At 34.0% G+C, this 72,089-nt stretch overlaps 2 pseudogenes; both read left to right on the forward strand.

Annotated features, from left to right (window-relative positions):
- The first annotated feature begins 7,230 nt into the window (after nucleotides 1-7,230).
- LOC131830172 (multiple coagulation factor deficiency protein 2 homolog) lies at nucleotides 7,231-49,764 on the forward strand (annotated as a pseudogene).
- A 7,246-nt stretch (nucleotides 49,765-57,010) lies between these two features.
- LOC131830383 (hsc70-interacting protein-like) lies at nucleotides 57,011-58,120 on the forward strand (annotated as a pseudogene).
- Nucleotides 58,121-72,089: the final 13,969 nt, after the last annotated feature.

Raw genomic sequence — 72,089 nt, forward strand, 5'->3', positions numbered from 1 at the left:
TGACCCCTTTCTCTTCTTGTGTATGCTCTAGCAAAAACAAAATAAAATCCAGCATGAAATGGGAAAATTACAGAGTTGGTGATTATTTAGATGACAGTTGCGAACAAAGAGAGGTAATTTCCTTGTACAAGAGTGACACCTGCCTGAAGCAAGTAAATTCCTTTTAAAAAGGGTTGAACAATGGGTCGGGTTAGGGGGAGTGGGTTTCTGTCCTGCTGCAACTTAGCACCTGAAAGTTGATGATTTGAGACTCCCAGACTGACTATTGTCTTCATTTTAGGGTAGGTCAAATCAGATACCATGACTAATAAGGAAAGGGCCCAGCAAGCCTTGTTAATCAAATAGAAATTATACGACCACCCTTGCCCTGGTGTCATCTTCTTATACGTAAAGTGGTAGCAACTACACTTTCAAGCCCAAGTAGTCCTGGATAACACCAGGTATGACAGGTGACACTGGAGCTACTGAGTGATTCTGCCCATGCGGCTTAAACCAATGTAATATGATTCAAGTAAAGTTTAACAACAAATCCTAAACTGGAATAACTTGAGCCCTTTCAGGTACTATTTGTTTGTAAAAATGATTGGCAATGGGATATCTAAGGTTGCTTTTTGGCTCATGATTGCTATAATTATTGGCAATAACAATAATAAATATCAGCAGGTCCCTTGGGTGGGTCTCCATGTGGTAAGACTTCTTTTCTATCACATTCTGTATCTCTTTTTTCAAGACTTCTCGCTAGGCTTAACTCTTGATATATAAACCCAAGTTTTAACAAGTAAAATACTTTTATCTTTAAAAAGAAAAACTAGGAGCACCTGGATGATTCAGTAGGGTAAGCATCTGACTTGATTTCTGCTCAGGTCGTGATTTCAGGGTTTTGGGATCAAGCCCAGCATTGGGTTCTGCATTAAGGACTAAGTCTGCTTCTTCCTCTCCCTCTGCTTTTACCCCACTCACACACTCTCCCTTTCTCAATAAATAAATAATTTTTTAAAAATGAAAACCTATTTTATTCAATCTCCTGTTACCAGAAATCTAATTTGCTTAACAATTACTTCTTTTGTTCTACCATGGTATTCATCCTTCTTGGAAGTTTAATCAACCTTTTGTAGAGTAAAGTTAATCACAGTTATGGAAAACTGCAGAGTAACATGATTTGTGAGGATTGTTTTAAAGGCATGAGTTTTTTCTCCTCTGGTATTATGGTTGATTATAAACAGTGGCCAAAAGAGCGTATGAAGGATTCAGAAGCTCTGAAAAAGGTTTCCTCAGAGTTTATAAACTCCCATGTGTTGGTTAGGGGAGAAAAGAAGAGGGAGCTGGGGCCTCCAGGGACAGAATACCCTAAGAGCCTAAGTCCCAAGAAGCACAATTATTAGGATGCTGAACTTTGAGCAAGCAGTGGAAATGTAAACTTAGTATAGAATCTGTGCAGCATAAAATACCAAATACAGTGGGAAATATAACTTTGTGAAAACTAGTTTACAATATGATAAATAATGAAGTTTTCCTTATCTCTTACCTTTGAAAAAGTAATTCCCAGATTGTTCAAAATCCAAATGAGAGATCTGCACCTATAAAGTAAACTGAATGAAATAAGAAGTGTTTCTTAAACATGTCAGAAACCATAATCTGCAAAATCAGAATTTAGTGGATTTGGCTATTTAAAAACAAAATTTTCCTCTAAGATAAATTTTTCAGATGTGCAGAGACCTGTTAAAAGATACATATAGATTCATGGAAGAGGAAATAAGAATTGCCTGTAAGTGTGATTAATTTATATACTTTAGAGATATTCAACTTCATTAGTAATAAGGAAATGAAAATTTTAAAAAGAGAGAGAGAGACAGAAATTACTTAATACCCATTGTACAGACAGAGAATTCAATTTTGGATAAGCCAATGTTTATGAGGATGTAAAATGGAAGTATAAACTTGGGAAGCTACCCTAGAGTGCAGTCTGGAATTAAGTGAAATTAAAATTGTCTATATGTTAAGATCCTATAATATATTTCCTGAAAAATATTGTACCCAGAAAAACCTTGCACAGATTCATTAAAGGATACATAGAAAGACATTTTTTTTTAGTCCCATATGTGTTAATTGTAGGCAACATAACTGTTTATCACTAGGCGAAGAGATAGAACTTGGCAAATGCCTAAGAAAGAATATAATATGGGTACAATATCAGAAGCCTCAATGTGTATTTGTGTGTGTGTGTCTGTTTATCTGTTTATCTATAGAGAGAACACAATATACATGGTTCTTAAGAGAATAATTCTGGGTTTACAATAGCAACAGAATGAAATTTGTACCATAATTTCATTTATGGGAATTAAAATACACACAAAAAACATTGTATATTTTTCAATTAAATATCTATATATTTCACACATCACAGTTGGCTATTATTGTCAGAAGAAGAAGAGAACACATTGTGATGGGGAGAAATGGAATTATCGGGCGCCTGGGTGGCTCAGTGGGTTGAGCCGCTGCCTTCCGCTCAGGTCATGATCTCAGAGTCCTGGGATCGAGTCCCGCATCGGGCTCTCTGCTTGGCAGGGAGCCTGCTTCCCTCTCTCTCTCTCTGCCTGCCTCTCCATCTACTTGTGATTTCTCTCTGTCAAATAAATAAATAAAATCTAAAAAAAAAAAATATGAAAAATACCTAGTACAGACAATGACTCTCATTCTCTTGAACCAAGGGTGTGATGAGCTCAACTCCCCACTCTACCTGATATTCACACATGAGAGGGGGGTAAATGCCAGTCAAAAAACTCTCCCAAAACCCCTAAATTTCCAAGAGGCTTGCTAATTAATAGAGGATATTCATGTATTAATTCAAATTATTGGTTAATTTGGGGACTTTGAGATACTTAAACAAGTCAAAGGGGTAAGTTTTTAATATTTCAAAGCATATAATTCTTTTAAAGCTGATAAATGCAATGATCATTAAGTGGCAACTTCTATTTTTACTGAACCCTTGGTTTTTTTTAGAGGATCAGTAGATGAAACTTCAGTACAATCTTTAAACAGGATAATTTCTTATTGCCTTCTTATCTTGCCTTATTCTTAAGACTTGTTTCAAGAATCCATCATAAAAAAAATCACAATTTTGTAATATTTTATTAAAAACAACCTTGAAACATAATTTAATATAATGCTCCTTTTTGAGTTATTTAAAATTGTTTTTGCTGTATTTAAAATCTGCTTTTGTGAGACCTTCATATTTTATTTCTATAAAGAGAGAAATTTCTGTGAAAAGACTGAGACAAAATAGTTTCGTTTCACACAGTACCCTCTAGTAGAATATTGAGCTATTAGAAGAGTTCTGTATGATGGGGGAGACTGTGAAGGCACACATGCAAGTACACACCCCTCACTGAAATTCTACTTGCTCTTCAAATCCTAATTACAGAGAGAATTGGTGGTGGGTGGGGGGGAAGAATTCACAAGCTTTTATGTTAAGTGTTGGCTTTAAAGTGAATGTAAGACACCTGATTATATAAAAGAATTCAGTTGTATGTACTGAAGGCAGGGGCTTTTTAAAAATTTTTATTTATTTACTTTAGAGAAACAGAGAGAGCATGAGCAGGGGAAGGGGCAGCAGGTGAGGGAGACAAGCAGACTCCCTGCTGATACAAGGCTTTGATCCCAGAACTCTGAGATCATGACCTGAACCAAAGTCAACTTAACCAACTGAGCCACCCAGGCACCTCTAAAGGCAAGGATTCTAGCAGAAAATTAGGAACTCTCTGAGTGCAAGAAATCTACTATTATAACAGAATGTTGGCACAGAAAGCTTACTGAAACAGTTGGCCTATTTCATATCTAAGAACAAACAATATGTAGATGAGAAAGAGAATCCTAGTGTAGTTAGAAAATTTGGTCCAGGTGGGATATTGCATCCTCAGAAGGACTCAGGAGAATTGGAAGGAAAAATCTGAGGAGAGAGTACTGTGAAACACAGAAGAGGGCTCTCAAGTTGAATAATTCCAATATAGGAGGTAAAAGAGACATATTTTTCCTTTCACTGGGAATGAGCTGTTCAAATGGGTTGATTTCACTTATTGAACCCCAAAGCAAAGTGATAGCCTGGAGTTGGGGGATACAGCTTCTCTGAGTTTCAAACAAAAGTTCTGTGAATTTGGTCTCCCGAGGCTTTATTTTTTTTTCCTTATTAAATAAAATCATAGCAATAAACATCACCTACTTCACAACATTGTTGAAGGATTAAATAAGATAAGGGCTATAAAATACTTGGCAAGATCACCAGCATTAATTTAAATTATTCTCCTTAGGTTTTATATAATATCTTAGGGTTTATGTAATATTGATTTAAAAGTTATTCTCCTTAGGTTTTATATAATATCCTAGGTTTTTATATAATATCAGAGGTTTTCTTTTAAATTTTAAGAAAATCATAAATTATAAATTTTTCATTTGATGAAACTAAAACACAGAATGTCTTTTATAATATCTGAGCAAGCATATGTCTTTATGGAAGGGACACCAGAAAAAGACAGTGAGACAATGATTCAAGGTTAGTTAGTATAATTTAGAGGTAATACCCAGAAATACTGGGGTGTGAGACAGAAAGGGAAGGCAGCCTGTACAGGTCCCTTTAGGATGCAAGTTACCACAATAATGGAGCTTATCCTGCTAGGGAACTAGGAGTAGTATAAAATGTGAACCTCAGAATTATCATCGTCAGGGAGCTGGATATTTATACCTTATTTCCTTCAGTCATAGGTTGAGGACTGGTCTTGAGGAAGATTAATTCTGCCTACCGTATGGTAACAGAGAATAGCTCAGGAAACATGTAGGTGGTATCAGTTGAAAGTTGAGGCAGCATATACCAAAGTGGTAAGAGGAAGGAGAACTAGAGCATTAACTGCAAGGGGTAATTTATATATAAGTGTAAAATTTAATGCAGTGACTGGTACATGTACTGTTTATAACCAATACAGAGAACATATTTTTCTTCAAAACCATATCACCATTCATATCACATTTTCAAGGGTATTTAATAAATAAAAATTCATTATAATTGTATATTTTAACAAATTTTTTAAAAGATTTTGTTTATTTATTTGACAGACCGAGATCAAAGTAGGCAGAGAAGTAGGCAGAGAGAGAGAGGGAAGCAGGCTCCCTGCGGAGCAGAGAACCTGACATGGGGCTTCATCCCAGGACCCTGAGATCATGACCTGAGCTGAAGGCAGAGGCTTAACCCACTGAGACACCCAGGCGCCCTAAACAAAATTTTCTACATTGGATACTGACCATATATAAAGAGTATAAACAAGTCTGAAAAGCTTCTAAATGTGTTCCCAGTGTCCAGTCCCACATGTAAACCGTTTGGACATCACCAATCTGTCCTAACAAGAAAAAAGCCGAATAGAGACTCTATTTGAATCCATGAGCAGTGAGGACACAGGACAAACTGCTGCCCTAAGATCAAAGAGACAGAAAGGTGAAGATAAGGTGTCATGGCTTACTTGTGTGGATTCGGGAGTAGAAACTGCTATGACAACCATTGCCAGGATAGGAAACTCTCATCAGTGATTGACAAATTGCTGGAGGCTTCGCATAGACAAGAGTTATTTATTCCAGGGAACCCAGTTATAGGGGAACCCCCACATTTTTGTGAGATTTACCTGCAGGAGCTTGACCAGGTTCTCACATTGATTTTTAGAGAAAAATCCCAGCAAAAGAAAGAAGGAACCATTCAGAAATTCACCAGAGCACTCTGTTCTTAACAAGGCCTGCCTTCAGAAGAAACAAGCAGACCAGAACCTAACCTCCTCTGGTATTATCAGAGCCCAACTGACCTACAGAAAAGAAAATACCCAGCTTCAGTCCAGCCTTCACATGTGCGAAAGGAAATACCCAATTCCAGCTCACTGTTGTCATTCAGCAGAAAAAAAAAAAAAAAAGAAGAAAAAACAAACAAACAAAAATACCTGAGAAGTACTTGTTAAGTTCATAGACAAAAGACGCAGGCTTACCAAAAGATGAGCCCTAATCACAGAGCTATAGAACACTTCCCCTCCCTGTCACATTACCACACATTGTTTTGTTTTTTAAAGATTTTATTCATTTATTTGACAGAAATCACATGTAGGCAGAGAGAGAGAGAGAGAGGAGGAAGCAGGCTCCCTGCTGAGCAGAGAGCATGGCTGCGGCTGCGGGGCTCGATCCCAGGACCCTGAGACCATGACCTGAACCGAAGGCAGAGGTTTTAACCCCCTGAGTCACCCAGGCGCCCCTATCACCACATTATTAAAAGCCTATTTGCAGCAGTTCATTTTACCAGGTACACCATATCAAGGTTTTAAGAAAAAATTACAAATCTTGCTAAAAAGCAAAAACGCAATTTGAAGAAACAGCAAGTATCAAACCAGACATGGCAGGGATGTTGGGATTATCAGACCAGTAAATTAAAGCAACTATAATTAATATGCTAAGGGCTCTAATGGATAAAGTAGATAGCAAGCAAAAACAAATGGGCAATATAAGCACAGAGATGGAAATCCTAAGAAAGATATTTTGCTCCCCAAAATATGTTAGAGATCAACAACACTGTAATAGAAAAGAGAGGTGCCTTTGGTGGTATACTGGGCACCGCTGAAGAAAGACTCTGAGCCAAGGATATATCAATAGTAACCCACAAAATGAAAAAGTGAACAGAATGAAGAGGAAAAAAAAATAAAAAACAAGCAAAACAAAATAACTCATGACTATGGGACAACTGCAAATGGTGTGACATATGTGTAATGGAATACACAAAAAGAAAGAGAGAAAGAGAATAAATGTTTGAAACAATAAGAACTGAGAGTTTTCCCAAGTTAATGTTAGACACCAAACCACAGATACAGGAAACTCAGAGAGCCCTAGGCAGGATACATACTAAATCAAACAAAACCACACCCAAGGATATCATTTGAAAATTACAGAAATGAAAGAAAAAAGGTCCTGAAAGAAGCTAGAGGGCAATAACACACTACCTATAGGGAAACAAAGATATAAATTATATCTGATTTCTCCTGAGGAAACATGCAAGCAAGAAGAGAGGGGAGGAAAATATTTATAGTGTTGGAAGAAAAGAAAAACACATCAAACTAATATTCTATACTCTACAAAATTACCCTTCAAAAGTGAAGGAGAAATGAAGACTCCTCAGGCAAATAAAAATTGAAGGAACTTATTGCCATTAGACTTGCAATGTGTAAAAAATACTACACCACAACAGGTAGGATTTATCCCATGTATGAAAGATAGGTTCAACATTCAAAAACCACTTAATGTAATCCATCACATCAACAAACTAAAAAAGGAGCATCATATGATCATAACAATAGATGTTGAAAAAGCATTTGACAAAATCTGACATAATTTAGCCTTATTATGTTTTAACCATAAACAGTACTTCATAGTTGCTTTAAGGAAAGAAAACTATGGAACTTCAATTTAATAGAACTCTTCCCACAGGATGACGTATCAAGAGTCACAAAAATAAACTCAGAAGTGTAGAGCACTGAGAAATGGGGAGTATATTATCATGAGTTTTTAAGCTTCTTTTAGTGCCACTAGATGGCATATATGAGCTGTGAATCTCACTTGAACTAAGTTTAAGGAAATTTATAATGACCTATTTTCCCACAGTATCCAATACACTCCCAAATATCTTCTCTTTCATCTTTAGCAATTTTCTGTTGTTATTTAAACTAAGACACTTTTACATATTTTTAAAACTATGTTATAATCAGGTGCAATCATTTAATAATTAAAATAACAACACATGATTATTTCTATATCAAGTTACAATAGAGCGATTTTTATATAGATATTTTAAGTGTATGAATTATGTAAGGAAATGATGTTTCCTTTGGTTCTTTCTTAGAAAAAATCATCAATCGTTTTCAATATGAAGCTTTGACCACAGTAGCTAATTTGGATGAAGTGTCAAAAAATGACAGAAATCTTATCAGATACTGCTAGAAATGAAGGAAAGGCTTTACTCTGTTGAGATAATCATATTAAAAGATTGTCACTTGAGTAACTATTGGCAAGGAGTCTTTTTCTTGATTATTACTTTGAATGAAATAATTGTCTTTAAGAGAAACAAGTTATAAAAACAATCTGAAAGGGGCTTCCATTGATTATCAGTATTAACACATATGCAAACATCAATTGAGAGCATTCTCACCCTATCCCAAGAGAAGAAAAAAGAGGGCAGGGAATGTTACACCCAGAGCTTGGTAGTATGTTGGAAGAAGAGGGGGACCAATTGAGGCCTCTCTCTGTCATCTTCAATAGCCAGAGGTCAGAAAAAGACAGACTCAAGCTTAGGATTTATTTATAAGGATAATGGAGCCCCAATAAATATTTAATTCTCAACCTGGGCAGATCCACTTTATAGGTCAAGACTTTAATTGGAAAAAAAAAGAAAAGAAAAATTTGGAATCAAGACATCTGGGATGATACATTTGATCAAATTGAAACCACGTCTCCTCTGAACCTCTGGGCCATTCCTCCCTCTTAAAGATGAATGTTCCCCATTAATTTGAAGACAACATCTTACAATTGAACTTACAGGTAATTTAGGATCATCTTTACCTCCTCTCCTGGCCATCAGACTGGTAATGAGTCAAGTCAGAACATAACTCAACTGGAGAAATGGGGATACTGCCAAGGAAAGAAAATGACTATACACCAGAGAAACCACAGTACCTTAGTACAGTCAGGATGCTATAACAAAATGTCAATGAATTTTAGGGGGACATGAACATTCAGAACACAACACCTAAGTAGTATGTACCAACGGAAACTGCAAGTGTCTATAACACTAAATCCAGAGGGTGCTAAGGTTGATGGATCTAGAATTCTATAACATAAAATTGATGAGAATTTATCAATATGACAGTGATGGTTAATATCCTGGCACGGACCACTGGAGAAAGTGTTAACATGTTCCTGGAGGCTTGGAAAAATAAAGGATGACGTTAAATGAAGCAAAAATTGCAGAATTTTCACAGCAGATGGTTCAGGAAGGGATCAAATGACATCCTAGGGAAGATATATTATATAAAAGCAAGAAACACAACTCCCAGCTATTCTCCACAGGAGGGCCCAGAGAATACCACATTTATTAAATCAATAAGGAATCTACTGTGAGAGTAGCATTCCATTGAGAACCTCAATGGAAGTTGTTTTCTGAGGCCAGAGATGATAGGAGGAGATTTTGTTACAGAATTGGGTAACCTGATTGCAATGGTGGGGGGCAGACTGAAATGAGGGAAGCTAATGCATTTAAGAGTTAGAAACAAGAAACTTCATAATGAGCAACACAGAGTAGAAGCTGGAATTCCTGGCCCATGAGGAGTTATAGATATGGTTACTAGGATGTATAATTCCATGTATAAGATAAATCGGCAGTTAATTAGGGTATTCAACAATTTATACAATTGGAATAATTCAGATTTATTTATGATCTAGAGATTTAGGGTAGCCATCTCAATAAGAAGTCATGATTCCATGCTGTGTACCCAAAGCTGAGATATTTTGAAGACTCAGAGCCCATTGATTGAAAGGACAAGAGAGTCCTCATCGTAAGAAAATATTAATACTATAGAATGTGTATATGGTAGTAAGTCTCCTTGCAGCCCTTTCTCCAAGAGAAACTTAGGCCATTTTGCTTCCTTGTTTTACACTGATCATTCCAGACATTTTGACAAAGTTTGGATAGAGGGTTCAAGTTGAAATTGATTCCTAGATTCTAAAGCATCACCATGGCTCAGATTTAGGGCTCATGGAAACCAGATAAAATAAATGGGGTTCTAGCCCAAGTTCTACTCTCTATTCAGCTCTGCTCAGATCTTAGTCTACTCAGCTTATGCCCCATCTGGTGAATATTCCCATGGTTCCCAGATATATATTCTGATGAGACATACCTGAGAGTATATGGGTTGCAGAACCACACCCTTAGTTCCTTGGCCTGTTGCAAAGACAAAATGCTAGTCTCTGAAACTGACCCCTCCTGGCAAATGTAGTAAATCAAAACTGGTATCACAACCTATGAGTAGGTTGAACACAGGAATTGGTGCTACTCTTAAAGATATAAAGGGCAGTAGCCATTCCCACACAAGCCCCACTTTAATTCACAAGTCTTTCCTCTTTAGATGGCTTCTTATGGTAGAGAGGAATCTATTAAAAATTTAATCAAGTAGATTCATTTTCATCAGCTGGGCTGGATATAATAATTCTTATATAGCAAATCAACACAGCCTTAGGTAAATGGTCACATTGATTTGGTGAATATATTATTTTGAGAAGTGGGTTTACATTAATGGAATGAACAATATTATATTTATAATTCACATCCTTACTCAGATTGGGTTAATTCTTACTTTCTGTCATAATATACTCCAATGGCCCAGGGTTTATGGACATGTTATCACATTGTTCTGTTGTATCTGTGTCATAATATTAATTGCACAGATGACCAAGAGAAAGTTGAAAGAAAGTTAGGGCCCTTGGTAAAACACATGCACATCAGAGAATGGAGATAAATCCTACAAAGGTTCAGGGATCTGCAAATTTAGTAATTTTTTTTAGACTTCCCATGGCTTAGAATAGTGGGAACATTCCCTCTAAAATAAAGGGAAGTTGTTTCACTTTGTACTTCCCACCCACTAAGATGGAGACACAATATCTGGTAGTAACACACTGGTCTACTTACTAGGTTACATTAAAAGATAATAAATTTGATTGGGGCCAGAGCAAGAAAGGACTTTGTAGCAGATCTAGGTTATAGAGTAGTAGCCCTGCCACCTGGACCATGCAACCTAGCAGGAATCTTGTGAAAAAGGCATCATGTGAAATTTGTGTAAAAATCCATAAACAAGTAAGAGAAAGACAATATAAACCTGGAGTGTTTAATGGCAAGTCCATGCCATCTACAGGAAAGAGCCCACCGTTTAAAAAAACCAGCTCCTGCTGTGCTAGAAATAACCTATCTGACCAGGGAATACAAAGTTCCCATGTGGCTATAGCTGCCCATCATGAACTGAGTTCTATCAAACCAACTAAGGTAAAAGCAGGGCGATACCAACAATAATTCAGGGTAAAAACAGAAGTACATCTAGGATTGAGCATGCCCAGTGTTAGCTGCATGGTCTGGTGGCCCAGACCTCCCTGCTATTCACTACTGTTACACTAACACTGCTCCCTCAGCTCAAATCTAAGGCAACATGGTATTGAAGGAGGAAAAAGGCTGTTTGCTTCACTGGTAAGCTAGTGCAGTATATGGATGCAGGCAGAAAAGAACTTTGCTGCATTAGCTGGTCTGAAAACCACAGCTGCTATTTCCAATCTCCCTTCCTTACTTGTCTATGTTAGAGTCCTTTCATTCTAGGCTAGAACCTCTGATGAGTCTTCTGTTGAACTGTGATACAGTTCTACTATTTCTCTCACTGTCTTAAAGTTCTCCTACAGTAAACATCCTGCAAGCAATCTGTGTCTGACAACTTTTTTTTTCCCCCAGAGAATCTAACCTAAGACACTAACTGACTTAGGATGTAAACTTTAGAGAAAAAACAAATAAACAAGTGAAAACTTGTGTGTTTTTTTCTTTCAGTATTGCTACTCTCATAAAATAATGCTAATTTTGCAGAACTCTAAAGTTTTAAAGTATGTCAGGATAATGGAATTAAGAAAGGATATGGGTTATTTGCAACTTATCAAATAAGTTCATTAAAAAAAGTGTGAAATTGTTTACTACTTAGATATTTGATTTTGTCCTTTGCAGAAGAGAATCAAATCCCATTACCGAGTAGTCTAATAAAGAATCCAGTCTTATTTCATGATATACTTTTTTAATTTAGAAATTATTTCATATGAATGATTTCTATTTTTAAGTGTCTTAATTTAATGCTAGTTATAAAATACAGTTAAAATCTGAACACAGTTGGAATCCTAAGTTATTTTCTATTGGTGATTACCCTATCATCATAGTTTTGAAACTAAAAACAGGCACATCTCTGCACAAAAAAAAACACTTGAGCATAATTGCAGCAGGAAAAATCAGATCTATGAAAATATGTGACAGGTTACACAAAAATATCTATGTTGAAAAAAAATATACTATTTTATTGTGAAAAGCTGTGTTTTTAAAAGACCTTTTCAAATGCTGAAAGTAACATGAAGATATGGTGACCTTTATGCTAGTTAAAATCAAATGTCTACCATTGGAATCACTTTCTTTTTTAATTGTTCAGCTTCTTGACTTCTCTTGTGTGACTGTCAAATAGAACCTGCATTTCTCTCACTGAAGAAGGGAAAAAAATACTTTGTCAAATATTTATAAAAACTTGAATGACTGTTAAACATTGAAAGCATAAATTTGACTAATCAAATGTATTATAGACATACATATTTTATAATGTTAGTATTTTGAGGAAATAACTTTTGTAATTAATCACTGGCTCAACAGCTGTGTATACATGACATCAGATTCAGCAATAGTAACAAAATCTCAAAGTCCTTATTAATATATGAATAAGGAGAGGTAGTAACAGTATAGATTAATAAATTCATATCCCTTGAAAACATCATGATAAATGTATATTGCATATTGCTTATCACTATATCCCACTAATGATTTTTTTAACTTTTTTTCTAATAAACCTAACAGAGTCACTGTATGTTCTTGAATGCTTAGCTTGTTTTTTTGAAGCATTCTTCTCTTAATTGCCATCAACATCTGTTGACTGCATCTCCCAAGACCCTGAAGAAATTTCTTACTGAAATATTAGGAAAGAGGTGAAATCTTTGAGGTGATACAAAATATACACATAGTTGGCACACATTTATGTACACCAAAAGATATTATGAATTACTGGAAATAGCCTAATTCTCATTCACTCACTCACTCACTCATTCATTCATTGACTGTCATCTTGGAGAGGTTGGAATTACAGACTCTGGATCCAAACCTTTGGGATTTGAATCTTATCTCCACCATTCACCATCCATGTAAAACATCATACAAGTTACTAGACCTTTTAACTTCATTTCTTTAGCAAAATGAGACAGGTGAATATAGTACCGACCCCCTAGGATAGAAGTGAACATTAGATGAGTTCAGATGTATGCCTGGTACATAGAGATTGACCAATAATCTATGAATTTTTGGCAACTACTGATAGAAGGAAAGTTCTTTGCTCTTATATGCATATTGTCATATGCTGCTACTTGCCTGCAAGACTTAAAAGGTTTAACGCATATACACCTTTAATGAAGAAATGAATTAAATGCTGTCAAGAAAGAATAATACTAAGGTTGAAAAGTATGTGACTTTAACATTTAATATAAGAGATACAGTCCTAGAATTGGTGGTGTTTACTGAATAAGGACTTTATGGGATTTGGGGTGGCTTAATTTCTATGTATAATGTACTCCAGTGTTTAACATTGGGAATCACTCTCACTTTCTCTTGAAATGGGAATGAAATGACACATTTTAAGAGCAAATTTGGTATACTTAACACATATTTTAACTTTCACTATTTTTTTTCCTACATAAAAGTCGTAATTACAAAGACTTGAGTTCATGGTGAACAAATACAGAAATGAATGAATTGTTTTCTAATGAAGGAAAGTAGTGTGGCCCTCTTTGGATGAAAAAATTCACTACTTGGAGAGCAATAATGAAGCAAATGCAATGACTCTCTTGCATATTATTTATCTAGTCAAGTGAAGGTATTGATATAATCACAATATAACATGGCTTGTGGTTTATTAACTCTTAGAATCAAATTATCAGAATCAAATTGTGGTTACTTCTGGAGACTAAGATTGAGGAGAGTGGTGGGGTGCCATGGGTTGAGGTAGAAGATTGTTGTTTTTCATTATAACTGCTTATGTACTATCTTGTTTTTATGTATATGTATTACTTGGGCACTTCAAAGAAAACCATATTGTTGATTTTCTTGAATTGAATTTAAGCTTAGCTTTTGTTCTCTGATGGTGACATCATGTGTTATATTAATCTTGTGGTACATTAATGAAGAAACTGGGCAGTACTTCTAACTGGCACTTCCTGACTACTATGGTCCTTACTAAAATTTAAAATACTAGTTTAAAAATATACGTATCCAAGTTGTTCCTCCTGAGAAATATTTATTTAGGGGAGAGGGGGCCCAGAAATCTATTAGTTAATAAGCATCTTAGATAATACCTACAATTAGTTGACCTTGAAAAACATTGCTTCTGAATACACTTAATAAAATCTTAATGGAGACATGAAAGAAAATATCATTTTAACAAATTTTCTGTGGCATACACAATGCTTATCTAGATTTATTGGGCAGCATACTAAATTTAAAATTAACATGACATTTTAAATTATACATGTCATATTCAAAGTTACATGAATAATGTGTAGGAGACATGTTTTATGTGTTAATTTTTTTGTTTTATTTATACTGTATGCCAAATGCTCCTATTTAACCAAATTCCAACTTTTTTAGGTCTCAATTCAAATACAGTTGCCACCCAAGGAACAAATAACTCATTTTGCTATTGGCTCTTTTACACTCATTCTTACCTATTAGCTTCTGCTTTATTTTGTTATTATTTTTTTAAAGCTTCACCTTTTAGAGTTTTCCTCAGTTGTACCTTCTGATGAGGTATACTCACTCTAACCATAAACCAGTAATTGGCACTTGAGCAATCCCTCTGCCTAGAGCAGTGCTTCTCAGCCCTTGCTGCAGAAGAGAAGCACCTGAAGGCAAGTAAGCTTTTAACATACTTCAATCTTAGTCAAGAAGAACTGTGTGTAGGACACAGGCATTAGCATTTTTTAAACAAGAATTGCTACCTTTTTAAAAATTTTAGTTAGTTAATATATAGAGAAATATCTGTTTCAGCAGTAAAATTCAGTGATTCATCACTTACATACAACACCCAGTGTTCATCGCAAGTACCATCCATAATACCTACCACCCATCTAGCCCATCCTCCAGCCAGCTCCCTCCATCAACCCTCAGTTTGTTCTTTATCTTTAAGAGTGTCTTATAGTTTGTTTCCCTCTCTCCTTTCTTTTATTTTCCTAATTGCTATATTTCATCTGCTTTCTTTCTTAAATTCCACATATGAGTTAGATCATATGTTATTTGTTTTTCTCTGACTTATTTCATTTAGCATAATGCACTCTAGCTCTATCCATGTTGTTGCAAATGGCAAAACTGCATTCTTTTGATGGTTGAGTTATACTCCATTGTGTGTGTGTATATATATATATACACACACACAATGGTGTATATATATATACCATTGTGTGTGTGTATATATATATATCACATCAATATTACATTCTTTTGATGGTTGAGTTATACTCCATTGTGTGTGTGTGTGTATATATCACATTTACCAGTCAATGGATATTTGGGCTCTCTCCATAGTTTAGCTATTGTTGACAACACTGCTATAAACATCAGGGTGTATTTGCCCCTTCGAATCTGTATTTTTGTACCCTTTAAGTAAATACCTAGTAGTACAATTGATGGGTCATAGGGTAGTTCTGTCTTAAACTTTTTGAGAAAACCCCATACTGTTTCCCAGAGTGGCTGCTCCAGTTTGCATTCCCACCAACAGGGAAAAGCGTTTTCCTTTCTGCACATCTTTGCCATAACCTGTTGTTTCTTCTGTTAATTTTAGCCATTCTGACAGGTGTGAGGTGGTATCCCACTGTGGTTTTGACTTGTAATTCCTGATGGTGAATTATGTTTAGCATCTTTTTATGTGTTTATTAGCCATCTGGATGTCTTTTTTTTTTTTTTTTTTTTGAAAATTGTCTATTCATGTCTTCTGCCCATTTCTTAACTGGATTATTTGTTTTTTGGGGTATTGAGCTTGATAAATATTTATAGATCTTTTGATACTAACCCTTTATTGGATATATCATTTGCACATATCTTCTTCAATTCCATAGGCTGCCTTTTAGTTTTGTTGATTGTTTCTTTCACTATGCAAAAGCTTTTTATCTTGATGAAGTCCCAGTAGTTCATTTTTGTTCTTGTTTCCCTTGCATACAGAAACATATCTAGTAAGAAGTTACTAGGGCTCAGGTCAAATAGGTTGCTGCCTGTGTTCTCCTCTAGGTTTGGTGGTGTCCTGCCTCACATGTAGGTCTTTCATCCGTTTTGTTTATTTTTGTATTGGTGTAAAAAAGTGATCCACTTCATTCTGCCTGTAGCTGTCCAGTTTTCCCAGCAGCATTTGTTGAGGAGATTCTCTTTTTTTCCATTGGATATTCTTTCCTGCTTTGTGAAAGATTAGTTGACCATATAGTTGTGGTTCCACTTCAGGGCTCCTATTCTGTTCCACTGATCTATGTGTTTTTGTTTTCATGTCAATACCATGCTGTCTTGATGACTACAGCTTTGTAATATAGCTTGAAATCTGGAATCATAATGCTTCCAGTTTTGTTTTTCTTTTTTTCAGGATTGCATTGGTTATTCGGGCTCTTTGATGGTTACATATAAATTTCAGGGTTATTTTGTTTGAGCTTTGTGAAAAAAATGCTGTTAGTATTTTGATAGGGATTGCATTAAATTTGTAGATTGCTCTGGGTAATACAGATATTTTAACACTTTTTCCTTCTAATCCATGAATATGGAATGCTTTTCCATTTCTTTGTGTTCTCCTCAATTTCTTTCATAAATGTTCTATAGTTTTCAGAGTACAGATCTTCTAGTTAAGTTTACTGCTAGATATCTTATTGTTTTTGTTGCAATTGCAAATGTGATCAATCCCTTGATTTCTTTTTTCTGCTGTTTGTAATTGGTGTATTGAAATGCAACAGATTTCTGCACATTGATTTTATATCCTGCAACTTTGCTGAATTCAAGTATTAGTTTCAGCAATTTTTTGGTTTTGTGTTTTGGGTTTTCTACATAGAATATCATGTCATCTGCAAATAATGAACATTTGACTTCTTCCTTCCCAATTTGGATGCCTTATATTTCCTTTTGCTGTCTTATTGTTGAGGCTAAGACTTCCAATACTATGTTAAATAGTAATGGTAAGAGTGAACATCATTGTCTTCCTAATGACTGTAGGGGGAAGGCTCTCACTTTTCCCTATTGAGGATGATATTAGCTGTGGGTCCTTCATATATGACTTATGATGTTGAGGTATGTTTCCTCTATCCCTACATTGTTGAGGGATTTTTTAAGAATGGATGCTACAGGAGTGCCTGGATGGCTCAGTTGGTGAAATGTCTGCCTTTGCTTGGTCATGATCCCAGGGACCCGAGATTCAGCCCCACATTGGCCTCTGCTCAGTGTGGAGCCTACTTCTCCCTCTCCCTCTGCCTGCTACTCTACCTATTTGTGCTCTCTCTGTCTGTCTCTGTTGGGGTCTGTTATCAAAGGAATGAGACTGAGACAAAGTGAAAGTTATGTAGAACTTTATTCTATGCTAAGCATTAGAAGTCAGACTGCTGGTCAGGGCCACCTCCAAAGAGAGCGACCCCCTCCCTATCTCACAGGCTGGTTTTATAGGGCATAACCACAGACCCAAGGTACGTGGCTTCTATTGTTAAGGCATTTATTCCCGGAATCGATACCAGGAACCATACCAGGAGCTACTGGGGCGTTTATTCCCGGAATGAAGTCCATGGGTGTAAACAACAATATGGCTACCTAGGCAATATGGAGTTGCTCTGGCTAAGCAGGCCCTAATAGTTAAACAGGTTTTAACATTAAATTGGCCCCAACAGTCTCTGTGAAGTAAAGAAATAAAATCTTAAAAAAAAGAATTGATGCTGTATTTCATCAAATGCTTTTTGCATGTTTTGACAGAATCATATGGTTCTCATCCTTTATATCATTAATTTGGATATATCAGTAACACTGATTAATGTATCAACGTGATACACTGATTCATTTATAGATGTAGAACCACACCTGCAGCTCAGGAATAAGTCCCACTTGATCATAGTGAATAATTCCTTTACTGTAATGTTGAACTTGATTGGCTAGTATTTTATTGAGAATTTTTATATCCCTGTTCATCAAGGATATTGACGTGTAATTCCTCTTTTTAGTGGGGTCTTTATCTGGGTTTGAAAACAAAATAAAACTGGCTTTATAGAATGAGTTTGGAAAATTTCTGTTCATTTCTATTTTTTGGAACAGTTTGAGAAAAGTAGTTATTATCTCTTCTTTACATGTCTGGTAGGATTCCCCTGTAAGCCCTTGGACACTGGACTTTTGGTTGATGGGAGATTTTTGATTACTGATTGAATTTCTGTGCTGGTTATGTGTCTGCTCCAATTTTTTATTTCTTCCTATTTCAGTTTTGGTAGTTTGTAGGTTTCTAGAAATTTGTCCATTTTTTCCAGATTCCCAGTTTGTTGGCATATAATTTTTCATAGTATTCTTTTATAATTGTTTGTATTTCTCTGGTGTCGATTGTAATCTCTCCTTTTTCACTTGTGATTTTATCTGTTTGGGTTCTTTTCCTTTTTTGACAAGTCTGACTAGGAGTTTATCAATTTTGTTAATTCTTTCAAAGAACTAGCTCTTAGTTTCCTTTATCTGCTCTACTATTTGTTTCTATTTCATTTATCTTTCTAATCTTTATTTTTTACCTTCTTCTGCTGGTTATGGGCTTTATTTGTTGTTCTTTTTCTAGTTCCTTTAGGTATAAGGTTAGGTTGTGTATTTGAGACTTTTCTTGCTTCTTCAGGTAGACCTGTATTGCAATATATTTCCCTCTTAGGACTGCCTTTGCTGCATGCCAAAGGTTTTGGACTATAGTGTTGTCATTTTCACTTGCTTCCATGTATTTTTTTTTTAATTTCCTCTTTAAATTCCTGGTTAATCTATTCATTTTCTAGTAGGATGTCCTTTAATCTCCATGTATTTGAAGTCTTTCTAAATTTTGTCTTGTGGTTGGCTTTAAGTTTCATAATGTGGTCTGAAAACAGGCATGGTTGATCTCGATCTTTTTGTATTTGGTGAGGGCTGCTTTGTTAGCCACTATGTGGTCTATTCTGGAGAATGTTCCATGGGCACTCAAAAAGAATGGGTATTCTACTGCTTTACGATAAATTAAGTCCATCTGCTCCAGTGTGTCATGCAAGGCCATTGTTTCCTTGTTGATCTGTTTAGATGATCTATTTATTGTTGTAAGTGAAGTGTTGAAGTCTCCTGCTGTTATTGCATTATTATCAATGAGTGTCTTTATGCTTATTAATCGACTTATATATTTGGGTGCTCTCAAGTTGGGTCCATAAATACAATTGTTAAATTTTCTTCATGGATAGACCCCTTAATTATGATATAATGCCCTTCCTCATCTCTTGTTACAGTCTTCAGTTTAAAATCTAATTTATCTGATATAAATATGGCTACTCTGTCTTTCTTTTGACATCCATTAGCATAAAAGATGGTTCTCCATCCCCTCACTTTCATTCTGCAGGTATCTTTAGGTCTAAAATAAGTCTCTTGCAGGCAGCATATACATGGATCTTGTTTTGCTATTCATTATGATATCCTGTGTCTTTTGATTGGAACATTTAGTACATTCACATTCAGAGTGACTACTGAAAGATATATTTTAGTGCCTTGTGTTACCTGCAGAGTTGGTGTTTCTGTTGATGTTCTCTGGTCCTTTCTAGTCTTTGTTGTTGTTTTTTCCCCCCCTCCACTCAAGAGACCCCCTTAAAATTTCTTGCAGAGCTGGTTTAGTGGTCATGAACTCCTTTAATTTTTGTTTGGGAAATTCTATATTTCCCCTTTTTTTCTGAATGACAACCATGCTGGATAAAGAATTCTTGGTTTCATATTTTTTCGCATTCAGCATGTTGACTATATTCTGCCATTTTCTTCTGACCTGTCAAGTTTCTATGGACAGATCTGTTAGTGAGCCTGACCTGTCTTTCCTTGTAGGTTAAGGACTTTTTGCCATTGCTGCTTTCAGGATTTTTCCTTTGTCTGTATTTTGTGAATTTGACTATGATATACCTTGACGATAGTGGGCTTTTGTTGAATTTAATGGGAGTTCTCTGTACTTCTTGGATTTTGATGTCTGTGGTGTCCTTCCCCAGATGAGGGAAGTTTTCAGCTATAATTTGAATATAACTTCTGCCCCTTTTCCTTCTCTCTTCATCTCCTGGGACTCCTATGATATGAATGTTACTACTTTTAATAAGTTGCTGAGTTCCCTAAGTCTACTTTCATGATCCATTATCTTTCTTTCCCTCTCCTTTTCAACTTCATTATTTCCTATAATTTTATCTTCTATATTACTGATTCACTCCTCTGGTTTGTCCCTCCTTGTTTTTATGGCATCCAATTGGGGTTTGCCTATTGTTTTGTTGTTGTTGTTGTTGTTTTCTTTTTTAATTAAAATTTAAAATATTTTTAATTATTTAATTTTGGCCTAAGTAGATTTTAGGTCTTTTTGTCTCTGCAGTAAGGGATTCTCTAGTGTCTTCTCTGTTTTCTCCAAGCCCAACCAATATACTTATAGTCATTGTTTTAAATTCTAGTTCAGACATCTTACTTATATCTGTTTTGATTAAATCCCTGCCATGAGTTCTACTTCCTGTTTTTTTTTTTCCTTTTGGAGTGAATTTCTCATCTCATCATTTTGTCCAGAAAAGAAGAAAGGAAAAACACCAAAAAAAGAAAACAAAACAAAACTAGACCCTTTGTGTATTTTGATCTGCTTGTTAAAAGAATCTAGATCCAAAACTAAAAATATAATATAATAGTATAGTATAGTATATAAAAATAAAAATTTTAAAAATAATAAAAATTTTAAAAGGAATATAAAAAATGATAAATGAAAAAATAATTTAAAAAAAAAACAAATAATAAGAATAGAAAGGAGGCTAGATTCCATTTCTCCTAGAGCTGAAGATTTGAAGCCCTTCATGATCAGTAAACTTGGTGCAAGTGAGTTGTTTGTGCTGGTCTTCTGGGGGAAGGATCTGCTGCCCTGATTCTCAAGTGAACTTGCCCTAGTGGAAATGAGCCTCCAGGGTACAGGGGTCCAGGGCTTCGTGTAAACAGCTCCTGCCTTCACTAGGTGGTGCTCTTTTTACTCCCTGAAGTCTTCAGCACTCATAGGTGAGGTGAATATGGTGGCACAGCTAGCCCTGAAGCTGAGAGTTCACACCCCCACACCCTTCAGTGAACCCTCACAGAAGAGCAATTTATCACCCCTCTTATGTTCCCAGTTTCTGTCACAATCCTATGTTCACCCTGCCCATGTCTGAGCTTTTTCATCTTAGGCGCATGACTGAGTTTCAAAGCTACACATTTTAAGGACTCCCACAGAACAAACTGGCACTGCTTCCTTGGGGAAGGGTCTCACCATACTTTTGCTGTTTGCTGGCTGTCCCAGAAAATTGGTCTCAGGGCCATGCAGTGGTTCACAGTTTATGGCAAAACAGAGCAGTCATCCAGCACCAAGACCTGCTGTTCTCAGCTAGCTTCCCTGCTCCTATGAGTGGGAACAGTGCAGCACATTGGTGCCACCTATTCTTCTTGCAACCCGGGGGATCCTCAGATCATACTGTCACTCCTGGGATTCCACCCCCGTTTTGCCACCCCAGCACCTTTAAGCCAGTCACATTCCCCACAGTAGTGGACACATAAAAGTTCTGATTTTAGACTCCACTGCTTATAATACTTTGCAGTAGCTTCAATAAGCAGGGCTCCCTCCCTGCCTGCTCCCTCCTTATTATGATAGCTATATCTCCTCCAAGACAAGTCTCTGTGCCTCCTACCTTCCAAAAGGTGGTCACTTTTCTACTTGTAGATTTGCAGGTTTTGTTCTCTCAGAACTTGCATTGATTTCTTGGTGTTTAGGATGATTTGATAACTATCTAGCTGTGTTTGAGGGACAAGACAAGGTTAAGGTCCTTTCCCCACTCCTCCTGCATCTTAACTCCTGCCTCAGAAAGATACTTTTTTGTTGTTGTTGTTTTTAAGATTTATTTATTTACTTGAAAGAGTGAGAACATGAACCTGGGACGGGGCAGAAGGAGAGAGTGAATCCTCAAGCAGCCTCCCCCCTGAATGAGGAGACTGCAGTGGAGTGCAATCCCCACACCCTGAGATCATAACCTATACAGAAATCAAGTCAGCCACTTAACCAACTGAACCACCCTGGTGCCCCAGAATGATACCTATTACTTACGGATGAGGAAACTAACTTCAAACATGCTATATAATCTTGCTTTCCCCATGTTTATGTGGAAATTAAAGATATGTCTCCAGTTTATCTCTTATTTCCCCATCCAAGCTCTTCCTTCCATGTCTTCAGTATATGAACCAAACATTATCTATTGTTTATTCCATGTGTGATTTAAATAAAATTCCTCCTTTAGTTTATCATTGTACACACACACACAACATACATGCACACATGTATGAAAGAAATAAAGATAATACAGAACTCTACCCATTTTAGAACAAAAGTATTTTATAACTATCAATTGAAGTTATTTATGTTGTGCTACTTTCCCATGCTTCTCTTTTCTTGTGCTAGAAAAATCTCTGAAAAAAAAACCAAAAAACAGTTTATACCTGGTTACTCATTTCCATTAAGGCATTAATTCCTGTAACGTGATATTTACCTTTTCAAAGGTTACCAGGACCAAATCTCCTCTTCTGCAAACAAGATTTGAGTGATTAATATTTGATTGGCATTGGGGATAAACATTCAATTAATATTTGCAACTGTCTTCCTAATGTTTATAATAAGAAAACAAAGAGACCGGTAATACTCTATGTGGTGTAGTGTTTTAGGAGTGGAAGCTTTCATTCAAGTTATCCAGAGAATGTGGTATCTGAGTTGTCTTGCTTTACAAGTAGAAATTAGTTATTGAAAAAAGATTAAGGGGTTCAGAAAGGGCATAAAACAAAAAATTAATATAAACAGTTTATATGCAATGAAGTCCTATTCAAAAAAATAAAGGGTTGACACATTGTTATAGACTTTGTGAGCTGCAAGTGGTGTTATATTCCCAGAATTAAAGGCATATATCTGGAATTACATATGTCCAGGGATAGAGAAGAACATGATTGTTTTCATTAGCTAAGGATGTGGAATTTTTACAATGTGAAGTTGGCCCCCAAGTCTGTTTTCTTACTAGTTAAAGTTAGAATAGCAATATTACCCTCTCCTTCATGTTTTCATGAAGATTACATATTAGGATGCTTTTTGTCAACTAGGTCTGGCACTTAGTACACACTCACAAGATGCTGTCTATAAATATATTCTCTTGTTATTACATAGTAGCTGTGGAGGCAGCATTTGAAATTGTGGGGCCAATTTGGAACCTACCACCTTAGCAATCAAAAATGATTAATTAAGGCTATTAAGGTGGTAATGGAAAATAAGAGGATAGCAGAAAGCATTTGAATCTACTTAATATGGTGTCTGTGTATTTTCAGAATATAGGTTTCAAGAAAAATGTATCTTAAAAATTTATGAATAATTATGATTAAGAAAAATTAAACTGAATTTTTGAATAGGAGAATAGTTTATTGCTATGATGCACTTGGACCTTTAAGTAAAAAATAAGCATTTATAATTCACTTAAGTGTAGTTTGAATAATTGAAACTTGACAGCAATTTAATTAATGCTTTTCCTTAGTACTGTGAAATTTTCTCCATGCTTTTGGAATACTTTTTGAATGTAAGGACATTGATACTGTATTCTGTTTCTTACCGGAATCAATTGCAGATTCATTGTAAACTATCAATGGCTAGAAGAAAATAATTTATAATTACTATTCTAGTCTAAATTCGTATCCTTATACATAGATGTTGATGTTATCAATGACCTTGTGGTTCCTAATGAGATTACTACTTTGCAATTCACAGAGCCACTATATTAGAGTCATTTATACAAAAAAAAATCTGACAACTGATTAAAATGATGTCTTGTTTACTCTTATTATTCATGCATTAAGTCAATACTTGTAACATATTGAAGGCTTCCTTAGAGTTTCATAGCAATTTACTCAAGTTTTAAAGTCTAATTATGTGTCTTGTTTATGAAATGCAATAAGATTGCAGTTCAGGGGCACCTGGGTGGCTCAGTGGGTTAAGCCGCTGCTTTCGGCTCAGGTCATGATCTCAGGGTCCTGGGATCGAGTCCCGCATCGGGCTCTCTGCTCAGCAGGGAGCCTGCTTCCCTCTCTCTCTCTGCCTGCCTCTCTGACTACTTGTGATTTCTCTCTGTCAAATAAATAAATAAAAAATCTTTAAAAAAAAAAAAAGATTGCAGTTCAGAGTGAGAAGAGAGAGAAATTTTAGAGATTTGAGAAAGTAGGAAAGCTCTGAAACTGTCATCACTGACAGTGGCAATGTGAATTTATTAGGGACATAGACAAGTGTGGGTGTATTGACGACCATTTGGAAGCATGGTTATAAATCCAAAGTGAGTCCAAAATGCATAATTGTGTTATTTTCAACAAGTATATACTATTGCTTAGGTGCTGTCAAAAGAGCAGATGATCACTGAATTTAATCAGAATTGAAGTTTTTTTCTGCCTAAATTTTAATTCAAAGGAGGCTGGTGGACAAGAGTTAAATGTTTACAAATAGAACAATAATACTAGACAGTGGATTTAAGCTAGTTAAAAAGAATGATCCCTGTAAATAAAGAGAAGGTAGTAGATTCCTCAGCATAAATATCTGAGATAGAGAAATACCTAAATATTTTGGATCAGATTAGGTAATGAACAGAGTGAGATGTTTGTTATCTAAATTTTCTAAGGTGTTGCAATTATTTATGACGACGAAGTACTGACGGTGACTCTGGGAGTGGGTATCTGCAACAGGGAGGACAAAAGAAGGGCAAAGGAGTTAAAAAACTGATCAGCCATTCTGTAACTAGAAGCCATATTGGTGGGTAATTTTCATGGAGGTTTATTTACTTATTTTTTTAAAAAAATTTTAAAGCTTTTCAGAAAGAGAATGCATGTGCAAGCACAAGTGGGGGGAGGAGCAGAGGGAGAAGCAGATTCCCCACTGAGCAGGGAGCCTTGATGCAGGACTGGATCCCCCAAAGACCCTGGGATCATGACCTGAGTTGAAGGCACTTAATTGTCTGAGCCTTTGAGGTGCCCATGTGGTGGTTCAGTATGCCGTGAAATATGCCAGGATAAGTGGTGAAAATAAGTCCAATTAGCTGGAAATTAAATTCACTGGTGAACTTGAAGGTAACAATAATAGTTAATGTCTGTTAAAATTTGAGGTGATATATACCTCAAAGGTATTTTTTCATATTTGAAATATTTCAGTATTTGAAGGAGGAAAGGGGTGCTTGGTTGGCACAGTTCTTTGAGCATGTGACTCTTGGTGTCACTCAGGGTTGTGAGATCAGGTCTTTCGTTGGGCTCTACACTCAGTGTGAAATCTGCTTAAGACTCTCTCTTCCTTTGCTCCTCCCCGTCACATGCATGCTCTCTCTCTCTCAAATGAATAAATCTTTAAAAAAAATTTGAAGGAGGAAAGAGACACACTGGACGAGGAAAAATGGGGAGTAAGTAATTTGTTTCATCTCTAGGCTCTGAGATTTTGGGATATGTTGCAAATATTCCCTTTACAGCAGTGTTCTTCCAAGTTAAAAAAAAATCTTTTAGTGTGAGAAGTTAAAGGAATAGCTTAGTGGAAAACACTGACACCCATATATTTTACAGTACAGTGTCATACATGCTACAATGAAGTTATATGTATATTTTTATAGATGCATCTAGTTTTGACTAGATGGTAGCACTGGGAGAGGGTTGCAGTGAGGATATCTGAATCTAGTCTCATAGTATAAGAAAGGCAAAGGGCTTGAAGAGAAAGTTGGTCCATCCAGTTGGAGAGGAATCTATAAAAGATTTTGAGTTTGTACACCAACCTTGAAGTTGTGACTGTGCAAACTCTTTCCTACAGTTCTCTAGCTGTATGTTCTAAATGATCTATAACAAGACATGTATTCTTCATGTGAACCCAGGTGGTATTTCTTCTACAAAGCTTTCCTCTGACTGATCTAGCAGTGTTTTTTTGAATGCCTATGTATCTTATTACATGCACTGAGCATCTTGGAAGGAATTATAAACTACTGTACATTATTCTTTACTATATTTTACTTATATATGTTCCCAACTGGAATTTGGGTTCTTGATGAGAGAAGACCATGTTTTATACATCTTTAAATTCTTTGAAGTAATTTGCAAAGTGAACTCTATAGTTAAGTGTTACATAAAAACCAGTTGAAGGAAATATATTTATTAAACTAGTTTAAGTGCTAATTACTTTAGTATTGACTGGAAAACATCTTACTTATCTAAAGACATTGTACCAGATATAGTTTTGCATAAAAATTAGTTCTTTAATTCAGTAAAATATTGTGCTTTGGTTTCAATGTTTCGACTCCAATTTGAAATAAAATATATGCTAAATAATATTGTAATGGAAGAACCCTTGGAAGATAGTTGTCATGTAGTATATATTTGTTAAATACCTGACTATAATAAGGATAAATGGGCACCATAGATATCCTTAGATACAGCTCAACTAGGTTATCTATGCAGTCTAATTTCACAAATTTTGGGGGTGGAAGCAGAACACTGAAAAGGAAAAAAGAAAGAGCAATGAAAATTTGAATGCCTCCTCTCCAATACACACCATCAATTTATACCTTTAGAGATTATGCCAGTCTTAGAATATGATTTCCCTTATACCTGATATCACCAGTGTCAATCATTTAAAATTGAATGTTAGCTCTTCTATCCCTCAGTTTCCATTTCCACTTTTAACTGATAGGCTTAAATTATTTCATTTCTCTTTATGAGTTACCATTCACTATAATTTACTTGTAAGTGCTTTTTATTTTCTGGATGTCATGAAAAAAGAGTAATTACTGTCAAACCTGTGATATTTGCCCTTACCTGACGATTTCCAGGCAAGAAGTTTAACTTTGTATTTCATTTTGAATCATTATTCAGTAAGTTCCCATGCCTATAAAGAAGATTTAAAAATAATGGAAATATTTATTTTAACCTTTAATATAAATATTTCAAATCATATGTGCATAAGTAATTAATGAATCAATAGTTTATCTTTATAAATAATTAGATGAATATTAAATAATGCTTTAAACCTCAGATTTTCCCCTTCAAAACATTAAGTCAACTTTTACCTTGATATCTGCCCAAAATCCTTGGTAGTGAGATTTGATTGGGTATGCTGATGTTTGTGGCAGTGGGGAAACAATCTTGAGCAGGCAGGAGCACTACGGATAAAGGAATAAAAAACAGAGAAAGTTTTAAAAAAGAAACTTAGCACCTACTTTTTAATCAAAATTGTCAAAATTATTAAAATCAATCATCTGCTTTGCTATTAAACAAATATCATTGAGTTACCCAGTAAACACTACTTGTCCAAAAAGAAAAACTTAATCTAAACAAAATGCCAGTTAACAAGTATTTCTTTTGTATATGAAAATGAAAAAAATCCTCAAATCATTTTCATAAAATTTCCTTAAGAAAATATTAGCTTCGGGGTGCCTGGGTGGCTCAGTGGGTTAAGCTGCTGCCTTCGGCTCAGGTCATGATCTCAGGGTCCTGGGATGGAGTCCCACATCGGGTTCTCTGCTCGGTGGGGAGCCTGCTTCCTCCTCTCTCTGCCTGCCTCTCTGCCTGCTTGCGATCTCTCTCTGTCAAATAAATAAATAAAATGTTTAAAATATATTAGCTTCCAGGGGCAGCTGGGTGACTTGGTTAAGCACCTGCCTTGGGCTCAGGCTCTCTGTTTAGTGGGTAGCCTGCTTCTCCCTCCACCTCTGCTCCTCCCTCTTACTCTCCACCTGCTCCTTCTCTCTCTTTCTCATCCACTCTTTCTCTCAAATAAATAAAATCTTTGAAAAAAATAAAGTCAACCATTCTATTGTTGTTATTTTAAAAAAGAGAGAAGAAGAAAATATCAGCTGCTAAATATATTTCAGTTTGCCATTTCTGCAATGAGGAAGAGAAAAGAAAAACAACACATGATTATGGAAGCAATCATTTGAATTCTTGGGGAGGAGTTTCTAGCTTACCATAGTATCTGGCAGCACTACAGTTCTGTCATGATCCTCTTGGTAATAGCACATTCCATATATCCCTTTCCATGATATATGATTTCAGATGTGAAATGCATTATAGAGAAGAGTGGGGAATGGGTGCAATGTAGATTTTAAACACAGTTATTTCACTTAGTTTACTATATTTTTCAGGCAATTTTTTTTAGCTTGAATTATCTGACTGATGGTTTAGGGAAAAAAGCATTAGTTTTAGAACCAGAAGATCTTGGTTGACATCCTGTATCCAAATAAAAAATAGTGATGCTGTCATCTGACTCTCAGCTTTGTTGAGATAACAGTAAGGATAAGCTCTGTAATACATAAGAATAATAGGTGTTTGATGCATTTTATTCCCCAATTTCTTGTCTCCACTTCCACTGTGGCCTTTTAAAGTCATTCTTGATAGACTTAATGAGCAATGAACAAATTCAAATAGAAGCAGCAATTCAATTTTTACTCTTTTTGAAGAAGCACCACTCAATGGCATAGAGACATATCACCAGAGAACTCCCATTAGAGTTAGTACTGCAAGAATCCAGTTATCAGGGTTCCAGTAATATGAAATCTTTATTTAGACAGAAATAGTAATCTGAGAAATATAAAAAAATTTAGTAGGAACTGATAGCAGTACAGTTGAGAAAATGAAGAACACTATATGCTGAAAAGAGTGCTTTGCATGTTTCACTCTTTCTTCTTTTTAAATTATTAAAATAAGGTAATCATCTGAGAATTATTTGAAAAATACAAAACACGAAGAGCAAATTACGAAGTATAATAAACTAACATCTCTTTCTGCCACCAAAAAAAAAAAAAATGTCTTTGTTCATAATATTGACTATGGCTAGAATCCTCTCTCCTGTCATGGTGAACTTCTTGTACATGCTTGTACATGCTTGTTCATTTACCAGGGTTATCCTCCATCATTGCTTTTGCAAGCCTGACTTCGGGGTACCACATCTCCTTGTGCAGATTTCTAATGTAATTTTTGGAATTAATTTGCTATATTTATATTCTTTAATTATACTGCTTCTTTTGGGAAATAAACCCCTATTTTAAAAAGAACCATTATTACTCTCTCATCTTAGAGGTATGGATTTTGTAGAATTCTTGCCACAGAGAAGACAGTAATGAGTTTTGGTGAGTTTGAATGAATCAGCGTGTTGCTTACAGGCCAAAGTATTATTTAAAAAAAAAAAAGAATTATTGGTTTTTTTCATTCTCTATCTTAAAAAACACACAAAAAAAGTGTTTCTCAGATGGATCCCCAACAAACATATTACTGTTTAAAAAACAGCTAGTAATACAAAGTTTAATATAATACAGACTTTAATTTCCATGACTGAACAACATGATATTCCCAGTAGATGGCAGCATAGGATAGAGTAAGTTTGTGAACACAGGCTATTAGGTATGCTGTGTCCTAGGACATTGAGTCCTGGGGCTGGTTTCACAGAAATGAGAAAGGGAGAAAACACACTTTTGCAAACAAGAATCCGTCAACAACAGTAGTAGCAAAAATAGCACTACTTATATAAGTCAGTGAGAAGAATTCTGATTACTTTGTTGAATTTTGGTAGCTGTTGAAATTGGTTATTATATGACTACACGCTCAATCAGGGCATGTCTGGACAAAGCAAGATCAAGAAATTAAACCAGATGCCAGCAGGGTCAGTTGAAATACTGTGACCTCGTTTTCCTAAATAAATAATATAATGTATTTCCAATGATACATAAATGGATGACAATTTGATTATGTCTTAGTCACCTAGCTATTTTTAGCTCATTAAGACAAAATATTCCTACCAAACTTATTTGGGAAGAATGCCACTGCTATAAAAAAACATTAAAAAAAGAGACCCCAGCCTAAACCTGTTAAGTTTGTGTCCTTCCTTCCTACAAATATTTATTGAACACTTACTATATCCCAAGAAATATGCATCAGAATCACTATATAAAGGAAATATAAAACCTTAAAAAAAAAAAACACCTTTAAACTGAAAAGGGTAAGAGTAGCATTTATTTAATGGCCACCATGGTTGATGCTAAGCCTTTTAGCTGTATTATTTCAGTTTCCCCTAATTCTAATCCTAAAAGAAAGATGTTCACTGCTTCCAATTTATAATTGCACCCTGCTGCCCAGGGAGGTTCTGTATATTATCTAAAGTTGTACAGTTACTAAATGGTAGAACTCTACCATTGAGCGTGTCTCTAAAGATCGCGTTCTTTCTACTAGACAATACCTACCTCCCAAGAAATTGAAGATATTGTGAGAGTTTTGAGAAAAATGAATGTCTATATCATATAAAGATTTGTGTAGGGTTTTATTGTTGTTATTTGGTTTTTTGTTTGTTTGGGGGTTTTTGTTTGTTTGTTTTTGTTTTTTGGATTTTTTGGTCATGAGCATTGAATTGTATAGATCCAATTAAAGGTATCTGAAAATTGCTTAAAGGTTACTTGAAAAGATCATCCTTACTCCTTGTACTTGGTTTACTTGACAGATATGGGTAGATTTCCTAGTTTCTTTATTCTTGGTCTTTTCTTCTCTCTCTTTCAGGTATACACACTAAAAATATATAATTCCTTTATTTTAAAAAAGCCACACCATTTAAAAAAATATGTTAAAGTCTAAGACAAATCGGGATATAACATTTCCCCCCCAGGAATTATATTAAAAAAGCAAAATGCTTCTGTGAGAACTAAATATAATATTACTGACTTGTATTTTTATAACATGTTTATTACAAACCTTCACATCTCTTGTTTTATTTGATACTTGCAATATCTTTTGTACAATATATACAACTATTCTAATCCCTTAGATATTCCATGTGCACAGTAAATATTTGAATATGTGTTATATGTAGGCTTGGCTCTCTCAATTAAATACTCTTTCAACTCTTGTTCAACATAATTTTTAAAAACTGAATTTGAGGGTTAGCTTTTGACACTCTCAGTGCTTCCATAGTTTCTTACACTATCACATTATGTTTTAACTGATTTTTGACTTTTTGGAGTCCCCAGTAGATATAATCATGAGGACAAAGACATTCACTCTTGCCTTACTTCTTGCAATAGTGACCTAAATGGCCTTGTTGCCCTGTTTTCTCCTCTACTCCTCCTGTCTCTACTCTGCTAATATAGTTTTAATCCTGCAACTATTCATTTACAACTCCCAGGAATCTAAATTGGCTTTGAATTATCTACAAAACAAATTCTAAAATCCATAACATTGACTCTAGACCTGTTTCAGTCTACCTTCTTGTGCTTACCTCTGACCAACCCTTCTCACATGGTCTAGACACTTCTAATTTTTCTCCTTTCAAGAAAAGACCATGTACTCTTGCACCTTTATTCCTTGATTTACACCATTTCTAAATATCTTTGTTTCTTATTCTACCCATTAAAGGGCTACATAAATTACAAAAATCTCTTCCCAGAGCATCCCATATTCTCTAAGTCAGAATTTATGATGTGTTCATATAATGATGATTGTTTATTCTTGCTTTATAATACTTGTCATAATGACATATAACTTGATTTATTGGAAATACATCTACATGGCTATTTGTAGGTATTTGCATGGTGTGAATCCTGCCAATCTCTTCACTTTATTTCACAATTTTCTCTAACTTACCACACCAGAAGATTGCTGAGACTTCTACCATTTCACTATCTTTTTGCCAGTCTTCTTGGTCCTAGCATTTACTAAGTTTGACTTTGGGTAAGTTATTTGAACTCATATCAGGAGTATATGTGTAAAATATAGTATAATATATATGTATATAGATATAGTATAATATATATGTATATAGATAAATTGATAAACAAATTTCATGACTAGCTATAAAATTTTGTTAATATATTAATGGAATTATTTTCTTATAAGAAAAATCATTAAAATTTTATTTAATTATTTCATCCAAGAATTTCCAGAACTTATTTTAGGTCATGTATATATTATTATGCAAAGTATTCTCTTTTTATAGTTATACTTTAAATCTAGATTGCAACATTTTTTTTTAACCAGCTTTTGGGCTTGCTTAAGCAGAAACCATGAAGATACTCTTAGAGTTGATCAAACAGTTACTCCTCTTTGTCACGAACATGAGGAGTGATGAAATAAATGGCTAAGGATTGACAGGACACTGGACTACATATGTCATCAGACGTTTATCTCACCATTCGGTAAATCACCAGTGAAAACAAAAGAATTTCTCATGTTATTTGATCATGTACCAAGCTTCTTACATCTGTGTGCAGTTAATTTGGTTTGATTCATAACCTTAATTATTAACTTGTTATATTTTACAGGAAAGACAATAATAATATTCTCCCTGTCCTGAAATCTTTCATCAGTGGGTATTAGAGTCACAGCAGATGTGTAAGGCTATAACCTAGCAGAGTACAATTTATGTATTTCTGCTGACTTTTCAATTATTTCATTTAACTCTCATCGAAGATAGTTTTTAAAAGTCTACAAATAAGAAACTCTGCTTTAAGTTTATAAAAAGTTTCTTCTCGTGCAGTGTTTCAAAGATTTAAAATCAAATAGAAACCAGATTTCTATAGAAAATAGTGTTTAGTGCTGAAACACTGAAACTTTAATTAGAAATGCCCATTTTTCTCATTTGCCAAATTTTTAAATAAAAATTAATAAAATATTAGAAATATTTTAAAAAATATTTGTATTATAAATAAAACATGAAAACTTGTTTTGTTTTGTTTTTTTTCTTAGAGGGAACTGCAAATGAGAAGTAGAGTATAGTGAAGGAAAAATCATTTTTTTTCTCCCCTCCTAGGTTCTTGGCTGAGGAACCCCTGTGATAAAAGACAGATTTACAACAAAAACAACAACAACAAAACCCAGAAGTTTAATAACATGTATACCTCCTGTATACATGAGAAATACCCAGAAAAACTGAGTAATTCTCCAAAATGGCCCAAGTCACCACCTTAAATACCATCTCCAGTTTAAGACAAAAGATGATGTGGTTGGAGTGGGGTGGAAAGAGAAGCCAGTTATGAGACATTGCCAGAAAAAGCAGTAAACAAGGGTAAGGCAGATTTAAGTCAGTTGCTTTTCCACTGATAAAGAATTTAGAGAAATTCAGTGATCTTCCTGTGGTAAATAGAGAGATAGATATCCTTACAAACTGACATTTTCCTTATAAATGTCCCTTGCAAAAAATTAATTTCTATTCTTTTTTCAAAGCTTTCTCCATGTCAACTGATTCCTAAAAATAATCAGCCTAGGGGCACCTGGGTGGCTCAGTGGGTTAAAGCCTCTGCCTTCAGCTCAGGTCATGATCCCAGGGTCCTAGGATCAAGCCCAGCATCGGGCTCTCTGCTCATCAGGGAACCTGCTTCGCTTCCTCTCTCTGCCTGCCTCTCTGCCTACTTGTGATCTCTGTCTGTTAGATAAATAAATAAAAAATCTTAAAAAAAAATAATCAGCCTAAAATAAAATAATTCTTATGCCAAAGAGGCACGTTTGGGGTGGTAAATTCTGTTGTCCTTCAAGAGGTTTGAACATCATTTCAGCCTTCATTTAATGCCAAATGTTTTCAAACAGTCTTTTTCCAAGTTTTCATCAATTAATAAACATTTATAAAATAACTAATATAATGCTATACTTACTAGTCATCTCCTATTTTCTGAGCATTGCACTAGGCTAGGCTTCTGTAGTAACTTTTAATAATCCCCGTTGGCAGATAAGAAATTGAGGTTCAGAGGTGGTACATAACTCAGCCCAGTTTCACAGCTGTTAAAAAAACAAAATTCAAAGTAAATTTAAAGATCAAATTGGCTTTAATTCAATGATTCATCAATCTAGAAGCATCCCATCTAGCAACAGAGAGGAGCTCCAAGGAGCTATACAAAATGGAAGGCTTTTATAGGCAGATAGGATCACGGACAAGAAAATATATGTTTACCTAAACTTTCTTTGGGAGATAGAAGGGGTCTGTCAGGCAGATTAATTCACTAGTGCTGACCAGAATATTCAAGACTGACCAGTTATGATTACATAACTGGGAAGGAAACTGCATTAGGTTGGATGTTAAGCCTTGGTTTGCTGGTGTGGAGCTTAGCACAGATTACTCCATTTTGGGCCTGTTGTTACTTTTTTTAACACAGTTATGGAGTGGGAAGACCTGGGACTCAAACCAAGATCTGTCTGATTCCTAAGACTACATACTTTCTATTCCGCAACTAGGACCTTAAGACTATTTGTTGTCCATGTTAAAATTCTGACAGAATTTACATGAAATTATATTATTATATTTCATTTCAAACTTCCACTTGAAAATCTTTTTTCCTTTTAATTAGAAGACCTGGTCACATTAAGAATAAATGAGTATGGTGAGAATTTAGTAATATTGCTAATGTGTTTCCTGAATATGAAGTTATTATAAAAAATAACTTCTTTTTTAAACTATGATATTACTCCTAGAACTTCCTATGCATTCTCATATATGAGGTACTAGTGAAATTAGTAAATGCTATAATATTAGAACAAATGCTGAAAATAAGAAAAAGACATGAAAATATTATTTAAAAATATAACAACAGAAATTTAAAGTAATTAACAGCACTACTTGATTTTCCTGGAATGAAACACAGGGCCACTAGCTAAAAGACATTATTTAGGAAAGTAAAACAAAATGAAAACATTTCCTAAGTGTCTTTAATTAGTGATATTCTCACTTTGATTACCCATATTATTACTCTTGAAGGTCGTGTGACTTTCCTTATATTTTGTAAAATATTATTTAATATTTTAATGTTAAAATTTAAAATGTTTAAATTATTAAAATTTAATATATTTAATAATGTATTTAAATTATTGGTTTCTATTTTGTAAATAACTTGTTAAAATAAATGAACTACACTAATAACAATTATTTTCCTTAAAAATAAATACTTGGTCTTCTACAAAGTAGCTCAGAAAGATTTAGTCATGTACTTTAGGCAATAGAACAGTCAAATAAAATCAGAAAAGAAAATTATATACCAAATATCCAGGATGAATTTGTTTACGAAGAGATAGGCAAAGTTATGCCATACTGGTTTTCCATATCTCTGTCTACACCTTTTTAAATAAGCTCTTCTGTAAATCTTCTGTTACTTTGTACATGTACAACTGGTTCTTAACTAAACAAAAAGACTGAGAAATAAATAAATGTAAAATGTGATTCTCACTATTAATAGAGTGATTTTCTTATAGGGTATATAAATATAACACTTAAAACACATGGAAATAAATTCCCAAACACTTGCATAACCATGTCACTTCTCAACAGGAAAAAAAAAATGCAGTGTTTTGAGGGTCACTAAAAGAATTTATTCCCGAGCAACATCTGAAGAAAGGAGAGTGACTTAGCCACCTAGTTCCCCTGTCTGCTACTTAAGAAGAAAAATTGTATGGTTTATAGTTAGAGCCTGAATAGCAGAATGACTTGAGAAATGAAGCAAAGGTTTTCATTTTCCCCATAGGTTCAAGGGAACTTATATTGCTGTCCTCCTCAGGGGTATACATATATCATATCTCATAATACATCTTCCTGCATGTTTTGTAAGAGCAGATAAAAATAGGCATGCTTTCCTATTATGTGTTTCTTCACACTCTCTCCACTTCTGGCCTACCATAAAGGTATTTTATTATATTCATCATTGTCAACCCATTATATCAAGGCTTTTTTACTGATGTATTTTTAAGAATAATTTAAAATAAGACAAATGAACTTGTTATAATTCTGTTACTGCATTTAAAATGTTATAATTTAATACACTTTTTTTTCTGTTCTTACAAAAATAATGCTGAATATCTGAGAGGGCTTTTTCTTTCTTTTTTCCTTATAAGGGGTACATGGATTAATCAAGTTTAAGAAATACAGGAATACTGCAATAGTAGAACAAATGTAGGATCTGAAAACAGGTCTGGGCTGAAATTATGACTGTCAGTTAAATTGGGGAACTTCTAGCATTCAGTAAACAGTCAATTAGTGACCACACTTACCAACCTACTGTGTCATTATTTCTTCATATTAGAAAAGTCAAAGAAGATAAATTTAATTTGGGTGGAAGATTTTGGGTGATTATAGAAATATCAGTGATGGGCTCTATTTCCCAGGCATACAGGGCATAGTGGTTGTTAAGGCATAGCTCACAACAAGTAATATATATTTCCCTAGTTTCTTCAGTGATACTTGACTCAGGTGAGTAGAACATGCCAATGGCTTCTACTGATACCTTGACCTATAAAAATTTGCCTAGAATGATTTTTAAGATGAAGGTTAAGAAAGTAAAGTAAATGCTCTTTCATTTTTTGGTGGCTAGCCTTTTGCTTATCATACATAAGTATTTGCTAATCTTAATTGTTCTTTCTATCCACTTTAAATTTCTTCTACTTTGGGAAAATTATAAGGAAAAAGATAGACAAATTACATACAGTAGTGTGCTGATAAACTACCTCTTAAAAAGAAAAAAAAAATCCTGTTATTTACCAAATTCCATAGTGTTAATATTCCCGCCATGACAGATTTCAAGCTATAAAAGGCTGAACGACCAGCTGACAAAACTTCCAAATGCTAAACAATACTCTTATTGACTTTGAATGAGCAGCACCCCATTGTTCCAAATTATCAGCTGAGAACAAATTTCTAGACATATTTGATTGCAAACTACCTTGTGAGGTGTAATGCTAGTAAAAGATTGGTCTTCAATGAGTCAAATCGGCCTTGGGATAATAATATGCCTCTGCAGTGAACACAATAGTGTAGAAAACATGTAAAGTTGTAAAGACATAACCTCTCACCTCTAAGCACATGTCTCTAAGCAGCCATGTCTTTCAGATTAGTTTTCCAAAATTCAGATTAAGTCTAAAGCATATAATGCCTTTTTCAAGTTCTTCATTGGTGGGTTAAAAATCTTTTTTATTATTCTGTTACACATCATGAAACATGGATGGGTAACTAGAATGAATGGATGAGAAGATTGGACAGAGTTATTTATAGAAACTTTCTCCCTTGTATTCTTTTACCCATGTATTGTTTAATGTTGAAATCAGAGCAAAGATATGGCTATAAATTAATGTGATTTATAGATATTAATTCTGGGCTTTTTACTATGGAACTCAATTTGCTGCATGTGATAGTTTCAGGAATTTTGATTCATAATCCCTTGGGGATTACATTTGCAGGAAATGGTGTCTAGCCAGTTACCTCATTGTCTCTTTCGCCAATCTGAACTTAAATTGAACAAGTTAATTCAGTTCCTGAAACATGAGTTAGTTGGTCTCTCTCTACCTGCCCTGAGATGGACCTCTGAGTAAGCAGGTATGGGTTCAAAGATGAACGTTAATCAGGAGACAATTTGCAGTTCTGTTTATTTTACTTAGTCTGGGGTTGGGTTTACTTATTAGCTTCTTTGACTAAGTCTTTCTACATTTAAGATAAAAGTATTTCTTCTTATTTTCTTTTCTAAGCTTCAAGGTATTATTTATTTATTATAATATCTATAAGAAAATGGCAAGTATTAACATATATAAGAAATATGTAAAGTTTTCTATGTATTTATTTTAGTGGTTTATATTGCTTTGTTTACTTCAAAATAATAGAAATATGTTTTGCTCATAATTTTTTTTTTTTTTTTTTTTTTTACAAATTCAGAAGCAGGAATAAACTCTTAGTTTTACTCAGGTTTTCTAAATCTGGGTTCCATGGATGGGTTATACAAGCCTGTAAAATTAAATATAAAAGGGCATGCACATACACATGTGCACATTGTTCTGGAGAGAGAAACCATAGCTTTCATCAGATTCTGCAACAGTTCATGAATCCTCCCTGCCCCCAGTTAAGAATGAACACATATCTTTTGCATAACATACAACATTGGTCCTTTCACTTATCAGCTACCATACTTGGCATTTTAAAAGAGGCAGAAGTCTTTATTGAATGTCTTCACTAGATTATAATTTATGAGATGCCCTGCATTTTTTCTAGAGTTTTGAATAATTTTTTGTTTAAAAATCGGTATTTATAGTAAATTTCATGCTGGTGATGTCTCTTATAATATTTATAATATGATTAGATTTAATTTTAATTACTTTGCATCTTTTTATCTTCAGGCCTTAATTTATTTATTACTCATAGATACACATTGCTAGCATTCTGGCTTCAAGAATTTTCTATTTCTATTTGTGTAATGGATTTTATAGTTATATAGTTACATTTTAGAAGTAGATAAAATTCTGGCAGTGTATTCTACCCACTTAGAAATGTTTTTAAGTTTTTATATCTCATTCAACATTCTAGCTGAAAGATCTGGCTTTAAAAAAAAATGTAGTGGAATATTAATGGGTAAATCCTGAGAGAGATTCTCTTTCCTATCATATATTGTAATACACAAATTCCAAACACAATAAATGGTGAATATTATAGATTATGTATATTTCAGATCTAGCATTTCACTTCCACATGAAGTGTCACTGCCTTTTTAAGACCTAAGGCTTTTATCTGGATTAAAGAAGATAAGATCCTAAATGATTTCATGGGCACTGCTTTCTTTATTCTCCAATCTTTTCTTCGTGTATTCTAAATTACTTACACCTTGGAACATATCTGATCATCTTATCACCCTTTTCTTTTTCTCTTCTTTTCTTTTTTTTTTTTAAGATTTTATTTGACAGGGAGAGAGAGAGAGAGAATGAACAAGCAGGGGGAGTGGCTGGCAGAGGGAGAAGTAGGCGCTCAGTTGGGCAGGGAGCTGGATGTGGGGACTTAATCCCAGGACCCTGGGATCATGACCTGATCTGAAAGCAGATGCTTCAACCAACTGAGACACTCAGGTGCCCCCATCACTCATTCCTTGTAAAACTTTTTGGGCCTTTCTGATTAGAAGATAAAGTCCATATTCTTTAGTTTAATATTAGAGATCTTTAAATTTTTTGTATTAATAGTCTACTACTTTCTTGAACCCATTTTTTTATTATTTAAGCCACTTCAAGATGGATATTCTATTTTTAAAAGATTTTATTTATTTCTTTGACAGAGGGAGAGATCACAAATAAGCAGGCACAGGGGGTGGGAGGATGTTGCAGGGGTGGGGGGGAACCAGGTTCCCCACTGAGCAGAGAGCCTGATGCGGCACTTGATCCCAGGGCTCTGAGATCATGCCCTGAGCTGAAGGCAGAGGCTTAACCCACTGAGCCACCCAGGTGCCCCTAGGTATTCCATTATTTACAACAAGATTTTCCCTGATTTATTTAGATTTGTACTTCAACAAGTTGAAGCTTTGTACTTCAACTTCACAAGGCTTGGTCATGCGATTGACTCAATAATCTAAAGACATAGGTGATCTTTACTGGAAATTTTGTAACATACTCAAATACAAATAATAGCTAGTCAATAATACATTAAGCCTATGGAAATATTATCTTTTTTAAAAACCTATCTTAAAATATGCAGGTGTTTTTGTCTGCTTGCTCTCAAGAACATGGAAGTTATAAGTTGTTTAGGTATCATTTCTCCTTCCTGCACAGTGGGCAGACTGAACTGTAGAAGTTCTAAGGTTACTTCTGGCTTGGTAATACTTTTTGCAAAGAGAAGCATATATATCTCCCTGTAGAAATGTGTGTATTATGTATGTACACTTGGAAGCATAAAAGCTGACATGGCTTATGGAAAATAGCAAAGACCATTTGCCACAAACTTTGGAAGTAAATTCTTAAGTCAAACATTTGTAATGATTTCTAGGCAACATTAATTGGTTTGCCTCTTTTAGCAAGTCTCATGTAGTTTGTCAAGAGAATTACATGGATTAGTTTCACTCAACTACAAATCTGAAACTCCTTTCATGTCTTGCTACAGAATTTGTTTATTCTATTATGCTTTGTTTCAAGACTTCTGTTTTGCTAGATTTTGCTTTATTAATCAGAAATTTAGATGATAAAAATCAATTTTTTGGTATAAATTAGATTTTTTCTTCCACCATGCAACAGGCTCAAATGATCTGTCCCAAAGAAGCAAGATCCAGTAGAGAAGATTAACTCAGAATAGGTAGATGATGTTTGTGTTGAGTCCGAAATAAAAAGCAAAACATTTTAATGGTTAGAATGCTGCTACAACCACTTAAGATACTACTGATGTTGTAGATTGGTCTTGGGTAATATTTCTTGACCTATAAAATGATTTGAGTATATATTTGTGGAATGTGAAAGTTGTATGGTCACATAACCTGAGGTAAAGGTAAAGGTAAGAGCTAAGAATTAATTTACTGAATGACCAGGAGAACAGTTATACTTAAAATAATTTCAGAGCATGACTATATGAAATATGATTAAAAGCTCCAAAGCAGACAGTTTTAATGAAGCTCCAAAAAGAGTTTAGAGTATTTTGATTGTAAAGGGAATTTGGGGGAAAATTTGCAGCATTAAACAGGAATAGCTTAAAAACTGCATAGGAATTTCAGATTAATTCCCTTTCAATTATTTTACAACTGTTATTTTGTGATACCTAATATACATACAGAGGTATAAAAAAGTAGTACAAGAACTCACCAGAAATCCATAACACAATCTCAGTAATTATCAATTTATTCCCAGTATTATTTAAACTTACACATGGTCTTCTCCACTAACTTATTTCAGATCAAACATTACATAGAAAAATATTCTATTTTATCCATAATAAGAAGTTGTTAATTCTAAAGTACTCAATTTCCAAAAACTTTCCTTATGGCTAGGTTTTTTTTTTTTTTTTTTTTGGTCTTATTTAAGAAATCTTTCCATACCCTCAAATTATTAAAATAGTATCTTAAATTATTCCTAAGTTTGTAATTTTGTTCATTTAGTTTTTTTAAGAGATTTTATTTTTTTAAAGTAATCTCTACATCCAACATTGGGCTTGAATTCACAACCCTGGGATCAAAAGTAACATGTTCAATGAACTGAGCCAGCCAGGGGACCCTAATTTTGTTTATTTTTGCCATTAAAGTCTACAAATTCATCTGGGCTTAATTTGAATTCAGGATCATTCTTTTTTGTCTATATATATATAGACTATATATATATATATATATACATATATATGACCATTGCCCAGTATAGTTTATTGAACCTATATCATTCTTTTACCACTGCTCTGTAGTGTCACTTGATATAAAGCATGTCTATACATTGTAGATCATTAGCCAGACTTTTTATTCTATTCTCTTGTCTATTTGTCTCCCATGCACCATACCACACTATCTTAATCATTGCATTTTATATTAAGTCTTTATTTGACTTAAGAGAAAGAGAAATTCTTCCCACCTTGATTTTTTTCCATCAAACATAATGACAGGGTTGTTTATTATACTCTCTTATAATCTTCTTCTTCTTTTTTGGGGGGGGAAGAGTTGCCATATACAGTAGTTTTCCCTTTTCTTTCTGACATTGATAAAATGTGACTTCACTCCTCACCTTTAGCCTCTTCAAAGTAATATATAGATTTTATTATTGTTTTCAAATAACCAACTTTTGGCTTTATTTTGTATGTTTGCTTTCAATTTCATTAATTTCATTTCTTATCATTTAAAAAAGTCACTTTGAGTTTAAAAAAGTCGTGAGTTTATTTTTTCATTTAAAAAAGTCTATTTGAGTTTATTATTTTGTTCTTTTTCTAACTTCAAATGAAACGTAGTTTTAAATAAGTTTTAAGGAACTAGATATTATTTTTAAATAATAATATGACATATTTGAGATGCAGTTAAAATAGTATTTAGGGGAAAATGTATAGCTTTCAATTCTTTTTAACTTCATTCATCTTGCAGTTTTATTATGTATTTTCATTCATTCATTTATTTAAAAATATTCTTTATTTCTTTAACTTCTAAATACCTGTTTTGATCTCTTGTATAATTTCTTAAAGTCACAGGTAACACTTAGCATGATTTCAATCCCCAGAAATCTGTTTAGATCTGATTTATAAACTAATATATGATCAACTTTTTTATGCATTCATGTGTGCTCAAAAAAATGCATGTTTGATAATTGTTCATTGTAGTGTTTGTATATTTTTTATATCAGTATGGTCAGGATTTAATTTCAGCTATTGTTTTTTTGATTTCTAGATTTTTTAATATGTTTTCAGATATTCTATGTTACTATATAGTCTCTAATAACCTGACCAAATTTCAAACTTGGGATATATATCTCTTGAACTTAATAGACATAATTATTTTGTGGTTTGTTTTTGAAAACTTCTGTAGTTACTGTATTTCTGCTTATGCTTTGTGTGGTTTTGTTGCTTCTTTGTTATGACATCTTATTTTCTTATGCGCCTAGCTCTATTTAATCTTGTGGTGTTCACTAGATTGAAAAAAATTGTTATAAATAATTGGAAGCTTAGAATACTGTTATCTTCTCACAGAAAGAATTTACATTTCTTTCTGCTAGGCCCTGGGGAGCATTACCAGTCCCACACCACTTTAATCCAATGTTTTGTTTTCTTTGGATCTGGAGTATCCAAATTGTATTATGATGATTTTGTATAGCTAATGCAAAACTTCTTGACTGTGAAATCAAGCAAGGGAGAAATTTTCTATAACTTTTCCACAAATAACTATTTTAATTCAAACATATCTTAATTGTGTTAGCTCAGTTATATAGAGAACATTATAATAATGTGAGTGAAGGCATGGATGTGAATTCCTACTTGGATATTCAAAGTCCACCTGTTTGAAATCAAACAGCATATTCCACACAAAGCCATCCTACACATCATTGATTTTCTCTATATTTCCACATTAACAAAGGTTATGAGGCATTGGGAGTCTGTCTTCTGCTGTGAAACTTAGTAATTTCCTGTCTTCAGTAATCATGCAGAATTCTAATCTTTCTTTTCTTTTAATTTTAATTTATTTTATTTTATTTTCAGTGTTCCAGAATTCATTGTTTAGGAACAGTGCTCCAGTGCTCCATGCAATACGTGCCCTCCGTAATATCCACAACCAGGCTCACCAAACCTCCTACCCTCCCTCCCCTCCAAAACCCTCAGTTTGTTACTCAGAGTCCACAGTCTCTCATGGTTTGTCTCCCCCTCTGATTTCCTCCATCTCATTTCTCCTCTCCATCTCCCAGTGTTCTCTGTGTTATTCCTTATGCTCCACAAGTAAGTGAAACCATATGATAATTGACTCTCTCTGCTTGACTTAGTTCACTCAGCATAATCTCTTCCAGTCCCATCCATGTTGATACAAAAGCTGGGTATTCATCCTTTCTGATGGAGGCATAATACTCCATTGTATATATGGACCATATCTTCTTTATCTATTCGTCTGTTTAAAGGCATCTTGGTTCTTTCCACAGTTTGACGACTGGCCATTGCTGCTATGAACATTGGGGTACAGATGGCCCTTTCCACTGTATCTCTGTCTTTGGGGTAAATACCCAGTAAATAGTGCAATTGCAGGGTCATAGGGTAGCTCTATTTTTAATTTCTTAAGGAATCTCCACACTGTTTTCCAAAGTGACTACACGAACTTGCAATCCCGCCAACATTTTAAGAGGGTTCCATTTTCTCCATATCTCTCCAGCACTTGTTACTGTCTTGTTAATTTTGGCCATTCTAACTGGTGTAAGGTGATATCTCATTTGGTTTTGATTTGAATCTCCCTTGATGTTGAACATTTTTCATATATCTGTTAGTCATTTGAAGTGTCTGTTCATGTCTTCTGCCCATTTTTTAACATGATTATCTGTTTTGTGTGTGTTGAGTTTGAGGAGTTCTTTATAGATCTTGGATATCAGCCCTTTGTCTGTAGTGTCATTTGCAAATATCTTCTCCCATTCCATGGGTTGCCTCTTTGTTTTGTTGACTGTTTCCGTGGCTGTGCAGAAGCTTTTGATCTTGATGAAGTCCCAAAAGTTCATTTCCACTTTTGCTTCCTTTGCCTTTGGGGACACGACTTGAAAGAAATTGTTGTGGCCAATGTCAAAGAGGTTACTCCCTATATTCTCCTCTAGGATTTTGATATATTACTGCCTCATGTTGGGATCTTTTATCCATTTCGAGTTCATCTTTGTGTATGGTGTAAGAGGATTCTAATTTTTTTTTTTCAGGATGTTCCATGCTCAGATATTTTACATTATCTACATGAGCTTCTTTTCCTGATGTAAGTCTAGCCTCCAGTTTCACTACCTTCCCAGCATTTCCCAGAACAGACTACGCTCTTCCTAGGTAATGCTATACATTCTTCCTGCAAAGCTTTTCTTCTTCTCTTTACATTAAAAAAAGAAATTAGTTCTTAAAGAACTACATTATTATTTTCCTTCTCTATTTATTGAGAACCTTCTGTGTATCTCAGCCCAAATAAATTTACTTTATTTTCAAACTCAAAGTTATGTAACAATTTTGTTATCATTTGACATTATTTAGTATTTATTTAAATAGTTCTAAATGTATATCTTGTCTTCCAATGAGTCTATATGCTTTTCAAGGAAACATACTTTTGTTTTTGTAAACCTTATAGAGTGCTATGTACATAAGAAAACCTAATAAGTCTTTATTTAAACAGAGAAAAGCATGCTATGATAAGAACAGAATTACTAAGAATCTAAACTAAATAATATTAAAAAGTCTTATAAAAATGAATATTTACCTTGACTCAAAATTACTGCCTAACAGCTCTAACAACTTTTTCTTACTTTGAGGATAGGAATTCTAATGTATTAAAGTAACTATTTCATTAATGTCTTTTATTGCCAAAATATAAGAATAACTCCTATAAGAGTTCCCGAATACTTTCTGTGTTTATGACTAATTCAGACTTTAGAATTATATTTCATCACTAAGTACTTACTGTAGTTGTAGTTGTTTTTGTGGAAAAAGTTGGCTGCACTGTAGTCCAAGGAAACACATAAATTATGACTGTTGTAGTGGCTGACAGCTGACTAGCTTTATTCCCACCTAATTCATCAGTAACTTCAATAAGTAGCTGGAAAGTCATAGGTTCCTGAATCCCTTGAAACACATCATACTGGAAATTCTGAGTGGTGGTCAGAGAAGGAAGATCAACACCCAGTCTCTAAAGTATGAATTGATTACTTGTATTTCCTGAGAATGATGAGGTAATAAAACAGAAATAAAAGTACATCATGTATTATATTATTTCTATTGTCTTGTTCAAGTTCTTTAAAATATGTTACATGATAATGTGTTTCTAACAGTTCTAAAATATATTATGTGGATATCTGGTAAAATAGCATAGAAGTTACTTACTTAAAATCTATATCTTACCTTCTACAATTAAATCTCTCAATTGTTCGTATGGAGAATCTTTGTCTGGACAATTGAACTGAATAAAAGGTGTCCTAATAAAATAAAAGGTGTCCTAATCCAGGTGTCCTGGATTTCCAAACATAGTAGATTTCATACAAGAGGTTTATCATTTATGTTCTATAAAACAAGAATATTACCTGTTTTAGCTTATGTTTTAAAAATCTTTCCATATCCAGTCAATTACTTGTTTCTTTTTCTTACTTATTATTTTCACCTTTATAATAACTTTCAAGGATACTTTTACAGTCCATCTTATTTTACATTTGAAGACTATATTTTAGTGTTTCATCGTAGAAACTCTTGTATGGGGCTTTCCAGCAGTATAATCCATGTTCCCTTTTTAATATATGTATGAGGAATTATTTTCTTTTCCAAGTAGATTCTACTCCCAATATGTGGCTTGAACCCATGACTTTCAGATCAAGAGTCACATGCTCTGCGGTTGAACCAGCCAGATGCCTCATGAATGAGGAATTAATTTTTAATAATGTCTATTTCCCACATAATTTTTCTAGGACAGGTACTCATGACATTCATGAGACTGTTGAATTTTAAAATTAGAAACTAAATGTTATCTATTTTAATTTTTTCGCTTTAATCCAAAAGATATATGTCATCAAGTCTCCTCTCAACCAATTATACTCAAAAAGGGTACTCACTACTTAAAAGAAAGTGTATTTCACTATTGGAGAGCTATAATTGTTAGATATACTCATTTTTGTAGAATCAAGTATTTTTTTGCGAGCAACTTTAACCTATTCTTTCCAGTTTTTGTTCTGAGGAAACTTAAAATCTAATAAGGCATGTGACATATTTCAAATATGTGAGGGATTCCAGCAATTAGATTGAAAGGGAAACTATATTATCTCTGAGAATGTTTGAATTCTAAGGTTCTTTGACTGTATAATCTGGAAGTCTGATGAACTACTTGCCACTAACACACCTCTTCTCACCTGTAACAGACTTTGTTATAGACTGTCCCCTCTCCTGAAGAATATAAGCATAGTCTCAGAGACATTTTCAAAGTAATAATCAATGAAGACACTAGCAATTTTTCAGAATGGGACGTGAAATGAAACCAATTTATGTCCTTATTTTAGGAAAATGAAGTGCCTTATCCATTTATCCTTTTTTTTCCTTTCCTTAGTAATATTTCTTGAACATTCTTGGGTTCCTTCAGTTTGCACAGTTTTCTTAGAAGTCACATGTTTTTGTTTTTCTCCAACACAATGCAGCTTGCTTCGTTGGATTGCTCAGTGGAGACCATAAAGAGGTACTTGCTAATAATAATCACTATTTCACTAAGTACAGATTTCCTTAAAAGTAAATCCTTGATAACCATATTTCTCTGAAAATGAATCACCCTTAGTTTCCCTTTCTCCTTCCAAACGCAATCCAAAATAGGGAAAGATGGTATCTATTCTTTCACAGTTTCTCATAATTGCTTTAGTAATAGTAAATAATAATAATTATAATTAATATTTATTGAATGAGTAATATGTACTAGACTCTAACATACTTACATTAACATATATTTAACAACCCCATGAAAAGCATAGTATTATTATCCTAAAATGGAAAGTGAAAAGAGGTAAAAGAGCTCAGATAGCTATAAAGTATATAGGAACCAGAATTCAACAATATCTCTAGAGCCCAAGTTTTAACCTGAGAATATTACTTTCTACATAATCATAAACAGTGTTTATTTATACTATTATAACACTATTCTAATGTGTTATGTTCTCATAAAAGGTCCCTTCCACTCTTTAAAAAATATTCTGAATGATATAAATTCATTGAAAGAGGATTTTTCTTTGTCTTCTAAATGATGGTTCAATTTACGTGAACTCTCAAAGCACTTACAATTCTAAGAAACTATGGTTTGTGTGTTTTATAACTTCTTCATAACCGAGCTGAAATTTTAACAAAAGCCCAAATAGGTTTCCCTTGTTAATCAGACACTTTTTAAAATTAGCCAAATATATATTAAGTATTATAAACTGAAATGTTGGTTATAAAACAATACATTTTAAATGCAAATATAGATGCCTCTGTTACTCTATGAAGGGAAATATCATTGTCCAGTACTCAACCTAAATTTTTGTTTTTTTTTCTATTTTTTTTTATTGTTGTGGATGAGAAAAATAGAGATATATTTGGAGAAAGTGTCTATATAAAACTGGATATAGAAAAGAAATTGAAGACACAAACAAAAATGTATTATATTATGTGTGTGTATATATATATGTATGTATATATACAGAAGTAAATATACTATGTGTGACATAATATAGCAATTTATTTATCTAAACATACACACACATGCACACACACAAACATACATATCTATTCTCAGTGGCTCAAATCCTGAGATTGCAGAATAGCCAAGATGGTTTAAATGATCAAAACTGGATGTTGGCAGAGTTCTTCACCTCTACAACTTTGCACAATATTTTCTTGTTCTACCACTTATTTTCCTATTGGACTCATTCATTCACATACCTTTTTCTTCTATTCTCAAGTTATTCATTTATGAAATAAAACAGATAAACTGAACTGATGATACTACTGATATGAATATGCAGTGGCATTTTCATAAAGATTACATGGGAAAATGTATTACTTAACTTCAGATTGTCTCATAGTAAAAGGGCCTAAAGTAATACTAAAGACTCCAATGGCTTTATTTTGAGTGTTCTAGTATAGTACTTTGCAGGAACAGTGTGAATTAACAAAGAGAAAATCAGGGTTGTTGAAGAACTTTGAGGCAAAAAGAAAAAAGAAAAGTTCTCTATGGTTACTATGGTTACAAGGACAAGATCAAATATAAAGATATGAGATAATTGAGTTGATATTATTCATGAATTTTCTTGTGAACTTTGTTACTTTGAACATTACTCCATCTCACAACATAAATGAGGAATTAACAAACCTAAAGATAATACTAACAATACCTAAAGGATAGAAGGTCAGGATCAACACATAGTCCTCAGATGGAAGCTATCTAAAAGTTTTCAAAAAAATGTCTTCCCATGATACTTTGTGGCTTTTCTTTCTTGGTGGCTTCCAAGTTCATCTTTTGACCTTATATTCTAGACTCGTATTTTTCAACAATCTTTGAAATCTCCGTTATGTTTTTGAACTCAAGGAACATGTTGGAAAGAAGAATTCTTCTTTCTCAAACATTGTTATGGCCAGCCTTTAAGCTGGTTTTTAACATTGAGCAGAGGGAGACGCTGCCAAGCTTGAATCATCAGCTCCTATTTCTGGGGTGTTGTTTCTATGGCTTGGCATTTAATATATTATGCCAGTGTTCCTTGTCAGAATTAATTTTGGCAAAAGACCATCATTATACTGACTAACTGAATCTCTTGTTACAGAAGAACATAGCACATTCACTTTTCTAAATGTTCCCAATTAAAATATTAGAAGTATGACTATTGAATTATGGAAATTTCCTCAATACAAAGTCTACAAGAGAGAGAAAAACAAAGTTTTAGCTGTTTGTACATTTCAAAAACATAGAATTATTAGGCTTTTAGAATGCAAAAAGGTCTTTTCACTAAGAAAAAGAAAGTAGGTAGTATTTCATCTTTCTCTTAACTTTCATCACAAAAATATAAATAAAGCAAGGTAGCATAATTCATAACATTATTGTACATACTCTAGAATTTTATAATATGTATTTATTAATTAAATTTCAATAACTAAAAACAAACAACCAATTTATCTAGGAAATTCTTCCAAACCTATTCCCAATTAAAAACAAGTTAAGATTATCTTTAAGAAATAAGGAAAAGTTGGCTGGAAGTCTTCATGTCTGAGGAAAACTACTTGCAAATTAGGGAAAGCAAGGGTACTGGTGACCATGAGGTCTTATATGGCTGCTCAGAACCCCCTTTCTGTGTGGTCTGCTTTTAAACTTCAGGTGCCAGGGCAGAAGTGCCTGGAGTGAGCTTCCCCATCCCACAGCGTGGGCCTGGATGAGAACACAGTACATGACTAAGAGCAGATCATGGAACATCTAAAAAATATCATCAACAAAACCAGAGGTGGAGATATCTCCACAAGAGCTACAGCTCTGTTATTCCAAAATGCTTGATTATGATGACAATAATTTGCATTATGACTAGAATTTTCCATAGCAATCACTCACTTCATAAGGAGAAAGAGAATGAATAGGCACCACCAATGAGTCAAGTTGAACTGATTAACTTGATGGTGTTTTGAGAAGGATGACAAGAACAATGATGAATACATTGACTGTGCTGAATTTGCTAAATCACTGCAATAGACATTGTTTGGTCATCTAGTTATATGCAAATGTCACCCATTATAATGTGATTGAACACTTTTGGTAATGCAAAATAACACATTTTGAACTACTGCTGCATTATTTTGGTAAAAACCTGTAGCAGTTTATTGCACTACAGTGAGAAAGAGAAATCAAGAGAAATAGAAAAGCAATGGGACATATTGTAGTCCTCAAGTACTGTTAAATTTCTTATTGGACAAGAGCTTGGTTAAAGATTCCTTTTAAGAATGTTGGATAATTGGAGCAGAGTAGTCAGGAACTTGACTGTGAAATATCTCTGGTCTCTTGGTTTTCATTCATGCTATCTGGAAAGTAAGACAAACTTTGCCAAGTGGACACATGTTTCAGTAACAGTGAGGGAATTCCCTAGTGTGTCCTGTCTCTTTAGATAACTGTGGTCAGTATTCTGCAAAGTTCCATTTGGCCTGAATGATGACTTGTTTTAGGCAAGTGTGTATTAGGTTATTTCAAAGCAACAACATAAGAATGTTGGACACTAAGTTCAGCTAGCCTTAGAGTCTAACATTCTGTATCTTCTATGGAAATGATACACTACTGACCTAAGTGATTAGTATTATTTTAGTTTTTCAGTATTAATAAAACTGCTGCCTTATACTTTATTTTTTTTATGTCTTCTTCAGCTTAGAACAGAGCCTGAATTGAAAAATATTCTTTCTTTCTTTCTTTCTTTCTTTCTTTCTTTCTTTCTTTCTTTCTTTCTTTCTTTCTTTCTTTCTTTCTTTATCAGAGAGTGAGAGAAAGAGAGAGTAGGAATAGAGGGAGAGGGAGAAGCAGGCTCCCCATGGAGTAAGGAGACTGATGAGGGACTTGATCCCAGGATACTGGGATCATGACCTGAGATGATGGCAGACACTTACCTGATTAACTGAGGCATCCAGAGATCGCCCAAAATGACCTTTATTCTAATCATTAGCAAATGTTAGCTTTCCTAATATTTGTATTTAGTCTTTATTTCTAGGGTTTGTTTTTGTGGTTTAGAAACTACTTGGAATACAAGCACTTTATCCTTCATGCTTGGTGCAGAGGGGTAAAACTACTAGTCTGTCTTGCCCAAGTGAGGAGAAGATCACCAAGCCCAATGATTAACAAGGCTGCAAGTTATATTTAGAAGGAATGGCATTTAATACCTATTCTAGCTTAAATTGTGAATTATTTCTGATCAGGAAAGATTAGAAAAGACCTAAAAACTCTTAATATTGTGAATCCCAATAATGGTTGAAAATTATAACTGTAATTTGTAATTTGGTTTATTGGATGTGATAAACATGCTATGATAGCAAACTTGAAATGGTTGAATGGGGGGGAAACTGCATAGCATTTTCTGTAAGACTTATAAAGACTTGTTTTCTTTATTAAAGTATTTTTATAAGTAAACATATGTGTTTGTAAAAATGCTTTCCTGGGTCAAGTATTTGTGCAATCAGAGCTGAATTATAAACTATTCTTGTAACATCTAGTTATTTTGAAAGATTTATATGATGAATCTGGGATATGACCAATAAAACTGATGAAACAAAAAACAAACAAACAAAAAAGAAATAAGAAAGATATTTTCAATTTCCTTCTTGTTGATATAGAAATCAAAGTTATCTGTATTTTCTTATTTTTTATATAGAAAAGTATTATTTTTAATATAGAAGTTGTAATTTTTAAAAAGATTTTATTTATTTATTTGACAGAGAGAGATCACAAGCAGGCAGAGAGGTAGGCAAAGGGGGAGAGGGAAGCAAGCTCCCTGCTGAGCAGAGAGCCCAATGCAGGGCTTGATACCAGGACACTGAGATCATGACCTAAGCCAAAGGCAGAGGCTTAACCCACTGAGCCACCCAGGTGTCCCTAGAAGCTGTAATTCTTAATGATATTTATTGTTTTTATTTTATATTCTGGAGATAGAATAGATTTTCTTTAAGTGTAGGAGGTATATTGTTAAAATAAAAATAAGGTAAACTCTTAGATCATTAGTCAGCTATGAACAATTATCTTAATATAAATTGTAGTTAAATGAAAAATCTCAATTTGAAACGTAACTAAGTTAGGCATTCAAATAGTAATATGCAATGCTAATATGGGTACTATATACTGATTTTTATCATGCAAAAGAGAGTAGTAATATAAGACAATAAAACCAAGAACTTAATCTGCAAGGGAAAATTAAGAGCTTGGGTATTTCTAAACAGGGCTTTCTCTCACAGAAATGTTCAGGGAATATTCAGGTAAAGTGTGACTTTTTAATTTCTAATTTTAATTTCTAATTTAAAATTATTTGTGTGAATATTCATGGAATTCATGGAGAGAAAAACAGAGTTATGTACTGTCCAAAGTATTTTAAAAAAATCTTGCTTTTCATAGAATGATTAAACAAATAATGATGATACTCAAAAAATGTTGAGACACCTGTATAGCTCAGTGGGTTAAGCATCCAACTCTTGATTTCAGCTCAGCCCATGATCTCAGAGTCATGGGATAGAGCTCCACTGCACCCAGCCCTGTGTTGAGCTCTTCTTTGAGAAAGCCTGCTTGGGATTTGCTCTGTCCCTCTACCTTTGCTCCTCCCCCTCTCATGTTCACCTGTGCATGTGTGTATGCACTCTCTTTAAAAAAAAAAAAAAAGGAAATGTAAAGACCTTTTAAGTATATATTCTACAGATTTTATTACATGTAAGTTTGTGACAAGTTCTTCAAGTTTTCATTTTTAGTCCCTATACATTTACACACCCAAAATGAATGATGAATTTACCAAATGGGACAGAGTGATTTGCAAAATTTCTCTTTCATAAAATGATAAATTCTAGTGACAAATTATACTGGATTTTATGTCATCTTAATTATATTTTATGCAAAACCTCTCAATAACAAACTTGTCATCAAAAGTGAATGATACTAATTACTTATAAAGAATGCCAACACAATTTTCCCATTTATTTATTATTTTAAATACTTTATTTACTTATTGGAAAAAGAAAGAGCATGATCAGGGGACTGGGAGACAGAGAAGCAGGCTTCCAGCTGAGCAGGGAACCCCATGTGGGGCTTGATCCCAGGACCCTGGGATCATGATATGTGAGCAGAAGGCTAGACACTTTACAGACTGAGCCACCCAGTTTTACCATTTATACATTATTTATTTGACATGAATGAAATTAAACAATCTCATTGGCTTTGAAATTTAGAAGAAATTTAGAGATTATCTATATCAAAGACCATTAATTGCTCTACACAGAAAAGTCCATGGTAGGCTTTTAGAATGCAGGTACTCAAGGACTCCTTCTAACCACTCATGTCTTCTCTTCCACTAAAATGTACATATGATACTAAAGCCTTATCATTTAAAAAATAATCCAAGTGAATATATACACGTTTGTTTTAATGATATATATGCAATATATATGCTAATAAATGCTAATAAAAAGGCTCTAAAAAGCTAATTCTGTATTTTAAAGGCATAGAACAGTTTATCAGAAGTGATATTTTTATGTAAAGGCAACATAAGAGTCTTCTCTTATTTCTCAAAACAAGCACAGGGCAATATTACATTTATTATACCTGTAGGTGATAATAACTATAATCTTAGGAAGACTGTAACCCAGGATTTTGAAATGAAGGAGACCCCAGAACCCCAGCTTGAATATAGTGGTGCACAATAGATCAGACCAACTAATTTCCAGGCTCCTAAACTGGACAATAATAGTGTCCTTTTCGTCATTGTTGTTATTTGTTTAATGTAGCATGCTTCCCATAAATGAAAAACTTAAATTTAAATATAATTGTTGTAATAAGTTAGTATGTAATTGCAAAAATAATCAATTGGATCAGTTATCCATTAAAGTCACATTTTTATACCTTTAAATGCTCTAAAATCTGTGTGAAAACATAATATATGCCATAAGTCGCTAATACCAGGAAGCTAGCATTCTAGCTGTGAAATAAAATCTTTTGATATTTACCTACAGAAAATAAATATGCTAAATCATGAGAGTCTATTATAAACTTTCAAAAGGCAAATGGGTAGTATTTAGGAAAAAAATTCTTATAGTAAGCAGGGGAGGAATATAATAAAGAAAATAATTACAACCCAGAAAAAAATAATGATTTTTCTTTTTTTTGCCATTGTTAATGATCAAATTTATAATTCTCTTTATAATTGTGGTTTGTGGTTTGGATTTTTATTAAAATCAATATATGTTTGGGCGCCTGGGTGGCTCAGTGGGTTAAGCTGCTGCCTTCAGCTCAGGTCATGATCTCAGAGTCCTGGGATCGAGTCCCGCATCAGGCTCTCTGCTCATCGGAGAGCCTGCTTCCCTCTCTCTCTCTCTGCCTGCCTCTCCATCTACTTGTGATTTCTCTCTGTCAAATAAATAAATAAAATCTTAAAAAAAAAAATCAATATATGTTTAGTTGTTGGCTAATGCAGCATCCAAATTATATCAGAATTTAAACTTGAGAATTAAGTTAAACATCACCTACTTTGAGAACTTAACTTAAACAATTAAGTAAAAATTGAATTAAATAATTAAAAAGAATTGTTTATTCTGGAATTAACTGAAGATTTTAAAAATTGAAAATACCCAGTTTTTATCTCTGGGGATTCTGATTGTGTATGTAGGTCTGTGATGAGTTCCAAGAATCTCTATTTTGAACAAGCTACTGATGGGATTGTGATATGTGCTATACATAAGACCATGGATTCAATGGACTATTAAATAAATCCTATAAAATATGGTGGAGGATTTGATGGAAAATTCTAATTCATTGTAGTAGGGCTCTTGATTCAAAACACAGCTATGGATTCCCAATATTTTTCGCTTCCTCAATTAGATTTTAGATGTAAGACTTTGTTCCACTTTTGGTTTATGTGCACTTTCTCTTTTATAAAGTGATAGAATTTTCAACATAAACTATCTTGTGAGTGCTCTATGGTTTTTTTTATGCTATTGTAATTAATGCATAATATATTATATGAATACAAGCCAGAGTGTTGCATATTAATAATCTAAATCAAGAGTAACTATCTTGGCAGTACTGCTATTCATATGACACTTCTCATTTAGGATAAATTAAGTTTTTGTAGAGTTCTAAAGTGAATGATTTGTTGTCCTTATAAATGTGTGCACTTCAATTTGTCTTCGAATTCTTACTAAGTTTAATACAGTTGTCTGTGGGGTAAAATATTTAGGTAGTTATTTTTTTCTTAAGATTTTATTTATTTATTTATTTATTTGAGAGAAAGATAACATAGGTGGGATGTGGTGGGGAGAGGCAGAGGGAAAGGGAGAAGCAGGCTCCCAGGTGAGCAAGGAGTCTGACATGGGGTTCTAGCCCAAGGCTGGATGCCAGGACCAAAAGATCATGATTTGAGCTGAAAGTAAATGCTTAATCAACTGAACCATCCAGGCATCCCTATTTAGGCAGCCATTTAAAAGAATCATCTGGAACATACATTGAAATATCTCTTCAAATTAATTTATTTTACAAATTTAAAAATTTCAAAAGGAAATTCAGGGAAAAAATGGTGATGTTTACCCAGTTAAAGTTAGGGACAGTTGTGAATAATTCTTAAAAATTCTTAATCAAAGTGCATAACTTTTACCCTAAAGTGTCTCTTAATCCCTTGACTATGTACACAAGTAATTCCTCATCCAGTGAGTTGTTGCAGAATCATCCACATATATAAACTGTGTTTAAGTAGTCAAAAAGTCTGCTTGAGAATTTTACTTTGTGCCATAATCAAACCAGTTGCCCTGAAAGTCTGTGCTGTAGCAAATAAATTTATTTTATATAAAATATAATGATTAATGCATTCATGGTCTCTACATAATCAATATTTTATGATTAAAGAGAGAGAAAAGAAAAGAAATTTGAACTCAAATTTATAAGTGAATGCTAATGCTGCACAGTGACCATATCAGCACTGAGATCCCAAAACAGACTTGAAGCTAAAAGAGGTGAATCTAAGATCATTGTAAGCCAGGCTGCATGAAGAAGAATATAGTGGTTTTTAATGGATAGTTAGCCCTTCCTCAAGCAGAAAAAGTAAATCTCTTTAGAAGAAAACATACTTAATTTTCACGCCAGTGTTCCCTGGAGTGAGGTCATTCACAGATAAGTGAAAAACAAAGATCACATAGAGAAAAAGGTCTCTTGAGTGAACATTTGCTGATACAACTAACCAAGAGGGCATTTCGAATGGCCACTTATTGTTGGTAGAGATCCTTATCCACCCTCAGTGGTGTTGGGCTTCCCTGAAGTTGTCAGAGCGATTCCCATTCCATCCTGTGGTAGAATGAGCCTACCTGACCTGAGAAATGAATCTGGGTCACTTTCTTCTGTTGAATAGGGAAATGTAAAATAAATTGCCATTTGTCCCTCAAATCCTGGGGTTCAAAACAAGTCTGTCTTCTCTTTACAATCTTTGAGAGTTCTCCTTTGGTTTCTTCTTGTATTATTCCAGGGTTTACAGTTGTGTTTAGAAGGGAGGGGCAGGAAGAAAGAGGATTGTGACAGTGTGACTGGAAGTTAACCTGCCATTTTTGAAAATGTGACTAATAATTAGTCAATTCTTGAAAATTTCCAGACAAGAAAGAAGGCTGAGAGAAAATTCTAGAAGCTAGAGTATCTTTATTTATAATCAATTTCAAGGTACTCTTTGCCCAATCATAGATTTCCCAGACATTCACCAAACATGATTTTTTTTCCCCCTCTCCCTGGGGGGGGGGGGTGTGTGGAAAGTGTGGATTACAAATTTGTGCTATTATTTTTTCACTATAAAATCAAATTAAGGTTTTTCTTCATCTTTGTCAAAAGTTTAATTTCATAATATTTCTATAAATAGTGTATCCTGGGTTTACAAGTTTCTGTGAGACAACTTGGGCCAAAAATTTTGTCCCTATACTGTCATATAGTCCTATGAAATGTCTGCCCTAACCCAGTGAATCTGTCTCAAATGAAATAAAAGAAGTATGAATTGATCTCATCATTGTACCATTTCAGCTACAAAAAGACCTAGATATCTTCCTACTTTAAGGTAGAGATTTTTGTTTGTAATCCTACAAATTGTAGACATTCCAGAACTGCTTAGGAATACAAATTAAAATAGAAATTCCACACCTTCCACATGGTCATGCTGAGCTAGTATCTGCGCGCGCCTGGAATCGGATAGCAACCTCAGCTGTGTCTGCTGCTTGCTGCCTGCCACTGCCTCCGGACCATGGACCCCCGGAAAGCGAGCGAGCTTCGGGACTTCATGAAAACGTGTAAGCAGGATCCGAGCGTTCTGCACACTGAGGAAATGCATTTCCTGCGGGAGTGGGTGGAGAGCATGGGGGGTAAAATACCAACTGCCACTCATAAAACTAAATCAGAAGACAGTATCAAGGAAGAAAAATCAGATAGTAAGAAGGTAGAGGAAAACATAAAGACAGATGAACCATCAAGTGAGGAAAATGATCTAGAAATTGACAATGAAGGTGTGATTGAACCAGATACTGATGCCCCTCAAGAAATGGGAGATGAAAATGTAGAGATAACTGAGGAAATGATGGATCAGGCAAATGATAAAAAAGTGGCTGCCATTGATGCCCTAAATGATGGTGAACTACAGAAATCCATTGATTTGTTCACAGATGACATCAAACTAAATCCTCGCTTGGCCATTCTGTATGCCAAGAGAACCAGTGTCTTCATCAAATTACAGAAGCTAAATGCTGCCATTCAAGACTGTGACAGAGCTATTGAAATAAATCCTGATTCAGCTCAGCCTTTTAAGTAGCTTGGGGAAAGCACATAGAATTCTGAGCCATAGGGAAGAAGCAGCACATGATCTTGCCTTTGCTTGTAAACTGGATTATGATGAAGATGCTATTGCAATGCTGAAAGAAGTTCAACTGAGGGCCCAGAAAATTGCTGAACATCGGAGAAAGTATGAGGAAAAACATGAAGAGGGAGAGATCAAAGAAAGAATAGAAAGGGTTAAGAAGGCTCAGGAAGAACATGAGACAGCCCAGAGGGAGGAAGAAGCCAGACAACAATCAGGAGCTCAGTATGGCTCTTTCCCAGGTGGCTTTCCTGGGGGAATGCCTGGTAATTTTCCTGGAGGAATGCCTGGAATGGCAGGGGGGATGCCTGGGATGGCAGGAATGCCTGGGCTCAATGAAATTCTTAGTGATCGAAGTTCTTGCAGCCATGGAGGATCCAGAAATTATGGTGGTCTTCCAAGGATGTGGCCCAGAACCCAGCAAATATGTCAAAATATCAGAGCAACCCAAAGATTATGAATTTCATCAGTAAATTGTCTGCCAAATCTGGAGTTCAAGCATAATGCCCTTCTGACAAATAAAGCCCTTGGTGAAGGAAAAGCAGCTTCGATCACCTAATTGATGTCATAGTAAAACAAACCAGTGTACCTCTGACCTTCTCATGAAGAAAGCTGGGGTGCTATGAAGAGAATCCCTACCCTTCTGCTCCCCATGCAACTGAAACATTCTACAATGGTTTGCCATTAGGCTGTTCATTCAGATAATGTTTTCCTAACCAGGAGCTACAAACTTTAAACACTTTTTAAACCTTAAAAATATTTAAAAACATATTAAAAGGGTGTGTTAGTCCCTACATTTTTCTTTACTAATCATTTCAGTGTTTTTTTCCTTTGGATTAATTGGGCAAGGAAGATTTATTGCTCAGTTATAACGAGTGAAATAAAGGCTTATTAGTGGGAGGCAAATAATACATTAAAATAGATGAAGTTTGAGTTGGGAAAAAAAATAAAATAAAATAGAAATTCCACAATCAGGGGGTAGAACAGAGTGTGACCGTATCTGAATTTTACATAAAGTTGTTTTGAGTTGAAAATAAAAGGATCTGAAAATAATACACATCTAACCATGCAGTATTTCTGGTCCTCCCAGTCTACTCTTACACTTGTTTTCATCACGAGAGATAACCCTGATCCTGAAACTAGTACTCAATATTCTCTTGCTTTGTTTTGTTTTGTTTTTTTATAACTTTTTCAAATCGGTATAAAATTTTGGAACTTATTAAAATTTTGGAACTTATTAAAACTTAATATTATATTACTAAGATCCATTGCATATGGCTGGTATAACTATGAATTATTCATTCTGGCTGCTATGTCATCATTTGCCCACTGTTCTACCTTATGTCATCAAGATTCAGAGTATTATTTTTGTTTGATGAGTTTTAAGGTAATCATTTTATTATTAAAAATTACTTGGGTTGCCTGGGTGGCTCAGTTGGTTAAGCATCCATGGGTCATGGTCCTCGGGTCCTGGGATTGGGCCCTGTGTAGGGCTTTCTGCTCAGTGGGGAACCTGCTTCTCCCTCTCCCTCTCCTCCTCCCCCTGCTTGTGCTCTCTCTCTCCTTCTCTGTTAAATAAATAAATAAATATTTTTAATATTTAATAATAATAAGTAAAATAAATAAAATCATTTAAAAAAATGACTTTAAGAGCAGGCCATGGAATAACAATGGAAACTAGTTTTGAACCAAGGACCAAGTTTATGCACAAAAGTTTATTTTTAAAGTGAGGTCAACTTTATAAAAAGAAAAAAGTCATTTCAGATTTCAATTTCCAGAAAAATGACAGAAACATCTTCAACTACAAGTTGTATAAAATGATGAATTTGCACTTACTGAAGTGGGTTTACAGGAATGTGAAGAGAATCCATAGATGCCACTAATGGAGAAGAAACAGAAAGGCTGTGCAAAAAGATGCAGACTCATTTTGCAAATCAAAAACTCTTTGGAATAAATAAAGACAACAATCCCATGTTTGTTCTGCTAGGGAGTTCAGAATAACCCTATTTTCATCCTGTGAGAATCTTAAGGAAGAGAGTGATACAAAATTTGATCCAAAACCCATGAAATTCATAGAGTGCAAAGCAGAAATAAAGGCAAATCTGTTCTGGGGGGATCATTTTGTAAGGCAGTCAACCGACTTTTCTTTTAAGGAAAAAAACTCCCTTCAAAACATAAGCATACAGTGAAAAATTTCAAAACACAGACAGAAATAATTCTCTAGGAAATGATAGAATTATATGAAAGGGACAATATGTAAGTATGCTTAAATTGGCTAAAGTAAAAATTTTAAATATGATAAACTACAAATAAAGCATAAGGCCTTATTAAAGATATGACTTGATAAATGCCAATTTTTTCTTCTGTTTCACTTGGAAATAATAGTAAGTGTCATGTAAAAAGTATAATTTTCTGTAAGGATAGAGTTTATGCTAATTGTAATATATAATCTCATCACTGACATCTTTGCCTTATGGGCAAATATAGTAAATAAATAAATCCCTGAATACAGAAACTATGGCCTGTTTTCTTTATATATTGAGCAACTCCTTAGAACTTAAGATAAATTTGCTACCATCCTACAGCTTTACTTGAAACATAAACACTCACCCACAATACCAAATAATACAGGAAACCAATGAAAGTAATGGTTTCTCTTTCCCCCTACCGCCTGCTCTGTCATACTGGTTTATTTTGTAGAATAACAAGACAAGGAAGGAGTCTGTGTAAGGTTTACTAAGACAGTGAGAAATGGTACCTGAATTATTAGTTAAATTTTCCCTTTTAATTCAATCATAATTTTTTTGGAAATTAGGATAAAAAGTTGGATTATATCCCTTACACAGCATAGTGGGATTCAAAAGCCATGCCTTTGTTGTGTTTTTCTTCTTTATGGGATCAATTTTCCATATGGTATTTGCAGTTCTTACAGGAAAGTTTGTATTTTGGCTTTCTCTCTTGTAAAACACATGTTCTTGAGTTCTTGGAATCTGATTGAACATCCTCTGTCTCAGAGGATGCCCAGAGGCTGTTTTTAAGTTATCTCTGGGGTTTTATACACACACAGCCTCCAGCCAGAGACTGGGCTTTGATTATTTTAACTTGAGAGGGTTTTCTAGTTGTGGGTGGGCACAGACATAATTTTCCCTTTGTCTTTTTTTTTTTTTTTTTTCACACAGATTATTTTTTTTGAGCCAAAAAAAAAAAAAAAAAAAAAAAGGAAGGGTAATACATTCCTATCCATGCTTTCGTCATGCTATTAAGATTTGCGGCACTGCAAAAAAGAAAAGTAGTTTTGGTTAAACAACAACAGCTTTGAAAATAGAAGCAAATGCATGTTCAGGTACAAAGAGATAACAAAAATAAAAACCTAAACCCCTCAGGCTCTATTTCTGCATTTTCTAGTCTTAGCCAAAGAAGAAAAAGAGAAAACTCAGAAAGAAAAGCTCTTGTGTGGGTATATGTATCCAATGTTGCTGTCATGCTAATGTTCAGAATCTCATGAGAAATCTTGGTTTCCATAGTGAGTGCAATTGTATATCTGACACACTGCACTAATATAAGATGGTATGAATGTTGACAGACTATATAGAAAGCAAAAAGGCACTGAAGCCAACATAAGAGTATCTGCTAAATCATAATCTGGAATTTCCTTTGTTATGTTCTGGCAAATTTCCCATTATCAAACTAGAGTAAAAATAGTAGTACTACTGGGGATTATCTAGTATGAACGTGTCCAGATTTAAACTTAAATACTGTTTGTCTCTTTATTTCAACCTTGTCTACATTAATGAATAATAATATTCAATATTATTGAATATTCAGGGCATTCAAGATAAAAACTCTAATTCCTTTCTTTAAATTAAAACTTTATATGCCCATTTGTCCATTTTTAATAAAAGTATACCACATAGCTATCATAATTTACCCTTTACAAAGTACAGTTTCTCAAGTATGCTTCAGAGTAGCTCTGGAAGTTAGATGGGAAAGAAAATATTCTGTTTGATGAATAAGGAAACAGAGGTGCAGAGTAGTAAATGGCTTGGCTAAATAACCAGTCTTAGTAAGTGACCTAACCACAGGATTCTGCTTACCAGCCTACACAATCAGGAGTCAGAATTTCTTTTCTTTTCTTTTTTTTTTTTTAAATATTTTATTTATTTATTTATTTGACAGACAGAGATCACAAGTAAGCAGAGAGGCAGGCAGAGAGAGAGGAGGAAGCAGGCTCCATGCTGAGCAGAGAGCCTGATGTGGGGCTCCATCCCAGGATCATGACCTGAGCAGAAGGCGGAGGCTTTAACCCACTGAGCCACCCAGATGCCCTATGGAGTCAGAATTTTGAGTCAAAATCTTGTCCCTATCATAGTTTCCTAGGCACAGAACCCCTGAGTTCCTTAGTTGTAAAATTGGAATAAAAACTTACTATATTTTAAATTTTTGTGAGAATCAAAAGATTTATTATATGCAAAGCATTTAGGACAGTGCCTCTGTAGACATCCTTAATACTGTTATTATTTCTTGAGAAATAATTATTTTTTTCACTCATGTGAAACCTTAGACCCTTACTTATAACTTGTATTCCTTTCCTCATCCTAGTCTACACATATTCTCCCCCATTTAGTCAATTTACCCATGATCTGCCTTGGATCTTTTTCTTTCTGTCTACCAACATTATCAGGACTCTGTCATATATAAGAAAACCATCATCGTTAATCCTTCAAGTATCATCTTTTTCTCTCTCACTCTTACCCTACTTTTTTTTTTTTCCCCCAAAAGCCATACATCATTTGTCTTTCCAGCTGGAAATGACCTTTTAGTTCCATCACTCTTGTTTCACACATTAGGCACAGAGAGCCCAGAGAATTGAGTGCTTTGTGCAAGGAGAAACAAGGCACCAGCCTAGAGGAGCAGAACGAAGTCCTGAAACCTAACCAGGCCCGGTGAAGAAACCATTGTTTTTTCACAGTCCCATTTGTGCACCCCATCTTATCCACTAAGTTCCTGCCTTTGTAATTTTTGATCCATATCTTTAAAAACAAAGACTTTGTGTCACTCTTTTCAGCATGTAACACTCTCAATTTTCTTTTACATGTTTGCTCTCCAATATAATCCATAATATTGAGTTACCTGTTTTAATTATCCTTTTAAAATGTATTCTTTTATGACTTCAGGTCTCATATTTGGGTCTTTAATCCATTTTGAGTTTGTTTTTGTGTATGGTATAAAAAAGTGGTCTGGTTTCATTCTTTTCTGTTTGATTGTCCAGTTTTCCCAACATCATCTGTTGAGGAAAAGGCACTTTTCCCAAAGCATATGCTTGCCTTCTTTGTCAAAGATTAGTTGGCCATATAATTGTGGATTCTGTTCAGATAATCTATGTGTCTATTTTTCTGCCAGTATTATGCTGTTTTGATTACTACAGCTTTCTAATATAACTTGAAGTCTGGAATTGGATACCTTCCACTTCTGTTTTTCTTTTCAAGATTACTTTGACTTCTGGGATATTTTGTGGTTCCATACAGACTTTAGGATTGTTTCTTCTGGCTCTGTGGAAAATTCTGGTAGTATTTTAATAGATATTGCATTAAATATTGCTTTGGGTAGTATAGACATTTTAACTATTTGTTCTTCTAATCCATGAGCAGGGAATAGCTTCCTATTTCTTTCTGTCATCTTCAATTTCTTTTATCAGTGTTTTATAGTTTTCAGAGAACAGGTCTTTTACCTCCTTGGTTAAGTTTATTGCTAGGTATTTTATTATTTTTGGTGAAATTATAAACGGGATTGTTTTCTTAATTTTTCTTTCTGCTACTTCATCATTACTATATTGAAATGCCACAGATTTCTGTATGTTGATTTTGTATCCTGCAACTTTCCTGAGTTCATAATTAGTTCTAATAGTTTTTTGGTAGAGATTTTTGCAGAGCATAACTTTTTTTTTTTTTAAGTTTAATGAAGTCCACCTTAGTTAAATTGCTTTTGTGGGTCATGTTTTTTGCATCATCATCATACCCAAAGTCATCTAAGTTTTCTCCTATGTTATCTACTTGAAGTTTTATAATTTAGCATTTTACACTTAGATATATGATCTATTTTGAGTTAATTTTCATGAAAGGTATAAGGTCTGTGTCTAGATTCTTTTTTTTTTTTTTTTTTAGATATCTGGTTATTCTAGCACCATATTTTTGAAAGAACTAACTTTGTTCCATATCATTGCCCTTGCTCTATTATTATTAAAGATCATTTTGCTGTACTTATATAGGTTTATTTCTGAGCTCTCTATTCTGCTTCATTGATTTGTTCATCTATATTTTCATCAATACACACTTTTTTGTTTACTATAGCTTTAAGTAAGTCTTGAAGCTAGGTAGTGTCAATCCTCCTCCAACTTTATTCTCCTTTAATGTTGTGTTGATTATTCTGTGTTTTTTGACTCTGCATATAAACTTTAAAATCACTTTGTTATATCCATAAAATAACTTCTTGGAATTTTGAGTGAATTCATAGATCAAATTGGGAATAACTGGCATCTGGACAATACTGAGTCTTCCAAACAAAGCATTTTGTTTATAGGTTTTAGTTCAAATAATTTCAGCAACAAAATCCCTAAAACTAATCTCTCAGTTGATCATCCAGAATACTGTACTAGATATATACTTTTTAAGTTATTAGGAATAAAATTTATGTCTAAGAGATACATTAAGATAATTTTCATAAATATATGTGTAATTATGGCACATTGTTATACTTAAATTTATTTTTTAAATTTTAATAACAATTATCTATTATTTGTGCACATCATTTCCTAATATGTGTTCTAAAGAATATAATTTTTCTGAGGTATACCATGAAGATTTGGTTCATGGACAATGAGTTTGGAAATTACATAAACTATTATTATCAACCCCTCAGAGATTAATAATGCTAAGAGACTCTGAAATACCCTGGCAATTTGAGCAGAGGATTAAAAAATAGTTTATATAATTGATTCTTTATTTTATATATCTATCTTTTGATCTATCTATATTACATTTGATTTGGTGTTGATCTTACTAAAGTGATTGATATTGATATTACTGAACTCTGTTCAAATTTTCCAAGTAACTTTCTCCAAAAAGTATGTTTATCATATTAACTAGGTAAATGTGCATATTCTTCTGTGAGTTACAGAGAATTTTAGTTTCTGAATAGAACTATTCAATGAAAGTTGAATAAAACTCAAGTAATTGTAGTAATAGCAAAAACAGTCATAAACACTAAAATTTACTTTATATTTACCATGTCCCTGGCATTCTGCTGTACCTGCATTTTCACGTAATCATATCTAAAACCTTTGAAGTGAGTACTACTGTCAACACATGTTACTCATGAGGGCATTGAGGCCCACAGACCTAATTAATTATTTAAAGCTTTATAGTTTATAAGAACAAGACAGTGATTTCTAACTGGTCTTTCTAAATCCAGAATCCATACTTCCAACTGCTATTTCAAACTTCCTTTTCAAAACAGAAATTGACCAAGAAAACATATGTGATTATTATGGGTTGAATTGTGAACCCCCCAAAAAGATGTGCTCAAGTTCTATTCCTTTATATCTGTGAATCTGATATATAGATTTTTTGAAATAGTGTTTCAGATGTAATCAAGTTAAGAGGAAGTCATGTTGGAGTAGAGTAGACCCTTAATTTAATATGGTGTCCTTATAAGAAAGGAAGAGAATGTAGGAAGAACACTATATGACAATGAAGACAGAGATTCTGGTGCTGCATCTACAAACTAAGAAAGGCCAAGAATTGCTGACAATAGCAGAAGCTAAAAGAAAAGCAAAGAATGGATTATCCAGAGCATTCAGAGAGCACATGGCTCTCGTGACACCTCGATTTTTTTTTTTAAAGATTTTATTTATTTATCAGAGAGAGAGAGGGGGGAGAGAGCGAGCACAGGCAGACAGAATGGCAGGCAGAGGCAGAGGGAGAAGCAGGCTCCCTGCTGAGCAAGGAGCCCGATGTGGGACTCGATCCCAGGACGCTGGGATCATGACCTGAGCTGAAGGCAGCTGCTTAACCAACTGAGCCACCCAGGCGTCCCGACACCTCGATTTTTAACTTTGAGACTCCAGATTATGAGAATGTGTTTCTGTTGCTTTAAGCCATCCAGTTTGTGCTACTTTGCTATGGCAGTCCTAGGAAACTAAAAACAGTGAACTGTTACATTCAGTATTTAAAACTAATAGGATAGCCATATTTCTCATATTTGCAGAAATGTATACAGATTATTAGAAAATGGTTGATATAGAATATATCTCATCCCCCCAAATTGCAATATAAGACCTGTACCCCTGGGGATAAAAATATATGTTTATAAAAAATAAAAAAATTTATTAAAATTAAAAAAAAAATTTAAAATAATTAAAACTAAATCTTGAAGTTAGTGCATCTAAAATAATAATAATAATGATAATAATAATGAATGGATTTTTATTCAGGAAACAAGTGCACATGTTTTCATTTAAAAATGTGTTATATATGCCTATTTGTTATAAATTTTGCTTAAATTGAAATTAAACTTAAAATTTTGCATTTATAATTAACAACATATTATAGGGAATAAATTATTTTATCCTACCCCCACAAATTGCCAAGAGAATTACTTAAAGAAGAATTTTAAGTTGTCAATACAGGAAACATCATTTTATGTTCATTTTTATATCTTCTGTGATTCTTATTTAAAGTAATCATCAAATCTCCCTCATGCTCAAAAAATTGCATTTTCCCAGAAATGCACTGGTTTCTTATAATCATATATAACAATCTTGTATAACACTGAGTCATTACTCCCAGGACAGTCATATTCCAGTAAAAATAAAAGTTGAAAACAAATTAAAGACAACCTTCATCTCAAGAAGTTGATCCCATAAATCACTTAATATTGGAATAAAAATGCCAATATACATAATAATTTTAACATTGCACAGATATCTCACTTCATTTTTTGTGATTTTCAAAGCACATTATTTATTATCTTTTATTATTATTGAAGTTGAATTAATGTTGGCTAAAATAAATAATTATTAAATTTTATCAAGAAATTTCCCGAGTTTTTTCTTATTTTATCATTCAGTGATACTGGAAAAATTATCAAACAAGTAGAAAAGCACATAGTTGTAAAGAACATTAGCTGATAAAATTTTATATGAATGATTTTTCCAAGAAAGTTCCTCATATAAAAGTTTATGTACTCTCAGAATCTAAATAAAACCATAAGAGCATAAAAGAGTGCCTTGATATTCTAAAAAAGAGTGTTCGTTCCTCTTAAAACCATGGAAAGAAATTAGTAAGAATTCCAGCTGGTTGGGAAAATCCAGCTGTCATCTAGAAAAATTCTGCATCAGGTAAAATAGGCTAGACTAGGTAGTGGTAACAATTAAAATTTAAACTTTGATTGACAACATGAAACAAAATTAATTCTTGCCTGTATCCAATCAGACATGTTTGGTGGATCTTCTTGACACTCAGACAGTGACTTCCATTTTTTAATGTTTCCATTTTTGTAAGACCTTGAAAACCACCTTGCGAAGGGAAAGTGGATGCTTGCCCTGGAGTTTTCATTGCCAGAGTTGGGAAGAAGCTTCAGCCTACATCCATTCACACAGCCCCTATCTCACTAAGAAGTAGCCTAAGAGGGTAGTCTTTCTGTATACGGAGAAAATAAATCTGGGGAGCACGTACCAGTGTATCTGTCAAGACCTCAAAATTCAAAACTACACATTTTGGGAACCATTGACAGTCACATTGCTTTTCAACTTCAATAAAGAAAACATCTTTTGTGTAAAATGAGAGAAAGATATGAGTTTCTCTTAGGTTTTCTCCAGCCCTGATTCTCATACTCAATGACAGTAAGTACTTAGGCAGTAATATATTTCTTCCTACTCATAGTTCCTATGAAATTTATAGTTGTATAATTTAACTGGATTGTGGGATAACCCAGATATTTGGTTAAATATCACTTCTGGTGTGTCTGAGAGGGAATTTTTGGATGAGATTAACATTTGAATAGGTAGACTGAATAAAACAAATTGCCCTCTGCAGTGTAGGTGGGCATCATCCAATGCATTGAGGTCCTGAGTAGAATAGAAAGTGGGGAAAGCAAGAATTTACTCTCTCTGACTTATGAGCTGAGACATTGCTTTTCTCCTTCCCTCAGACTTGGACTTACACACTTGGTGCTCCTGGTTATCAACTTTTCAGACTAACACTGGAACTCACCACCAGCTTTCCTAGGTATCCAGTTTGCAGACACGGGTCATGAGATTTCCCAGCCTCCATAATCATGTGAGTCAATTTCTTATATTAAATCTCTTAGCTAGATGGATGGATGCATGGATAGATATAGATAGATATTTCTCTGGAGAACTCTGATGAATACAGTGTTTTTGTTTCGCTTTGTTTTGTTTTTATTTGCTTGTTTCCTTCAGCTTGCATTATTTTTTTTTCCCAAAATGTGATCTCACACATTTTGTAAATAAAATCTGCAGTAGGTAAGTTCTTTATGCTATATTTTAAGATTCTTTAAGCTGTGCCATATCTAGTATATGAAAGTAACTGGATTATAGTTTCAGTTTCATAATAATATAAACAATTCAAAAAACATTATTCTTTTTTTTTAAATATTCAAGCTTAGTGACTTTTGTGTTGTAGCTTTATTTATTCCAGTTTGTTAAAAAAGAAAAAAGAACACTTTGAAATGCTTATCAGTTACATTTCAGAGGTTTCTGGCTTTTGTTTTGAAGATTAAATGATAAAAATCCAATCTTATGTTCATTCAACAGAACAATTACCATCATTTTCTTCTCCAGCTGTGGAAATGGTTTTAGATTATTTATTTACCAACCACTCGTATGATACTTACTATAGCCAAGTCAGTGCTTTACAAGTATTCATTTTATAAAACCTGTAACTACCTTCTGGGCTAGACACTATTATTAAGGTCATTATATAATAAGAATACAAAGCAGGAGAGGTTAAATAAATTGCCCAGGTCACAAAGACAGTTAATGGTAAAGATGAAAGATGGATGGATGGATGGATGGATGGATGAATGGATGGATGGATGGATAGGTAGGTAGATAGGTAGATAGATAGATAGAGGCACAGAGGAAGATCCAGTATTTATTAATTTGGCATGAAAAGCTTTTCAAGAGAAAAGTAGCCACAGAGAGACATGCAACTCTTGATAGTGCCTTGTCCTTTCAGATGGTTATTTCTGTGCTTTCTAACTCCTATTAGAAAGTAAAGCTAGTAAAATTAACTTATCAAAATAAGCAGTTTATTTCTCAAACTGGCTAGTATTAGTGTGGCCATTACTGTGCTTGTAGATACTAGTTCCTTTAGAATAGGAATGAGTTCTAAGAGTTTGGCTTCTCTTATAGCCATATTTAAGGAAGGACCAACATTAATTTATCAGTAATTGACTCTTTTAATAATGTAGAGATTAAGAAAATGGCTTGTATTTTTACATATTGTAGAAATGAACTAAGCATCTGGTCATGGGAGAGCCACTGTGCTCTGGTTTAGAAACAAAAGGAATGTGTTTGGGAATAATTTCTTCAAAAGAATCACTGAAGAGACAGTGATGATTTAGAAACTATCCTCTGAGGATATTTATCATGCTCTTTGCAGGAGACAAACAGCCTTCAATTTTGTATGCAAACTCTTGTCAGCAAGTACACAATAGTGTAACAGACAATGTGTGATCATCTAGGAAATTGGTATTATCATTTTATTCTTATTACTTATTTTATGTCAGTAAATAAATAAATTCCAGGTTTGTTTTCTTCAAATCTAGGCAAGAACACTATTAATGAATATTGACTCATTTACCTCAAATGTTCCAGGTGCAAAACTTGTTTTTCTAACTAGATAATATGCATATTTCTTTTTAGTTATTTGCTTATTTATGGCACAGACCTGTTTCTGTGTTCACTTTCTAATTGATAAAAGGCACATCTACTGACTGAAGCCACTCAGGCCATATCTATATAAAAGGACAGGTTTGTTTCTCTTTTTGAAAATGTGTTTCAGGTATCATGATACAACTTGTAAATTATTTGAAATTGAAACTTCATTTGAAGTTTTTCTGTCTTGTTTTGGGTTTCCCAATATCTCACAGTGTGTATAATTCAAACCCAGTATATCTGCTTCAAATTCAGGAGATTCGTTGTTTCCGTTAATTCAAAGCTCAGGGTGGATGGATAAGCTTGCTTATTGCCTTCCTGGGTCTGTATGTGTAGGTGTTCTTTCATTTTATCATTGTAAAGGCTCCCTTCTTTTTTAAAAATTATTATTATTTTTAATTTAAATTCAATTAACCAACATATAGTACATCATTAGTTTCAGATGTAGAGTTCAGTAATTCATCAGTTAACACACCCAGTGCTCATCCCATCACATGCCCTCCTTAATTAATGCCCATCACGCAGTTACCATAGCAACAATTGTTTTGCTCAGCATAATACCCTCCAGTTCCACCCATGCTGAGGTAAATGGTAAAATTTCATCCTCTTTCATATATATATGTATATATATATATACACATAAATATATATAATATAAATTAATAAATACACAAATATATATGTTTATATATTTTATATATGTATAAAATGTTCCACATACATGAGTAATATTCCATATTGATGGAATTCCATATGATCCATAAAAGATAAAGAAGATGTGGTGTGTGTGTGTGTGTAATATAAATATATACATATTTATATAAAAAATATATATATTTTTAAAGAGGGAGAGTGTGGGGGAGGGGAGGAAGGAGAGAGAGAATCACAAGTAGACTCCCCACTGAGTGCAGAGCCCCATGCAGGGCTTGATTTTATGACCCTGAGATCATGACATGAGATGAAATCCAGAGTAAGATGCTCAACAAACTGGGCCACCCAGGTGGCCCAGAAACACACATTTTTAAATATAGTTTATAACATTTTTGTGTTTATTAAGTTAAATTGCTATTTGTGTTAATCAAATTGGGCTTCCATAACAAGATACTAGAGACTGGGTTACTTAAAAAATAGAAATTTATTTTCTCAAAGTTTTGGAGGCTGAAAAGTCCAGACTTAAAGTTTAGCAAGTTTTGATTTCTGGTGAGGCCTCATTTCTGACTTGCAGATGGCTGCTTCTTTGTTGTGCCTTTATATGGCTAAGAAAGAACAAGTTCTCAGGTATCACTTATAAATAAACTAATTCCATCCAACCAGGGCCTCACCCTCATGACCTCATCTAACTCTAATCACCTCCAGAAAATTCCATTTCCAAATAATATCACACAGAGGATTAAGATTTTAACATAAATTTTGGTGGGACACAAATAAACCATGACACCATTCACCCACATTTTATACAACATACGAGTTTTTTCTTGTTCACTCATTCTTACTGGTTAAATGTATTCATTCATCTTCTTCTAATTTAAGTAGAATTGCTATCTTGTGTTTATCTTTTGTATCAGCTTTAGTCTTTCTTGGAAGAAGTTATAGTATAAAAAATTATTATATTTTCCTAGGGCATTTTGGCCTTGAATTATTTTCCTAAATAACATATATCGATATCTTCCACCCAAAGCTTAGTTGGAAGTATCTTTAGAGGAGAAGTATTTTAATTTAGTATCAATACAAAAGTTAAGCCCACTTGTCCAGTGATGGTGAATGCATAGTCTTTTTCTAGTCCCAAGGAAACAAGTATCTATTCCTCAGTAATTCTTTCTAGCCCATAAGAGAAAGAAAGGTGAATACATGTAAGGCTGGATAGCAACGATATTTTGTTCTGTCCTCTCTGAGTATAGGAATTCACAAACAAAATGAAAGTAGAAACAATCATTTATAGAAGTGCAAATGAAAAGGACATCTTCTGAATGTAATCTTATAATGCATTTTAGAGTGCACTTGGGGTATGTATTGAAAACTTGCATAAAGACAGCAGGTTCATTAACTTATGACATCTTCTGAGTCATGGTTGAAACCATTCAAATCACTTTATTAAATTTCTCTCCACAAAAAATGTTGGCCTGTTTTATTGTGTTTTCCAGACATAATGAGCCTATAGTGGGGATTGTAACACTGAGTCATGGGCACCACTAAGGTTAGTTCACCAAGAACACATATGAAACTGTTCATCATATAAGCATACACACAGACTCTAAACAATGTTTGTGGTTTTAAATCATTTTTATTAGAAGTCATTGCCTGTGTGGGACCCGTTGTTGGAATTCTTACTGCTCTCAAGTAGCAAGATAAAGTACAAAGTTATAAGATAAAGAAAATTTGGCACTATCTATAAAGGAAAAAATCTCCTTTTGTATAGTTCTGCCAGTAAAAGTAATGTACAGAACTATATTGATGTAAGTCTTGAATAAGCCAAGTCAAATATATTTTTGCTTAGAGTATTTTAAACAGTATTTATAA

The sequence above is a fragment of the Mustela lutreola genome, chromosome 4 (genome assembly GCF_030435805.1).
Source record: "Mustela lutreola isolate mMusLut2 chromosome 4, mMusLut2.pri, whole genome shotgun sequence".
NCBI lineage: Eukaryota > Metazoa > Chordata > Mammalia > Carnivora > Mustelidae > Mustela > Mustela lutreola.